General features: G+C 43.0%; 3 protein-coding genes across 9 annotated transcripts in view; all 3 read left to right on the top strand.

Moving 5' to 3' along the window:
• Positions 1-3,913, top strand: part of thap7 (THAP domain containing 7) — a 4,618-nt gene extending 705 nt beyond the window's left edge. For both annotated transcript variants that reach the window (XM_023801147.2, XM_023801149.2), the window contains exons 2-5: positions 136-215; positions 431-586; positions 834-959; positions 1,396-3,913. In XM_023801147.2, the coding sequence (XP_023656915.2) occupies positions 136-215; positions 431-586; positions 834-959; positions 1,396-3,199 (2,166 nt within the window). In that variant the 3' untranslated portion in view covers positions 3,200-3,913. The remainder of the gene's footprint in view (positions 1-135; positions 216-430; positions 587-833; positions 960-1,395) is intronic.
• Positions 3,914-28,138: 24,225 nt separating this feature from the next.
• LOC111838308 (uncharacterized) lies at positions 28,139-45,914 on the top strand. 6 transcript variants are annotated; one of them, XM_072705816.1, is made up of 18 exons: positions 28,139-28,246; positions 29,314-29,515; positions 34,998-35,098; positions 35,465-35,603; positions 35,815-35,932; positions 36,602-36,718; positions 36,816-36,930; positions 37,700-37,846; positions 37,951-38,062; positions 38,694-42,010; positions 42,101-42,140; positions 42,427-42,457; positions 42,661-42,799; positions 42,929-43,113; positions 43,948-44,053; positions 45,145-45,213; positions 45,327-45,467; positions 45,576-45,914. In XM_072705816.1, the coding sequence occupies exons 2-18, from the start codon at positions 29,335-29,337 to the stop codon at positions 45,810-45,812; spliced, it is 5,295 nt and encodes a 1,764-aa protein (XP_072561917.1). In that variant the 5' UTR covers positions 28,139-28,246; positions 29,314-29,334; the 3' UTR covers positions 45,813-45,914. The 6 variants fall into 6 exon arrangements, with proteins under 6 accessions (XP_072561917.1, XP_023656921.2, XP_023656919.2 ...); XM_023801153.2 differs by having other exon boundaries at positions 28,141-29,515; positions 38,694-41,687; positions 41,808-42,010; XM_072705817.1 differs by having other exon boundaries at positions 28,146-28,246; positions 29,333-29,515.
• Positions 45,915-46,884: 970 nt separating this feature from the next.
• Positions 46,885-49,102, top strand: LOC111838313 (ras-related and estrogen-regulated growth inhibitor-like protein). The gene is made up of 4 exons (XM_023801158.2): positions 46,885-47,360; positions 47,582-47,635; positions 47,722-47,798; positions 47,991-49,102. Exons 1-4 carry the CDS (start codon positions 47,222-47,224, stop codon positions 48,405-48,407), a joined length of 687 nt encoding a protein of 228 aa, XP_023656926.1. The 5' UTR covers positions 46,885-47,221; the 3' UTR covers positions 48,408-49,102.
• Positions 49,103-72,089: the final 22,987 nt, after the last annotated feature.

The raw sequence follows: 72,089 nt of genomic DNA, 5'->3' as shown, positions 1-72,089 counted from the left end.
CAAATACTTGTATTCAAATAGTTTGGTTTCAGATAACACAGTTATCAATAAATTACAGGTTTGTAACGTTTTTACCTTCAATAAAATCTTTTGTAATGTTTTTAACTTATTCTGCACCTTACTTTTCTCTTCAAGATGCCCAGGCACTGCTCAGCTGCTGGTTGTAAGTCCCGTGACACTAGAGAAACACGGAAAGCTGGTATTACCTTCCACAGGTGAGCTGATTTTTTTCCTTTTGTTTTAATAATGTGTACCAGTGTAATCCTGCTACACTTTGTTAATGCCTGCACTGCTGTTTAAACCTCCACACTTTGTCCTACTTGCATGTTATTGTATGCGTGTTGTATATTATTGTTCACTATTCTGTGAAGCATTTCACTGTATATGTACAAATGACAGTAAAGCTTTTGAACCCTTGGATCCTTGACAGACTGCCAAAGCGCGGTAGCTCACGGCGCACACAATGGATCTTAAATTCCCAGCGCAAGGACCCCCAAGGGAAGGGACAGTGGGACCCCCAGAGTCACTTCATCTACTTCTGCTCCAAACACTTCACACCAGAGAGCTTTGAGCTGTCTGGAGTCAGGTCAGCTAGAGGGCGACAGACCACAAGTGCATTGCAGTTAGTCACACCTGCTAATGCTATGCATATGTATTTGAATGTTCAGCATTTTGTCATGCTCAATGTTTGGGTATTTTCTTATAGCCAGGACTAAATTATTTCTTCAAATAATCCTCCATAAGCAGTTCACAACAGAATTTGTCTTGTCTTTAGTTGCAGTCCATCAATTTTCCAACCGTTTGTCTTGTTCGCTTCTCCCTCTTGCACACAGTGGTTACCGAAGACTGAAAGAAGATGCATTACCTACTGTCTTTGAAACATTCTCAAGGCAAAAGCGATGCACTGGTGATAAAGGGCAACGGACAAGCAAGCAGACACAGACAACCAGACAAGCACGGTAATACAGAGAAACACAAGTCTAACCTGTCATTTTCACAAAGGAAATTAATGTCTCTTAGGGATGTGCATGTGGTGCAGTGCGACTCGACGCAATACAATGTGAAGAAAAAATAGAATACAATGCTATGCAATTCAATATGGTACAGATACAGAAACAGGTTAAAGAGGGGAAATCAATCAAAATATAAAATTATTGGTCACATTTCTAAATAATAAAGGCATATGGCCTCTACTAATAATTATATATTCATAAATAGGATTTTACAGATGCAAAGACGTTAGAAACGGTGCATCTCGAGTTTATCCCGAATTGTATCTGGTGTAGGCTTTGTTTAATCAAAATCATAAACCACATCAAAAACTTTTATCCCGGTGCACCAATGGAAATCAACGAATCTGATCATCCCTAATGTCTTTGTTTTGTATTTTCCAAGGAGACAGACACGTTCCCTGAAGCAGTCAAGGACTGTGTTAGAGCCTGACAATCAGCAGGGGACAGAGAGCTCTGCGGGTGCAAGAAAAGCTGCTGGAGGGGTGGACTCTCTCCTGGAAGATGCATCTGAGCAAAACAGTGCTGTGAACGAGGCCAGGGGGGCTGGAATGGGAACAAAGCCTCTTCCAAGCGCTAACTCTCCTTTGCCCTCCTCTTTTTCCCAATCCTCACCTCACACATCCCAAGTTCTCCTCCCTCCCTCTGAAAGTGCTCCCTCTTCCTCCCAGATAGCAGCACCTTTTCCTACAGACCCCCAGTCAGCATCGTCCCCTCAGCCTCCCTCCCCGTCTCGGTACATGAAACGACTGCCACCCCCACCGGGGTTTCATTTGCCCAGAGAGCATAGCTATGCCCAGCTCTGTCCCTCGGTGTGGAGGAAGCGCTACGACAGGGCTATCGATAGCTTGGAGAAGACCCTGCGCCTACTCAATGCAGCCAGACGGAGGGAGACACGTCTCAGACACACGCTGCTGCGTCTCCGGGAGGACCGGCTTCGACAAACACTTCTGAACCTCAGAGGGGGAGCGAAATGGAAAGAGAGTAGAGATAGGGTGAAACAGAGCCTACACGGTGGTATCAGAGAGAGAGCAGACAGAGCCGTGAGACAGGGGACGGATGAGCAAGAAATGGAGATAGAGAGGATGGCAGAGGAGTTGAATCTCTTTGATGATGAAGCAGAAGACTCAGGTGAATGGGGAGGATATCCCCAATCATCATCGACAAGGACAAAAGAGAAGATGGGCTACTGCTTCTACTGTGGAAGAGGGCAAAAGCAGCTTGGTGACTTGGAGGAAGGAAGTTCAGGAACATCTGAGAAAGTTAAGGAGGTACTTGAGGATAAAGATGGTTCCCAGTGCCGTGAAACAGATGAGAAAAACCAACACGACCAAGAGAGTAGAGTTACAACCCAGAACACTGGAAGGACTCAGGAAAAGATTGCAGACACAGGAACTGAGGCCTGTTGTTACTACTACTACTACAGTGGCTGCACAGGGGAGCAAGAGGGAAATGCAGTCGAAGATGTGCAGATAGTCACCATGGAGCTACCGCAAGGCTGGCAGCTGTCACCGCAGCAGCAGCAAGCGCAGCCAGTGCAACCTCAAGCAGCTACTTTAAAAAGTGTGAGCCAGACTGGTGCACTCCAGGAACTTTGCAGGTTACAGGTACCATTGCAGCCAGAGAAGCCAAATCAGAAGTATCTCACAAGCTCTCTGTCAACAGGTTCACTGCAGGCCGTCTCGCCGTCCCAGGACTTGCATCTGCTGCAGTCAATGCGGCTCGAGCTGCATAAACCACAGGTGCAAATGCAGCAGGTCGAGCTGGTCCACCAGGGCCTCACCACGCAGCCAAGGGTTTTTGTGATGGACTCTGAGGGACAGGTGGGAGTTGGGACTGAGGACCAACAGGTGTTTTGGGTACAAGAAGACAGGGACGGGCATCTGCTGCTGGTCCCAGTACCTGGGGAAGATGTGAGAAAAAGCACAGCCCAGAAAGAACTCAGGGACGCTGCAGTTCAGCCTCTGCTAGTATCAGAGGTGGGATTTCATAATGATATGACTGATGGCAGCCTGGAACCCTATCTGGAGGCCGGTGAGGGAGGGCAAAGGATCACAGGACAGGCTGGAAAAGAGGGGGGGTGCACAGCAGAGGTTAGGGCTGCTGCAGGAAGCGGGGATTTGAGGGAAAAGCTGAAGGAGCATTTAGAAGGCTTCCAGCTCCAACTCAGCAATGAATTTATAAATTAGCACGTCAGTCACTAAAGTGTTGCACATATTGCAGTGTTCACAGTATTCGAAGAGAATGTTTGAGGCAGCCAAGATGTCTATTGAAATCAGCCGGCTTATTTTTCCATTTATATTATATTTATGATAATTGTTTACTTGTCTTACTTTGTTTTAAAATAACAACTCAGCATCGATAAAGTTTTTTTATAACCATTGATATTAAAATTTCAGTTGCAGAGGAGATTTAATGTGCCGAAGTTGTGAAGGAATTGGACTCAGCTTGGTATTAATACGCTTCATTAGCTATAGCTATATAACAGTTCCAGATTTAGTACTTGTGGTTCAGTGTCAATGATAAATTCTTATGAATGTAGAAGTTACCTGTAATTTTTGGTAAAAAAGTGTATGTTGTTTCAATATTCTATTTACTTGTGTGTGTTTGTGGAGGGGCTGGAATTATGCTTATATCAGATTTTGTTAGTTATGCATACATCAGATGATTATTCTCCTCCAAATACATAAGACGTTTAGTTCATGGTGAAATATAACTTTAATATAACAGGAAATTATCATTCTTTACATACCCCAATAACAGACTTGTCCACCCATTGTTGCTTAAACCAGATTACCACAGATAGAGTAACATAGTTCTATCAGAATTAGCAGTGAATAAACTTGCTATGGCCAGTACAGTATGGCAAGTACCAATGGAATAAAATTGAGGATTCTTCTTGCTGTTTGTGTGGCTTTTGGCCTGTAGATGGCTTTGTCCTCTGGGACTGCACTTCAGGGAAGATTCTTGGTGAAGATAAGAGCAGAGAGATGGAGAAAGAGAGAGCACACTTCTTGTACAGAGGCCTTTTACCAGGTTTTACCTGGAAGGACCCAAAGGTCCGCTGGCTCATGGTCATTGAGTGTTGATGATGTGAAGGTCATAAAATTGACATTAAAACTACTCTTATGCGTGCTATTTCCATACTGGGAGGGGCCTGGCAAATTTTATACTGAAAGGGGTTTAAACAGGGTAACATTTAATAATTATTATCCACTATACAAGGGGCTATTCAAAGCAATATAGTCACACTAACTATGGTATAACGAACTGAATAACATCCCACGTGATATTTGATATAAGAGTAATAGTTACATAGTGTTTAACATACTGAATTAATTAATCACATAACTAATGAGGTATATTTATTGTATACACTGGGGTGATATATTGTGGGGCCGCAGCCCCCACGATTTGTTAAAAAGCAAAATCAAAAAGCTGAAAATGTCAAAAGTCTTGTATTTTGTTTGGTTACTTATGGTTAAGGTTAGGGCTGGGTAGGGGTTAAGGCTGTCATTGTTGGGATTAGGGTTATGCCCATAGATATGAATGAACGGTCCCCACAAAGGTAGGAACACAAACGTGTGTGTGTGTGTGTGTGTGTGTTTGACAGCCCCGTCTGGGACTCCCACAGATATAAGGTATCCTCAACACCGCATTCCAGTACCGGTGTGTTCCATGTTATTGGTCACAGTTTAAAGAGATCAGTGTGAGGCAAAGACAATGTGAATGTCCCAAGGCAGCATGTGTTCCTTGATACTTGACATATTCAACCAGGTTGGGAACTTCTCTCAACCAGAGAGAGTAAGATCTTTAGTGACTTTTTCTTCCATTGGTGCTGTTTCAGATGCCATAAAAAGTGAATATTTGTCCACATCCTGGAGTGGTAGGTGGCCTCTTTGTTCTGGTCCTTTTTATGGTCCTTATCACAAAGTGTTTGGCTATGGGCCATTGGAGGGTCTGTTTATTGCAGTCTGGGGTTGGATGGTGGGGGGGGGGATGATGTAGGAATGCAGGGAGAGGAGATCTGGGGGCTTGAAGGACTATTAGTTGTCTTTAAGTTTCCTTTGGTGAGGGGTCAGGCTTTCTTCTCTGTCTGTTTTTCCTACATGGCCAAGTATGCATGCTTAAGATGAACTTGACATGGTGTATTTGGTCCTAATAAACATAACAAAAATTAAGGCTAAAGGAAAAAAGCATAAGCTGCCTTTCATTTAACACGCTTAACCTTCGGCCTATGTTAGCTTTCTGTTCCTGTCTCTTATGTTAGACGGGTCGCTGCCAAGCAGCACGTGTCTTACATCAGCCATAAGATACCCTCAAAACAATTATTTATCATCCAATTTGTTTCTTACCTCTTGGTTACCTTGTTAGGCTTCCTTATCCATGAAAAGAATTGTTTTAATATTTTTGGTGTGGCTTTCTGGACCTTTCTTTTGGCAGCATTCCTCTCGTTTTCAATAAAAAAATAATGGTAAAATAAACCTCGAGTGAATTATATACATAAACTGAACTGGTCTTATCTTACCTTACATGTATGGGCATACCTTGATTTTGTTTTCATTTATTTAGTTTAAATAGAGATTCCTGACAAAGTCAAAAAAGCTTTGATGCAGTATATATTTAGAAAAAAGGTTTATTGGGTGTGCTATATAGAACTATAGGGGTTCTAACCAGAGGAAATATATCCATTGCCTTCAAAAAGGTGCTGTTTCTTTTAATTGAACCCTCTATAATGGTTCTATATAGAACCTTTGAGGGTGTCATATATGTACCAAGCTATAGAACCCTTAAAGGTTCAATATGGAGCCTTTTGTTTTAAGAGTATTCATAAATATATGTGCTGCTTTTATGCATTTTTAAACTTAAACACAGGTCTGTGCCGACCCTAACAGCACAGGAAGGTTAATAATGTCTCTAAGGACAGTAGGAAACAGGGGTCTTCGACCCTCGCTTCACTAGACGCTGCGGGTGGCGAATCGTGTTGAGCGAGGTAGTTTTGGTAAACCGCAGCATTTTCATTATTAGCGTTGTTGATGTTGTCTATTTCATCTAATAAGGCTTCGGGTATAGAAGGGTGTGTTGCTCCGTCCATACCTGCTGATTCAGGTCTTTCGTAGATTTTCTCTTGACCGGTCCGCGCCGTCTCTCGTAGAAAAAACCAGAGAATACCTATTATTAGAGAATACGTATTTATTTATTATAAAACATGTATAAAAGAAATAATATACTCACTCTATGGAAGTCCCGTGTGGTTTTCTTTTCTTTTCTTCTTTTTCCAGTGGGGTACTTGTGTTTCTTTACCAAAGGAGGAAAACCCGTACGGTGACCGCTCAGCGTAATAAAAATATCTGCGGCTGGTTTTTCTTAGGATTCTTTAAGGAGAAATATACAGCCTGTCAAGTTTTAGGATTATCTTATTTTCTTAATTATGTCTATTTGATGTACGTCGTGGTGTTTTTCTTTTAACTCATATTTGTAGTTATGCGCAGACGATACGCTCGACCCGGGATGACCTACCGGGATGTAAATAACAGACAAGAATATTACCCCAAACACTGTTAAATACTGAAATACAAAATGTCCAATTTGATGTGTGGCCCAATTACAGTTTGACCTGGGGGTGACCTACGGGGATGTAAATAACGGCTGTATCAGAAAAACCCAGACTTCAAACAAAAAAAAACATGTTATATACTGTAAGACAAAATGTCCAATTTGATGTGTGGCCCATAAAGTTGACCGGGGTGACCTACGGGGATGTAAATAACGGGTGCATGAGAAAAACCCAAACTTCAAACAAGAAAAAAATGGGGGACACCCTCACTCCCTACCACTGTCACACGCACACACGGCCAAACTGCTGCTGCGGGGGGGGGGGGGGGGGGGGGGTCAGCTTTCACATACACATGGCCAAACTGCTGCTGCTAAGCGTTTATTGGAGGATAGCATCAGACCCACCCCCTCCTCCTCCTCTCATTCTTAGCTCCAACTTTCTCATTTTCACGCAGTTTCTTTCACACTCGCGCAACACAGTGATAAGCTCCAACATCGCTCTCACAATCTCCGAGTCCTTTGCAGAATCTCCAAAGTCCTTATCCGCAACATTTACACGCTCTGGACCGACCGGGACCTTCCCACAGTACCGCACCACAGGCAGACCCAGCGTACGCTCACGCTCCATCAGGTAACCGACCCATTCAGCTACGCACTCAGGTACGCGCTCAGGTACGCGCTCGGCACCGTCAGCCATCACCCTCACAGCACGGGGCTATTCCGACAAATCACACTCATAAGCACACAATTCATAATTCCAACATATGGAAATAATTAACACCACTAGTCGTGACGTCACCTGGCTCCGCCCCAACCCCGACACCCGACCTGTCATTTTGATAAATTTGACCCTTTGATCTTCATAACCTGTCACTTTGATTAATGTGACCTTCATGACCTTTGACCCAACCTGTCATTTTGACGAAAGCGCTATTCTCCATCTCTCTTATATGGATACAGGGAAGTGAGCTCCCTGCTGCAAGGTAGCAAAAGTGGAAAGTCAGGCATGTGGATCTGCTGAATAATTAGGATAAGGACCAGTTGGTGATCATGCAGTAGGGCTGATGCACCGGCTGAGCACCGCTAACCCTCCATACAGAAAGAATGAGTGTTTGTGAGGAAGATGGAGAGGAAGAGGAAAACCAATAGGTATGCTCCAATGCCCCCACTAGGGGTAAAAGGAGCACAGACACATTATGTGCCATGAGCAGGACAGGATCTGGAGGGCCTGCTTCTCAGACTCCTGGTTCTGGCAGATGGGGCAGAAAGTGGACAAAAAGTGTTTGAGGAGGAAACTGTGAGATGGCTCCTGCTGATAGGGAACATATAGACAGTTCTGACTCATGTTCTGGGGGGGACAGAATGGAGAGAGTGCTGCATAGCGGTGGCCTGGCAGCAGGGCCATGCAGAGACGTTTAAAGGGGCGGGTGCTCAAAGTTAAAAAAGATAGAACAGGCTGAATAACAACAACTCACATTCATGACGAATCTAATATGGAATTATGTGGATATGCGTTTTTAGTGAAATAAAAGCCCTCCAGAAAAGAAGGGAAAAGTCCTGTAACTTACTTTAAAACAAAACATGTTCCCTAAAACGGTGGACAGAGCTGCAGACCCCCTTGTAACACCCTTACCCAGTTAGCTAGCAGTTAATGACCACCACTACTTGTGCAGTTCATAAAAGGACAGGTAATGTTTGTCGCGCTGTTGCACAAACAGCACGCTCATTTATTTCAATTCATTTGTTGTTATAGACTATAGTGTGCGCTGTACACCCTATTTACTGTTTTGTTGCAGTCTGCACCTTCCAATTAATTTGCCTGCTTCTCCTCCAGCTCCGCACCACCCAGCCTGCAGAAAATGCGCGTGCACTTTGTGAACTCGTACCCGGCTCGTAACGAGCGCGCTCTGCCCTCAAGGGCGAGCATTGGTTAATAGCAGTCATGTGACTGATGCAAGCCAGATCCTTTTATTTAGCAAAATTGAGATTAATAGTTACATTTTATTGTTGAGGGGCAAAGACAGGGCTCCATACGCACATACACATTAAAAAAAACAACAACAACAACAACAACAACAAAAAAAACCCAAGAAAAGGGCACTTGAGGCATCCTGGAGGAAAGGGGCGGGTGCTCAAGTACCCTCCACCCCCCCCCCCCCCCCCCCTCTGCACGTGCCTGCCTGGCAGTGGTGGCAGGGACTCCTGTGAATGACCATCTCTACTCGGTTTTTTTAAATACCCAGCCGTGAACTTTTGATGAACTCAGGCGAATCCCTTTCCTTCAGCAGCAAACCTTGGCAGCTTCAGCTTGTTGCACATTGTCTGGCTAGAGGGTCAATAATATATTTGTCCTTCAACATAGTGATAAGCTGCAGCACTTATAAAGTACATATTCATACATCAAAAGCTAACAAAGTAGCCAACAGATACAGAAACTTCTAAGCCAACACAAGGTGCTAATTCATACTTGTTTTTTGTCACATTGTGCACAGCAGTAATTGGTCTGCATTCTCTGAAGATTACAAAGTCACTCTCTGCACAGTTTACATCCGATTCTTAATAGAGTCCTGATGATTACATTTTCTATGCATTATGAAGTGCTAAATGATATTCCATACAGGACCTGCAGAATCTGGCGTTCAGAGGTCTGTACAGGACGCACTCGCAAAGCCATTGAGAAGCAGGCTAAGGCAAGTGGGGGGGCTTATTATCATGCCTGAGGAGCAGTACCGTGAGCAGCTGATCCACGCTATTGACTTGTACAGAGAGGAGGAGGACTCTACAGAGCATGAGAGGGAACTGATGAAGAAACTGAGTCAGATGCAGCTGGAGGAGCTGACCGGCAAAAAGAAAAAAGTCCAGGCACCAGTGGTCTCTCCGGACTGGGGGGCAGCCTGTGAGCAGCTGACAGTCTCCTGCCACTGGAGCCCCCCAGGATACCAATCGGCCCCCAGTCCCTGATTGGAACAGAGTGGGTATATATGATGGATGGAGTGATCCTCTGAGGGCACCCATTTACCCACATATTAAACGATCCCAGTCTCTGGGGAAACTGGGGAACAGGCTGTTTCAGCTGGTGTGCTGGAGCTGTAATCAGCCTGGACACTCCTGTTGGACCCGCACATTCCCAATTCTGATCCAGTAGAGGTTCAGGTAGGGGACACAAGTGCAAATATGCCCATACTAATATAACAATATACCCCAGTGAACTTGTTAGGAAGAAACGCTCTGTGACAGTGTCACCTATAGGGGTCAGCAGTACACCTACATGAGGATGCCACAGGGATTTAGGTACTCACTTGGGGCAGATTTGCATGGATTGATTTTAAGAAGCAGAGTGGTATAGTATGTGGATGATCTGCTGTGGTCTGACACCTTGGCTGACTGCCATCGAGATTTAGTGCTGGCGCTGAAGGTCTTAGCGAAAGGGGGGAATAAAGTCCCCAAAGTGTAAGGAAAAGCGGTAAAGATGTCCCAATGTTATTGGTTGATCATTTGAATACAGACAATGTTAGCAATTTATGAGCATGGGGGACGTCTGGGATTCAATTGACAGTGGCCAGAGAAGTGGCTGAGCTACCATTTGCTCTCACAAGAAGTCTCCGTCCCGTCCCGTCCCCTCCCCGCCTCAGGCTCCTCACAGTCCAGGGGGTCACTCTTTATATGTAAATTCACTCACAACACCTACACACAGCACTTTGTTGGGGAGGGTCTTTTGTGGTATAAAGGGGGGTGAAGAACTGCCCTTAGTTTGTATTTGAGCTGCCTTTCAGTACCCGGTGTGTGTCTACACTGTATTACATTATATTATTTTTTACTGTTCGATAAACCACCGTTTTACTGAAACTGCGGAGACTCTGCAAGTGGATTCCTTACAAAAGCTAAGCTGGGGAGGAACATGCTGGGCCTTATGAGGCCTCTGTGTGGAAACAAAGGGGGGGGGGGGGCTCACTAAGGACGCCGATGGTCTGTTCTACAACCATAAGGGACTTTTGGTTGCGCCTCTGCCACTGGATGACACCTTGATAATGGATGTCCATGTTCTTGACCATTGAGGAGAAAGTACAGATGACAAGAGAAGACACAGAGCAGAATGAGCCAGTCATCTCCCCAGGAGACAGAGTATAGCTCTGAGTGCTAAATCCCTGGGGTTACAGGACGAGATGGCAGGAAATGCAGGTCAACATGCAGGAATGTTTGACTGGTGGTATAATATGTGGGGGGAGGGGGGGGTTGGCAGCAAGCCATTATGAAAGGGCTTTTCTTGCTCTGTTACTAATCATTTGCTGTGTAGTTCCTTTAGTTTGCATCCTAGTCAGCAGAACGCTGTCTCGAGATGCGACAATAGCTGTTCTGTTGAAGGTGGTGGGAGGACCGTTTGGAGCAGAGAGTTCCTGGACCAACACGGAACCAGACAGCAACACAGAGGTCACTGAAAAGGTCCTGCCCACGACGGGGGTCAAGCCATTCCTGCCATGAGACACCACAAAGGAACCCCTGGGGAGCAGCTGCCTACTGCGATGGCTGGAATGATCAGAATCATGAAGTCTATGTTATGGACATTGGACTGCAACATTATCAGTTAAGCTCTCAGCTATTGTTGTGTGAGAAATATATACACTGGCATATTGAGATTGTAGTAGATGATGTAGTCTTGGTAGATTATGTATATAAAGTGTATGGAATATATCTTGGGGAGGTTATATATGGCAGTCCTCTCCACTATTTACTGAAGAAGCCACTATTCTGAGGGTGTCTTAATCTGAGCATAAGGTAGTTTTCCATGCCAGCCATGGACCCCGAAAGGGGGGGGGGGTGTGCTTTTTGGTGGGTTGGGGAGGAATTTCCCTAAAGCTTAGGGTTTTTGCCCTCCTTCCTAGGCTGGTTGGACAGGATTGTGTGTGAGACTTACATGAGTCCCAAAGGGGGGAAATATATGGAGCATTATGTAGAACTGTATAATATAGAGGTGTACGCGTATTCGTATTGAACCGTTCGGTACGAGGCTTTCGGTTCGGTAAGCATTACAAACCGAACGATTCAGAAAAATACTTTTATCCCTCTGGAGTCGACGGCATCGTCATTGATGCTGAGTATCTTTCTTGTCTATTTCAGTTCATAACTCGCTGAAATCTTATTATAGAAACATGAAAAAACCGCTGACTAAATCCGTAATCGGTCTTCTTTTCAAAACGTCCATTGTCGGAAGTATTAAAGTTTTTAAAATTAGGTTAAATCGGCAAGAAAGTAAACCATATCACCTTACTTTGTTTTACCTGCATCGGGGGCGTGTAGTACCGCTCTCACCCGAAGATCGCTATTCACATTCTAAATAGCCGCATTAGCGCGTATTCAAATCGCATTCGCATGGTAATTTTATTAACAGCGCAACCCAGAAACAGCGATCCAGAAACATTCCAGTCAGAGCCATAATAGGGGGGAGGGACGTGGCCAGGTGACAATGGCTCATTCATACACATGAAAGTTGCTACATATTCAATGAAAGTAGCCAGAAATAATGACATGAGTTCGGTTTTTCTTATATATAAATCCAACTGAATGTTGCAATATACCATTTAGTCATCTTCATGTAGCCAAGACTTTGTTGATCAGATATCTTGGATCAAAACAAACTGCCAGCATTGCTTACTATGTACTTTTATTATGTGTCTGCAATTATTCCAAGCTGCATTTTGCAATGTCTATACTTTGATGTCAAATTACAAACTTAACATAAATCTGACATATTTACAAAGTACACCAAGATTAAGATGAGTTTAATGCCAAAACAAATATATAAGAAATAATTTATTTGCCATGAATTAAGTTTATGATATTGAATGAAATGTGTGATCATGTCCCAGTCAGTGAAAGTGTGTTCCCTACCCCTAGACTCCAGAGGGTTATATTTGGAAAAAAATAAAAGAGAATAAAGTGTGCAAAATATAATGTTTTCAGTGCTACTACGCTCAACAAGGCAGCCCAAACGACGTGACAGGCAACGTGTTGACTGCCCCTCCCACCCCCAAACACTACTCCAGTCAGTCAGGCATTTGCTGCACTAGCTCGTTGCAAAATGGCTAGTAACGTTAATGCAATTATCAGACCAGAAATAGAGGATCCTCCTATAACCAACAGGTCTGGAGTTTGGGAGCACTTTGGTTTCCCTGTAAGTTTTGAGGGTGATGGCAAGAGAGTGGTGGATAAAATGTGGACACACTCATCTTTCTGGGAAAAAAACTTAAAAATGGATTGATATATATGATTTCCATATAAAAACAAAATTGTTCTTTTCTTTCTATTAGTTTATAACTACTACAAAATTGCTTTTTGGTTTTGGTTATAAAGGAGGTTTTGTTTTATTTGCTGCTAAAAAGAAACCTCAGAAGATGGGTGAAGAATAGCTTCATCATTGTTTAAAGTAAAAGAAAAAAACAAGATCATACTTTTTTGATGTTTTAATAAATAAAAAAGTGAAAAAAATCAAAGAAAGTATCTGGCATTTTTTTTTATTTTTGCTGCATCGAAAACTTACCGAACCGTGACACCACTGTGTCGTATCAAACCGATGCGTGATTTTTGTGAACCGTTACACCCCTACTGGAGACTATCCAGAATACATTTACACATTTTATTTATTTATTGGACATTTTTATCCAAAGCAACATGTAATGCCTGGAGAAATTTGGAGTAAGAGTCCTGCTCAGTGACCCAATAATGAAATCACTGTGAACCCTGGAATCTTAACCAGAGACCTTCCGCTCAAAAGCACAGCATCCTAACCTGCCGATCCACGCCCCACACATGAGCGCTTGAGCAGAATGCTAGTCCATAAACAGGAAATGTAGAGATGTAAAAAATATAGGAAAAACATGCTTTGGAAGGCAAGGTATTGGCTCAATAGAAAGAAGGCATGCTTTTAACACACACAAGCATTTTTATATAGCTTAATATATTGTTAATAATTAAAATCTTTAATAACATCTTAATGAATTATGTAAAAATTATTGCTCAGGATTTCAGTAGATATATCTAACTTGAATATAATGAAGTTATACTGATAGTACCAGAGGGGAAGGGAAGGGAAGGAGGAGCTCAAATTTGGCATATGCCACAGCTGTAGGACTTCAAGGCAGTCAAAAACACTTCAGGTGACTTGTCTTCTTTGCACATTATAATACTGGAAAGATTTCATGACTGGGCTGTACCAATCAGCGTCAGCAGAGGGGTAACAATTACTAATTGCAGCCATCAGATGTTTTAACCCCAAACCGATCTTTAAGGGAGACTGGGAAATAAGGGAAATGAAGGGAAAGAATAGTGACACAGCAATCAAAAAGATGTCAGGTGAATTATCATAAGCAGAAATTATAATCTTGGAAAGTTTTCAACTCTGGCAAAGGGGCAACTATTTCACAGAGGCTGACATAAGATTTTGTGACCAAAATAACGATTCTGAAAAAGCAACAATACACCATTACTTTTTAGGCAAAAAATGTTGAGTGGGTCTTCAAAAAGACTTTTCCACCGTGGTAACATATTTCAGGCAACTGGCGTCAGATTATATATATATAGAGCATTCCCAATCAGTTAATGTAGTGCATGCAGAACATGCAGTTCTTTTCCGCAGTAGTTCCACGAGACAACACTAGCACATTTACAGTACAGTATACTAGTGTTACCCCTACTAATTCATAGAACACGGCATTGGCTGTCATTTTCTTTTGCTTTCACAGTAAGGTAAAATGAGTAAACGAACGGGTCCGTAAACTTATTGACAGATGTCATATACGTAAGCAAGGTACAATTCAATAAAATACGTAAAGGAAACATGTACTGTACGTACAGGGTACAGGTATTCAATCAATTAAAAATTACGTAAAGATGTACAGAAATAATAAGTTGTAAACATTATGTGTGCGCTGACTACGAAAAAGAGAGAGAACAAAAATACATACAAACATTATAATTGAATTAATTGACATTGGCATTATATAACAAATTTAATTGAATTATGTGTTTTCTTCCTTAAAACTTATTCCCTAAATATTTTGTACTAATTTCAAAAAACACATGTAAGTGTTTTTCTTCCTAACTAATGTGACTATAGTAATTTAAAAGCACATTTAAGTTAAAGTGCTTTTCCTCCTTAAAACTTAATGGCTAAATATTTTATAATAATTAAAAATAGCACATATGAAGTCTTTTAAAGTGTTTTTCTGCCTTAGCCTGTTTGGGAATTACCACACACACCCCTCTGGTGTGTGCGATAAGAGCTATAACCTTTAAGCCCCGCCCATTTATGACACATTCTCTCATCTGTTAAGCTCTGCGTATACTGCTGGGTAACCTCTCTCTTACCCTAAATTTAGTTTAAGTAGTCCTCCTTAGTTCATGTTTTGTTGGATCTCCCCATATGTTCCCTACTTGCTGTGTGCGTAATGTATGCATTGTGTGATGTGTACTATAATTGCACTTTAAATGCCATGCCATTATATTTGAAAAAAATAATAGAGAATAAAGTGTGTAAAATATAATGTTTTCAGTGCTACTACGCTCAACAAGGCAGCCCAAACGACGTGACAGGCAACGTGCTGACTGCCCCTCCCACCCCCAAACACTACTCCAGTCAGTCAGGAATTTGCTGCACTAGCTCGTTGAAAATGCACATTCTCCACATGGTTCAGAATTTTATTTTCTATTTGGAAAAGGGAAACTACTGTATTTCTGCTCCGCATACAATCTCTAATAAACTAATAGATTAAAATACATGGGCATAACATGGCGTCTTGAATATCAGCAAATGCCTGGCCTTTGCTTAGCCCTTATTACGAAAAAGAGGATTGTGCGTTATAACAACGGTATAGTATCAGGCAGGGGCGCCGTAAGGGGGAGGAAAGCTAGGACGATTCCAAGGGCCCCTGAGTGACAGGGGCCCTAAAAAATTTGGAAAATAACTGGATTGGTTTGGACTGGGGGGCCTAATATGATATGCTTTCATGGGGCCCAAAATCTCTAGCAACGCCCCTGGTATCAGGGTATAACGGTATGACCATCATATTTTGTAATGCTACGGGCGCTGCTTCACGTGTTGTTCGGAATGAACGTAAGGTTTCCGTTCATGTGCACGAGTCTATGGATTTTACGTAACATAATTATTTGCTTTCTGCAAGGCATCAGCATTTGCGTTTCTCATTCTATGGTCTTATTTGTATTCTTAGTGTTGTCTCAGGAGCTACTGCAGGAATGAACTGAATGTTCTTTTAATATCAGCATTCACAAAAAGATATATCAGTAGTTACAAGACTGAGTATTTCTAAGCTCCAAAAACATGTTGTGTCTCATTTCCAAGATTGTTCACATTTATTTGGTCTATTTTCTTTTAACTTATCTCCTTACAGTTTTCACAGTGTATGTTAAGGCACATTTCAGAGAAATAAATGAACAATTTCTCAGGGCAATTGTGTGACTTTTATGAGGCTCCAGACACCTGCAGAACCTTGAGATACTTTTGCCTAAACTTGGCGGAACATTCTATCTGGAGCTTTTCATACTGTGTTTAGCTTTTTCTTCTGTCTTATCATGTCAGGGTCTGAACGGTTAGTAAAACAAAGCTGGGTTTCATTTTTGCATGTCAGTAGGATTACAACTTTGCTGCTGAATACATTTCAACACTCTCTAGTGTGTGCAGGTAGAAAACTTATAGTGTAGGGGCTCCTACCATTTAAGCAGAATTCACATTCTCCCTTACCCATGTTCATGGGCGTGGGGTTTTGTGGTGAGCGGTTGCCCAAGCCGGACACTCTTGACGCGGGCTATTGGTTGTGTTTGGCAAGCTGAAATAAAGACACCTGCTTGTTGGCGCTCGACTTGTGGTGACTGCCTCTTTCCTTTTTTTCCACCGCACCGCAGCTCTACAATGGTGACCCCAACGTTTCGGGCATTTGTTTTTCGCTCTGATCGCAGTCGCGCTCAAATTCAAACCGGAGTTCGGGAGCGGCCAGGTGGCAGTTAGGTTCGTGCAGGTGGAGGCTCAGTTCACCTTGCACGGTATTGTGGAGGACTCAATGTAGAGAAGTATTATTACATCGTTGCAGTGTTGAACAGTTCCATGGCAGCTAGAGTGGTGAGTCTGCTGCAGAACCCTTCGAAGGGGGACAAATACGGTGCCTTGAAGCCTCTGTTGCTGATTACTTACAAGCTTTCCGACACAGAGTGTGCGCGTCGCTTGCTCTTGCTGCCCGGGGTGTTTCTGCTTTTCTCAGAATAATTTGATTTTGTCAGGAATATGGCTGCACTCATCCACACCCATGAATACATCTGAGATTTGTTGGACAGCAGTCGAGGTGTAGCCTATAGAATTAGCGTGAATCTGTTAACAAACATGTCGGTCCTGGATTGTGATTGTACAGTGGTGGTTATTGACGTGTTCCACAACAACGAAGAGTCATTGACCAAAGATCTGTAATGAGTAGGCAGCCACTGTCCTCTGTGTGGCTGCCAGAAAGTGCCTTTCCAGAGCATATGTGGCACCAGGATGTCACATCAAGGGGGGGCTGCATGTTGTATCGTTGCTGACCTTGGGGGTTTCCTGATTGAGTGTGACCGTTCGTGGGGGTTTCTGCTGGTCCAGTACTGTTCCAAGGTCAGAGAAGTGCCTGGCGGTCTGAAGCCTCAAAATACTGTAGATAAAGAATTCTATGACTGCATCAGGCTGGCTGTGTCGGTGGATGATCTATGGATGTTCGGGGCATTTTTGGACATTTACCCTGTGCTGTATAATTCTGACAGAGACTACTAGAAAATGATGGACCTGGAGCCTAGAATGAGTGACTGTGTGGTGGGGAGTATGAATGAGATGGAGTGTCATGAGGGTAAGACTGTGATAATGTCGATTAAAAACAATGTGTTTTTTTTTTTTGTTTTTTTTTACCCTTTTGCTAACCAGCATGTCTTTGTGTCTGATTTTCTCACGGGAATGGGGGAGGGAAGTGGGGGGAGCTGCTTGAAGCACAAGATGAGGTAGGTGGTCTTTTATGTCTCCAGTTTGAGGCTGCATACAGACTTTTCTGCAAGGCCATTCACTTAGGGATACATTGGACTGCTGGTAACATGGGAAAAGTGCCACACTTTAGCAAAGTCACAAAACACTAACTTTTAAGTTGTGAACCCTTGTCTGATATCATGTGGGGTATTCCATGCACCAGGAAATGTCGTTTCAAGCGAATCATGTTTTGCAATGAAGCAGTATTTGCTTCAAACATCACATTCCACATGGTTTTGCTCCAAACAAACCCAGCTTCAAAGCAGTGGTTCACACAGAAGTGACAGTGAGTTTGAAGCACACTTCAGTGCTTCAGTTTCAGACGTCACTCTTCCATCATGCCCCCTTAGCTTATGCCACACGTACCCTCATTGAAGCAGAAACCAGGTATGCCCAAATTGAGAAAGAGTACATTTGGAAGCTGAGGCACAGCATATCCACCACTCACGTACCGCTGATTCACCATCCGCATCTGCCAATGAACCTTGCATTCCATCCCCCGGTCAGTATAATGGAGGTATCACAATGCTCCCTCGCTTTCAAGCTACAACCATTTGCCTTTCCTACTGAACACTCCAAGGTGGTATATATTATTATTGCTCTGAGTGGCTGAGCTTGGGAGTGGGCAACTGCTGCCTGTGACTCTGGTGTGTTTCTTTGCAATACTCATATGCAGTTTTCGGATGAAATGAGATGCGTTTTTGATCACTCTAAATATGGCAGGTAGGCAGCGCGTGAATTATTGCAGCTTTGCCAGGATGGGCTTTCGAGTTTCTAGGCTGTCAGTTTCACGGGTGTCCTACATGCAATAATGAACTCAACATCTGACACGTGAGAGCTTCGCTTCCTTGCACGTGAAAACTCAGGAAAAACTTGAGGTGTTGCACCAAGAGTTTAATATGAATGTAGAATCGATTTGGGAACACGAATGGTCTTACACTACAACTCACGACCCCGAGGTACAGCATTTTCTATCAGACGTTCAGCCTCCTGAACCCCTAAGACTGCGAGAAGCACTGTTTGGGGGTCGGACATCCACGATTCGCTTGTGTTACGACGTCAAGGGGGAAGAGCGTGTCCGGTACGTGGATTTCACGTTGCTGTACCCATTCACTCTGGCTAAATTTGAATTCCCTGTGGGGCACCCGGTAGTCATTCTTTCAAATTTTAAACGTCTGAATGAATACTTTGGCCTGATCAAAGCCACAGTGAATCCCCGGCACGAGCTGTTTTTCCCCAACCTCCCCAGCAGACTGGCAAATGGAAAACTGGTGTTTACCCTCTGCAGGATGTGCACGATCAAGAACAGGCAGGAAGGGCTATGCGGGCATTCTGATACAGAGTGGGTGTTGACGGGGGTTTGGGTCTCCGCGGAGCTCAATCTGGCTTTAGACAGGGGTTATACCGTCGTAAAGGTCCACAAAGTGTGGCATTTTCCCCAAACCAGCAGCGAACTGTTTAGAGGCTACATTAAAACCTTTCTCAATGTGAAGCAACAGGCTTCGGGCTCCCCCGACGATGTGACCGATGACGCGGGCCGCCGGGACTACATTAAGAACTATCTTGAGCATGAGGAGATTGAATTGGAGCCTGATAAGATCATGTCTAACGGGGGGAAGAGGCAGGTCGCCAAGCTTCTGCTTAACACTCTGTAGGGTAAACTCGTGCAGAGGAACAACATGCTCCAAACATCTATAGTGTCAGACTCTGGGGTGTTTTGTAATTTTTTCTGCTCAGAGTTGTACGAGATTTTGAGTTTCGCATTTCTGAACGACGAGGTCGCCCTCATCCGCTGGGGTTACAAGTCTTCCTACAAATTCTCACTGGGGAAGACTAACATATTCATAGCCTGTCAAACCACCGCGTGGGGGCGGATGACGCTTTACGAAGAACTGGAAAAATTGAGGGGGTCCTGTATCATGTCACAGATAGTATCGTTTACATAAGCAGGCTGGGTGAATATAAGCCACCCTTAGGGAATTACCTGGGGGAGCTCACGTCCGAATTAGCCCCCAACGAATACATCGCTTCATGGGGTGCACTGGGGCCAGAAAGTTACTGTTAGCGACTTAACAATGGGAAAACACAGTTAAAATGTAAGGGTATAACGAAACCTGTCAAAAGGTACATTTTGACAGTATGATCAGATTGACTGAAAACTACATTGGAGGATGTAGGAATAATCCCCCTATAATGACACACTATAACAAAATCGAACTCGATATGAAAAGTTTTTCGCCTGTTTAATAGGCCTCTTGATAAAAAGGTCGGGATTGTCTACGACAAACGCAGATTGTTGACTAGTGGGGAAACTTTTTGGTCACTGAAATGCAAAACTAGCAGCATCGCAAAATGGTGGTGTAAATATATTTCATTGAATGAGTTTGTTAATGTTACATGTGTCATGGACTCAGATGGATTTAGTGCGCGGGCATGGCTGTGGCATGGTGCAGGCAGAAAGGGTGGATGACCCACTTGCAGCTCACAATCCAAAAACGGGGCTTATTAAATTAACTAAAAACACAAGAAAACACTAACAAAACAAAGGATCACAAGGGGTCAAAAGTAAATGGGAATAAACAAAGACTAATAACAAAGACAGGGCAGGTAAGCAGAATGCACATCTAACATCGAGGTAGTGGCGGTGGCTGGAACTTCCCACTAGAGCCAGGGTCAGGACCCTGAGTTGACCCTGCCAGGTCCACAAGGTGCCAGAACACCTTCTCCACTCTATGCACCTCTTCCTCCGGAGAAGCAGGGGAGAGCTGGAGAAGTTGGTTGCCAGCTTTAGTCAGGGCCTGGCACAACCATGGAGACTGGAGGGCAGTTGGGGTTAGGGACAGCCATTTCCAGGCGACCTGGAGGGAGCGGAGCTCCTCTATATGAGCCTGGATGGAGACCAGAACTTAAGGGAGGACAGGTGTGCTGGAGCCTGGGGGTCGTCCTTGCGAGTAGTTCGTTCTGTCCCCGTTTTTGGTGTCCCTGTGTCTTTCTGCGTTCCCTCTGGTTTGTCTGTCCAGGTTGTTGTCTTGGTCCCTGTTCTGCATGTCTGTGCTGTTTCCTGTGGTCTGTTGATGTTTTTGCTTTTGGTTCCCCAGGTCCTGTCCTGGGCTGTCCCCGGTTCCGGTCCCTTTGGCGCGCCCGGTGTTCGCACCTTTGGGGGGGGTTCTGTCATGACCTGCTCGTCCAGTCCTCCTGTGTGCCACGCCCCCTTCTTACCTCATGTGAAATCCCAGGGTTCTCAGCTGTTTCTAGTCATTGTTAATTGGTTCTTGTATTTAGTGCTTCCGTGTCCGTCTCACCCCTGTTCGGTCATTGACGTTTGTTTTTGCGTTTCGCCCTGTGTTTGCTGGTTTCCCTGAATAAATCCCATTTTCCTCGACTTTACGGCGTTTTGTGCTGCTTCCCCGGACCCAATCCGTAACAACATGAAAGTTTTTTCAAAGTAAGATATACAGGTGATGTACATCAAGATTAGTGATTTCACATGCAGTGAGGTCCATGTAGAGGCTGTTTCAGTGACACACGTATGCAAAGTAGAAAGCATCCGATTAACATTGTAGGAATTATTAGCTCAGGTAAATTTCAATATCTCCACCAATATGTTTGAAATTAATTATAGTTTAATTAATTATTATTTAATGACGATTATTGCCTAATCGTTATGCCGAATGGTTGGTTCCTCCAAACTCAATTGCGATATCCCCGTGAGTCTGTTAATGTGAGACTTAAATGGGATTCACTATAATTACCAGTATCGCTTAGTAACCTGGGTTAGAAGGCTCGTCCAGCGAACTGCATCACCAGGTAATGTAAACGATTGGTAGCGAAGCTCCCCTCATGGCCGATGAGAGAGAGTCTCGCGATATTTCAGGCGATTTTGAGGTTTCAGAGCATGTAGCAAGATCGCACAGAGGTAGGGACTATTGTGAGCACTCAATGAACGGAGGCTGAAGTTGTGTAAAAGACATGCATTTATTCCTAGCTAACACTACAACTAACATAAGACAGACATTACACTCGACACAAACAAAGAAACACGAAATAACGGAATAGAAACAAACAATGTAATTATGGAAATTCAATGACCGGATTTAAATGAGTATGGGGGGGGGGGGTCTTAGCAGTTGGTTGCAGAACTGATGAGCTGATGGGATGATGGCACTCAGGAAGGCGTGGTGTTTGGAGCAGTGGAGTGGAGCCCCTTGGATTCTCTCTCCTGGTGAAGCTTTGTCTTGGTTGCAGTTCTCTGTTCAGCTGGGCCATCACCGGAGGGCTTCTTGTGGGCTTCTCTTCTCCTGGGCTGATGTTCTCTACCTCTCTTCGGACTGATGGGCTTTTCTCTGCTCCTGGGCTCCTTGATGATGTTTCTGCCCCCCTTTGTTCTGAGGTGCCTGGTTTTATGGTCTAAAATTCATGAATAGGGATGACCAGGAATTCGACTCCTCGACTAATGGCTGGCCATTCATTTGGCGGGCTTTCAGAAAGGGGTCTGTATCAGTCCTTTTGGGATTTATGACCAGACTGATTCTAGTCTTTATGGGATGATTTTCATGAAGCTGGTATAACTTTTGATACATCCACTTTCATGGTAACCACTGACCAGATTTGGAATCAGGAGTGATTGTCCAGCAGTTTGACACCAAACATGCCATACCAGCTTCACAATTTTACACCTCATATCATCTGTTTTAATTGATTAACAATTACTTATAATATTTATGTGACTGACTCACATCAGTATATGATGCTGGTGTTTTGGGTTGCACCTCAACAGATGTTACACTTTGTGCAGACATTACATCACATATTCACATTAAAAACAGTACATCTTATCCTTAGATAGGCGTGGCCGTTAGTTTGTGGTAATATCAATATAAGTTGCACATCTGGAAACAACATATTTTGTTTGGTGTGACTTATCCCAATTGATCTTCTCCAGAATGGATAATGTACACCTTAATTCAGTCCTTTTAACACAGCATGGTAGAACACAGAAAACTTGCTAAGGACCACCAAGATCAGATAAGGACCATGAAAGAATGTGGAGAAAAAGGGGGGGTTGTTAAACAAGAGAAGACTCTCTGAAAGTTAGGACACACTGGTTACACTATTTAATTTTCCAGATTCTTCTGGTATAACCATGAGAATATATATGCAGTGGTAGCTATACCTATTTATTTATTCAAATTTATATAAGTGTTCAAGTGAAAAGGGGTAAAATCGGTGATACTCCATGAACAAGGTTATAAGGGTAGCACACAAAACACTAAGATCGTCTAAGGACACATACAAACATAACCTATCTGTATATTGAGACTGGTAGTCATGAGTGAATCAATATACAGGGTGTACAAAAGCCAAACTTAAAAGAAACTTTCTTTAGGGTGTTCGTCTGTTGGGTGAGTGGTATGTAAGACAGGATGTCTGGGGAGGGGGTTGTGTGCCAAGTCGAGGGACCCCTGTCCATTAGGTCCACTCTGCTGTCTGTAGGTCCCTAAATCTTTGGGCAATAAAAGTTGGAGTGCTGGCCTCCCTTTGTTATCTGTGTGTGTGTGTGTGTGTGTGGGGGGCGGGTCACTAACCCCCCTTTGGTGCCTCTCGTACCAGGCTCGGCCTTGTCTCAGGCCACCTGGAATTTAAGCCCTGTGATATGTGCATGTGTGATCCTACAACATCGACAGCATGCTTATTATGAAATTTAAAGGCAACAGTCTACAATTAAAGCATAAAATACAAAAATGTGATTACAGTAAATTCATTGTCAGGAACACAAGATATGCGCATATAAGAATTTCTCTCTCCCCCATCAGCTGAGTAAGTAAAACGTTTCCCTGGTGATAATTATCCCCGAATGGTGTGATCTCAAATTTCAGTCTATGAAAGCAGCAACATGCATAATCATCCCTCGGAACATCCTGACAATCACTTTTATCAATAGCATGTAACAGAGGACTAACATTCTAAAAAAACATTTAATATAGAGCGATGTAAGGCGCTGCCGATAGTGTTCCCCATCATGAGCTGCTTTTCTTAGTCTTTGGCCTCCCAACGAGCCACAAATTCTTCTTCCAAGATCTGTTTAAGTATGGGGTTCTGTTCAAATAACTCCTGTTCCAGTCTATCGATTTCTGGCATTCCGTGGCGGGCCTCCCGTAGATTGTACAGAAGAGCTTCCTGCTGACAGAAGCTTGGATGCCCAGGGTTGCCAGAATGCCAGTCAAAGCGGGGATCAGCCAATTGGTCCAGAGGAATTTGATGTGGGGCCGGTGTTTATTTTATAGATGTAACTGCGCACGGACAGAGACCGTTACAGTTTGACCGGGATGACCAATGGGGGGTGTAAATAACAGCTGTATGTGAAAACTACTAACCCCAACTTTACCCCCCAACTTCAAAAAAGCTTTTTATGCACGGCCCAACTTCAAAACAACTTTTGTCTTCAGATAGCAGCGCATTAAAGAAAGAGGGGGGTCACCCTCACTCCCTGCCAGTTTCACAGACACACACGCACTCTTCTGCATAGCAAGCACCAGATCATGAAAGCATGATCAAAAATTAACAGATTAAAACATGAAAGGCCAGATCATCGAATAAATGAAAGTTAGTTTATTTAGTTGCTGATGGAGTCTCCAGAGGTTTGTTGCAGCAGCGTTGATGTTCTATCTTTGGTGAAGCTCTTGGTGAGGCTTTCTCTGTAGGTGATACAGTTCTCTCTTAGTTTTGTGGCTGTCCTTCCCCCTTCCTAGATTTGAGGTGCTGGATTTTATGTTGCGAGGTCCATAAATATTGATTATCTGGAAATTCACACTTAGACCAATGGCCTGTGACATCCGACTGACATTCTATTAACTGCTTATGTGGTGATAGCAGTCAAATTCTAGGCTGTCATTTAACTTTAAATGCACTAATTAACTGTTTCATATTATGAAACAGCAGTATTTAATGTTAATGATAGACTTGTCATCGATGTGAGGCATTCTTGCATCTAAATAGATAGACTAAACTAATCAAAAAATGTTGAGTGTCTACACTTAAACATACCATCGGGTCCATCTGGAGCAGCATAAGTTGAGGCAGATGCCTTCCCACCATTTAATTACTGTTTGCTACACAAATACCCAAATTATAAAACTTTTCACCTATCAGCCAATTTATTTATTGTACCAGAAACGCAATGCTAAAATAGCACAAGCATGCACAGGTTACAGTTCTAATCAAAATGGCAAGACCTGCACTATAATGTTTTTCATAGAAAAATATTGCTCCTTCAGTCATAGAGTTATGCTGAACTAGAGAAAAACACTCCCATCAGCAGCACATGAAAACTCATACAAACATGGGCCACGAATCAGTGCTGTGCTCTGACCTGACACTGTGTCTGACCCTGGTCCTCATCTGACCTACTTGGACTGACCTGACTCTAGGGTTCTGACCGGGAGATTATTATTTTTTTAAAATAAGTTTTGGATGTCTACTGGTGATAATTTTTGTTTTAGCATGACTCATTTCAGTCATCCCTAGACAAATGAATATACAATGTCACAATTCAGAGGTGACAACTAGCAACATTTTAACCCCTTTCTCAATCGTATCCTTCATTGAAATTTTGGGTCTTGCAGCTATTCTTTATCAACGTTTATAATTTCATTTTATGGAATATTATATAGAACAAAACTGCAAAGATGTAACCTGCAGAAGATAATGTGACCTTGTAACCTTTATAGAATGCATGACAATTACTGCACCCTTTTCCATTGGATGTGTACCCATAGGGGCCACTAAGAACATTGTAAGGGCACGGTACAGGGCACTGCATCACATTCCCTCCACTAGAAGGGCATTCATTAAGACACTGCATTATATTTTCTTGCTCTACAAAGCACATCTCCTCACATGAAGGGGGCTACACAATTCTAACATTGTAATGTCATTGAAGGCTAACGTTAGTTTGCTTTGGCATGGAAGAGAATTTGATACTGGGGGGGACACTATTAAAAAACAAAGCAAATGCGGTTCTAGACCCTGCAAAACAGGTTTTTTTTTTAATCGTTTAGTGATTTGTCTCAGATTTTCATATACATGTCATAGAGTACACAGAGGCCGTAACATCCTACATCAGCTTCTGTGAGGACTGCTGTGTACCAACACGCACCAGGGTGAGTTACAACAATGACAAGCCCTGGTTCACAGCTAAGCTCAGACAGCTAAGGTTGCAGAAGGAAGATGCATTCACAAGTGGGAACAAGGACAGGTACAAGAAGTTGAGGACCAGGTTTAGCAAAGGGGTGAAAAATGCTAAACGACTGTACTCTGAGAAACTCCAATGGCAATTCGCAGCCAACGACCCTGCATCTGTTGGGAAAGGGCTCAGACAGATTACCAACTACAAACCCACAGCCCCCCACTCTGTCAATGACCTAAATCTACTGCTGCTTTGAAAGACAACTGGACTGTTCACACATCACCATCCCCCGCAGCTCCCCACGCCGACCACAGACCACCTCCCCCACACCTACTGCTGGTGTGGCATCTTTGAAAGCTCACACCCCATCTCTTCATATTCAAGAGAGGGATGTTAACAAGGTCTTCAAGAAGCTGAACCCCCCACAAAGCTGCAGGTCCAGACTCCATCTCTCTGTTCACCTGGAAACCCGGTGCTGACCAGCTGACTCCTGTGTTCACAGAAATCTTCAACACTTCACTGGAGTCATGACATGTGCCAGCATGCCTTAAGACCTCCACCATCATCCCTGTGCCAAGAAAACCTAAGATCACAGGACTAAATGACTACAGATCCATTGCTTTGACGCCTGTAGTTATGAAGTCCTTTGACGATCAGCTGCAACCTTCCTTACAGGACCTGTATGAGTCCAGGTCTTTGAAAAGAGCAAGAAGATTTATGGCTGATTTCTCTCACCCTGGCAGAAGGTTGCGGTCCATTGGGACCAAAACATCACGACATAGGGACAGTTTCTTCCCCACCGCAGCCTGTCTCATCAATAAGGCCAGGAACACTTGCTCAAATACTATTTCCCCATCCTAGTACAAGCATGCGCTCTCTGAAATATGTATTTACTGAAATATGTTTACTGAACTAGCGGCTCAGCAGCTACAGCGGGATCTTAATTTAATTAGTGACTGGGCTGACACCTGGCAGATGAAATTTAACATAGACAAATGTAAGGTACTCCATGTAGGGAGCAGAAATATAAAGTACAGGTATTTTATGGGACCTACTGAAATAAAGGTAGCTGATTATGAGAAAGACCTTGGTGTGTATGTTGATGCTTCCATGTCTCATTCTCGCCAGTGTGGGGAAGCAATAAAAAAGGCCAATAGGATGTTGGGGTACATCTCCAGGTGTGTGGAGTTTAAGTCAAGGGAGGTAATGCTAAGATTATACAATTCCTTGGTGAGACCTCACCTAGAATATTGTGTACAGGTTTGGTCACCATATCTTAAAAAGGACATAGCGGCCTTAGAAAAGGTGCAGCGTAGGGCCACAAGAATGATTCCTGGTCTTAGAGGAATGTCATACGAGGAAAGGTTATTTGAGCTAAATCTGTTCAGCCTCAAGCAAAGGAGACTGAGGGGGGACATGATCCAGGTCTATAAGATTCTAACAGGTTTGGATGCTGTTCAACCGAATAGTTACTTCAGCATTAGTTCAAATACAAGAACTCGTGGCCATAGGTGGAAATTAGCGGGAGAACATTTCAAACTGGATTTAAGGAAGCACTTCTTTACACAGCGTGTAGTCAGAGTATGGAATAGTCTTCCTGATAACGTAGTGCAAGCTGAATCCTTGGGTTCCTTTAAATCAGAGCTAGATAAGATTTTAACAACTCTGAGCTATTAGTTAAGTTCTCCCCAAGCGAGCTCGATGGGCCGAATGGCCTCCTCTCGTTTGTATAGTTCTTATGTTCTTATGTTCTTATGTATATATTTCCACTGCTATATCATATTTCACATTCTCTGACTATTTATATTAGTACCTGTTCTCGATGTCTGGCACCAACCACCAAAGCATATTCCTTGCATGTGTGGATGTACTTGGCAATAAATTCTATTCAGAATCAGAATCAGCTTTTATTGAAATGTGAATAATTATAAATATTATAAATATACACAAGTGGGTAACACTGTGCAATTTTAAGGTGCGAGGTAGAGTGCAAAAAAACCCGCGACCCAGATGGATATAGCGGTATAGATAATGAATGGATGGATTATCTTTTTTATTATTATTAGTACTAGTAGTAGTAGTAGTAGTAGTAGTAGTATAATAAATTTCGCATGCGTTCCTGACGTTTGCATAACGTCATGTCCGGGCCAGAAATGGAGAACATGTGATTTCCGGCCCCACAGCGGTGTCCTCCAAGAGGGTCTAGCTGCAGACGCCTGTAGAGTGGAGCTCCACCCGAAATACGTCACCTCCACAGGAAACACGTGATCTTTAAGGACGTAAAGTGGAGCTCCGGTTAGGGTTAGGGACTGGGTTAAGGTTAAGGTTAGGGTTTATGCACTGTGACACAGAGTTGAGGCCACGTGTTTCCTGTAGAGGTGACGTATTTCCGGTGGAGCTCCACTCTACAAGCATCTGCACTCTGCAGTTGGACCCTTCTCGTGTCCTCAGGTCGGGTAGCAACTCAACTTTAAATACGTAGACAGATACCTATAGTCCGTATTTCTGCACGTTTTCTGAAAGCTTATGAATACGGGTGAAAGAGAGTATAGTACCATCAGAAATTTTGAAGGCAGTGTAGGCAGCGCATAAGAAATTATATAGTGCACTTCATTATCAGCGTTCTCAGTCCTCGACTGCAATCATGGAATGTTGATACATTTTTGATGCACTGCAATAAAGTCGATATTACGTTTTTCGGCTGTAATATCTTTTAACCAAATGTAGCTAGACGGCTTTTAATCACAGATTAGTGATGTCCACAGCCATACAACACTGATATTGTTTGTGATTCAAGCCATTTCACTTTCTGTGTTTAATCTCGTTAATGCTCACGAAAATAACCCATTTCCGCTATTGGTTCAGCATTTACAGTTAATGGCAACTCTTGTACATCTCTTGCTTTCCCAGATTTTGTTTACGGGCTGATCGATCGCTTATTGTTCTTCACATTACTAACTTAAAATTCCAACCTTGGCGCTACAATTCGTATCAGATATTCGTGCTGTTAGCCAATGAAATGGATCCTAGTCGAGGATTCCGCTGCGGTGGTGGGCGTGGTTTGTGCTGAACTGGGTAGGGGGTAAATGGGAGCACTAAGGTGGCTAGTATAATATTTACCGATATCCACGCACCCATCTTTAGAGGGGCAGTGTAGGTATTGAGTAAGTCACTACTTGGAACAATGTTTTTTTTTCTCCATGGTTCATATGACATATAGCGAAAATTAGACAGTTCTCCAACCTATTTAATTCCATTTTGGGTGTTCCAAGCGGGATCGCTACGACTTAAAGTGGATTGGTTGGGCTGCTTCAAACTGCGTGGCGGGCATCGAATTCCTACTTCCTCCTGGCTTTTACGACAGGGAAACGCATAACACAGATGCGCTAAAAAACGGCGAGAATGTTTCAGCCTCGCGAAATTCGAGTTAATTGACTCAAAAACTCTGGGAATAGCACAAAAATTGCTGGTGAGGTTGAGCCATTCTCATGTGGTGAGAGTATGTGTTATGCGCTCAGACTGCTGTGACTGCTGCAGAAATGTCCGACGGGTCAGTCGAAAGGATAACTGAGGTCGCAGCGCCCGTGGCGGCTTGTGGCTTCGGGACTTGCGGTGCCTGCGGAGCGGCCCACAGTCCCCACACGTGTCCCCAGCTCCTGCCGTGTCTGCACTCCTTGTGCAAAGTGTGTTTGCAGCCGGGCGCCCAGGAAGATGTTCGAGGTGAGGTTGGCTTGCTCTTATTTTCATTACTTGTTTTGTTTTTCCTTATGTAGGAGGCACAAATACTGAGCCCTAGAACATTTTTTTTCGCATTCTGTTCATTAATATTTAAGGTTGAAAATCCAACATTTTTTTCTGTACATCTATTGGCAGATTTCCGTTCAGTCCGGATTTTTAAAAGAGTTTGTTTCTTGTCGTAGTTGGAGCGCCATGATATTATTCTTGATTTATCCCCTTGGAAATGAGTGTGTTGTTGCAAATCTATGCAGTCGTTCAAAACACTTTAATAATTTTAATTAATTGTAATACTTTAGGAGAATTTACTTTATTAAGCATGTAATGGGTCTCTTCCCTTGTGCGAAACACCCGTCAATATTCGGGGGGGGGGGGGGTCCCCATCTCCCTATTGTTGCGCAATACCGATCTTGAGACCCCCTTAAAATTTTGTTTTTGAGGCTTTCAGGGGTCTCGTGGGTTAATCGGGGGTGTCGGACCCCCCTGACCCCTGTGTTTAGCACACTGGTCTCTTCCTATCCCATTGTTTTGTGCTCGATCTGCGAGAAATAATGGACCGATGAACCTTCCTATGTGCAAACTTTAGAATGAATTTTGGAATAGGTTTGCAAGTTTCATGAATCATTTTAGTTTTTACCTTCAAAGGAAAAAATGTCCCCTGTCTTCAGCGTTTCACATTTTGCCCTTTTAAATGTTTATTACCAGTACTAATAAGCAATAATCATATTTGCTTCACACTCGTGTGTGTTCAGCATTATGAAATATTTATGAATATTTCCACAAAATGTAAACGCATCAGCCAGTTCAGGAATTCTTGTTGGCTTCGGATTCTCTTAAGGAATCAGTAGAGAAATGGCTGATGTGGAAATGTCGACTGAGGGAGGCCTTTCCCTCCCTTCCATGTTGCTGAGTCCGTATCTGGATTTTCTCTTGGCCATGACTGCTGCCTGTCAGACTGTAGTGTTGTACGGTTTGTGTCAAAATGATTGATTATTGGTGTTTGAGGGGGTCCGATGGGGACCGTTCTGTCACAAGAAAAAGGATGATTTGAAAAATTGCTGTGGTGTCTATTTTATCACAGCAGGAGCGACTCTATCTGTGTGCAACGTCCTATCTGTCCCCTAATGTTCCATGGCTGGCTTGCTGTTCGTGTGTCGGGCTCATACACTGGCAGATTGAGAGCTGGGCCCACCCGTTTAGATGAAATCCACTAACTACATTGAATGTGAATTGATTTGTTTTGAGAATTATTTAAATCATAAGAACATCAGAAATTTACAAACGAGAGGAGGCCATTCGGCCCATCAAGCTCATTTGGGGAGAACTGAACTAATAGCTCAGAGTTGTTAAAATCTTATCTAGCTCTGATTATGTATAAACAATACGCAGAACTTCCCCTCTCATGTCATGTCATGTTTACTTGCGCCTGTAATTCTGTGTGTTTTGTGCTTCTTGTGCAAACATTATGGTTTAACAGCTGTCATTGACCCATAGAAAACACGCATCTGAAGGAGGTTGAAAAAGGTCTGCACCAGGCCTTGTATATAATTGATAAGGTTAGCCAGTGCAGTTTTCTTTTCAGTATGGCCTGCCATGGCATGCTTATGATTGCAGCCTCTGAGCTAGGGAGTTCTGAACTGTGACATACTATATTGGTTAAGTTTTAGTTGTTTCCCCTGTCAATGCACTAAAGAATGTTTGTGTTTTAAAACACCGTTTTAAAAAATACCCGTGTATGTGTGGACAAGGCATATGAAGTTTGGCATCTTAAACATGCGTCGGGAAATAGCTTGCAGTAGTTTCAGCTTATGAAAATATAAATGTCAGATATGGGATATTTAGGTAATAGTGTTGAACCAAAAACTGGAAATGGACGACTGGAATAAACACTTAAATGCTATAAATGTAGACAATATGATTTGCCATAAAGTGGCAGGATGAGTAGATAGGGCGGTGCAAACGTGTGAGATAAAATCGGGCAGGTGGTATGGATCAGGAAGGGGCAACACCATCTTGGGGTGTTTAACTTTAATGTCCTATCAGGCCTCTACCATTTTTGTTTACAAAGCTTAAAAGGAAAATGCAATTTATATTCCAATATTCAATATTCAGTTCTTCATAAGGTGTATATGCAATATTAAACTATGATCAGGCTAACCCTACGCTGATATGAACAGAAAAATACAAATCGCAATTATTTGCATGACAATCATCATTTAAAACTTGTGACAGCCCTATTGGTGGCAGCATTATGTTGTAGGGGTGTTTCTCATCAGCATGGGCTGGTCGATTGGTCAGGATCGAAGGGAAAATGGATGCTGCAAAGTACAGCCAAATTCTTGAGGAAAACCTGCGGCCCTCTGCAGGACAGCTGAAGATGGGTAGATCATTCACCCTTCAACATGACAATTCTAAACATACCACCAGAAGCACAATACAGTGTCTTAAGGATAGGAAGGTGAATGTCCTTGAGTGGCCAAGTCAGAGTCTTGTCTTAAAACCAATAAAGACACTGTGGATGGACTTGAGCAGTCCATTGCTGTTCATCACAGAATTTGACTGAACTTCAACAATTCTGCAAGGAAGGATGGGTAAACATTCCCCAGTCTAGGTGTGTAAAGGTAGTAGTGATGAATCCAAAGAGATTGGTGGCTGAAATTACAGCAAAAGGTTGCTCTAAGAATTAAGTACTAAGTATTAAAATGTGGGATTGATTACTCTTCCAACCCTGTCATTCTGGTTTTTCATTTTTTAATTAAATGCCAGAGATGTTGACTTTCTTTTCAGTAGTCTGGTGTTGTACTGCAAAATTTGTAAATAAAGCTTTTTTTTTTTTTTTTTTTGAGTGCGTATTGATTTCAGGCTGTAGCAAGTAAAGTAACTTGCAAAAGGGTGTGATGACTTTCTATAGGCACTGCAGCTTTCATTGGGACGGCTCATAGACCATTGAAAAGCTGAAATTACTCATCTGCAGGATAGTAAGGGTCTTATAATTGAAAACGACATTGACATAGTAAATGAGTTCAATGATAGTTTTGCACGGGTATTCACTGTCGAGGACACTAGTAACTTACCAGTTCTTATTACTAATCCAACATCGTCTATAACTAATATATATATATAACTGAAGCTGATGTTTTGCAAAGCCTAGCTAAGCTCAAAATAAATAAATCACAGGGCCCTGATGGCATCTTACCTATAGTGTTAAAAGAGATGAGGGATATTATTTGCCGACCCTTAACATTACTGTTTCAAAAATCCTTATCTGAAGGTGTGGTACCTTCTGATTGGAAGCATGCCAACATAACGCCCATTTTCAAAAAAGGGGATAGAAGTAATTTGTCAAACTATAGGCCAATCAGTCTAACTTGTATAACTGGTAAAGTTATGGAGGCTATAATCAAAGAGAAAATGGTAGATTACCTGGACTCAAATAACATTTTGAGGGATAGCCAGCATGGATTTAGGAGAGGTAGATCCTGTTTAACAAATCTGTTGGAGTTCTTTGAGGAAGCTACTCAGGAAGTTGATGATAAGAAGGCCTATGATGTCATCTATTTAGATTTCCAAAAGGCTTTTGATGTTGTTCCCCACAAGAGGCTCTCACTTAAACTCAAAGCGACAGGTATTTTAGGAACTGTAGCGACTTGGATTGATAACTGGTTAACGGGTAGGAAGCAGCGAGTAGTTATAAGAGGCTCGATGTCACAGTGGGCCTGCGTTCATAGTGGGGTACCGCAGGGTTCAATTTTAGGACCACTTTTGTTCCTAATTTACATAAATGATATAGACACCAATATATACAGTAAACTGGTGAAATTTGCAGATGACACCAAGGTGGGTGGTGTAGCAGATACTGAACTAGCGGCTCAGCAGCTACAGCGGGATCTTAATTTAATTAGTGACTGGGCTGACACCTGGCAGATGAAATTTAACATAGACAAATGTAAGGTACTCCATGTAGGGAGCAGAAATATAAAGTCCAGGTATTTTATGTGACCTACTGAAATAAAGGTAGCTGATTATGAGAAAGACCTTGGTGTGTATGTTGATGCTTCCATGTCTCATTCTCGCCAGTGCGGGGAAGCAATAAAAAAGGCCAATAGGATGTTGGGGTATATCTCCAGGTGTGTGGAGTTTAAGTCAAGGGAGGTAATGCTAAGATTATACAATTCCTTGGTGAGACCTCACCTAGAATATTGTGTACAGGTTTGGTCACCATATCTTAAAAACGACATAGCGGCCTTAGAAAAGGTGCAGCGTAGGGCCACAAGAATGATTCCTGGTCTTAGAGGAATGTCATACGAGGAAAGGTTATTTGAGCTAAATCTGTTCAGCCTCAAGCAAAGGAGACTGAGGGGGGACATGATCCAGGTCTATAAGATTCTAACAGGTTTGGATGCTGTTCAACCGAATAGTTACTTCAGCATTAGTTCAAATACAAGAACTCGTGGCCATAGGTGGAAATTAGCGGGAGAACATTTCAAACTGGATTTAAGGAAGCACTTCTTTACACAGCGTGTAGTCAGAGTATGGAATAGTCTTCCTGATAACGTAGTGCAAGCTGAATCCTTGGGTTCCTTTAAATCAGAGCTAGATAAGATTTTAACAACTCTGAGCTATTAGTTAAGTTCTCCCCAAGCGAGCTCGATGGGCCGAATGGCCTCCTCTCGTTTGTATAGTTCTTATGTTCTTATTTGTGATTTCTTTTAGCAGATGATACCATAGTTTGGTGAAATTGGCAACTTTAATTATTCAAGCAAATGTATAACAAACTGAACTTTATTAAGCACTTTAAAATCCCATCATAACTATGTCCCTCCAAAAAACTATTGTATAGTGGTCTGTATAACCGAATGTGTGTCCCTCTAGTGGTGCTCATTAGGTAGGACACCTCAGTCGGCGCTATATTATTGTTGCGGTCACCATATTGTAATTATCTAAGCCTGTGTGGTAACAGGCTTCACTTAAGTTAAAACCTGTTTAGTTTCTGTACAGAACAAATACCAAAAAACCTGTTTGTTATATGCAGATTTTTTTAAAACGTGGTCTAAAATGAAACGTGTCTGTTTTATAACACATAAGAGCTAGAGTGACAGTAAGTTAATTAAATGTTGAGCCATAAATGTGTCATGGAAAATGCAGATAAGCAAGATAGTCTCTGGACTGTGTTATTCTAACATGCTTGTGTTTTATGGATATGTGGTTAGCATCGCCATTTTATGTGGGGTTGGTTTTGGTCTGTGTTTGCCTGTGTATGTTAAGAGTCTACTGACACAGTCTTTAATATTTTGCATGGAGGAAGGGCAAGGCTTCTAATGCATATGAAACTGAGAGGAGTTAAGCTAGATTACTGTGTTTGGTGTGAGTGTGGAGCGTGTGGGATTTCAGAGCTGACCTGACCTGACCTGCTCTTCTCTGTCATGACTATAGTACTTTTCTCTCTCTCTCCTCCTCCTCCTTTTAGTGTGTCCAGTGTGTAACGGCAAGTACACGCTCATGGAGGTCAAGAATGATCCATTCTTCAGGGGGCACACCTACAATTCCGGAGACCAAGTGGAAAGCAAGGTGATGTTATATTAGAATAAAGTGTATTTTGGAGTTTGGGGAATGAAGAGAACTGCAAATGCTCCAGTAGCGCTTTAATGGTTGGGACAGTTTCTGTTACATATGAGAATTTTGTTTTAGGATGCACTGAGCAGATAAGAACAGTTAATTTCAAACCAAAAAGAGTTTAACTCCATCAAATCCTACTGCTCTTATATTCTAGGCACCTGGCGTTACATCCATTTATGGTGATAAAGCACAGCCTAGTCTGAGTTGCTTGCTTAATGCATCTCCTCTGGCTTCATACACTCTCACACATTGAGTAGCCAGCGGTCTTGTGCCGAATCTGGGTCTCCTCTGAACATGACTCTTGATTCTCTTGCTCAGTGTGGGGGCTGTGAGGACACAGCAGTTTCTGGTTGGTGTGTGGAGTGCGGCGAGGCCCTGTGTGCAGCCTGTGTACTCGCCCACAGGAGAGTGAGGGTGACCCGAGACCATGAGGTCCTGCCACAGCAACTGTCGAAAGGTTCGTACTCAGCATATTGCAAGGGTTCTTGAATTTGGTGATCAATAGTCCACATAAAATTTTTATTCAAAGTCTTGGGCCCGGAACAAGCTACAATAACAAAACAGCTTTTCATGAAAAGTATGCATAGGCATGTTCGTTTTACATATTTGTCCTCCTTTAAGTTAAGCTCCTCTCCTTCAGATTTCTCACTGACTCTACTTCATTTCAGGCTGTGTTCCTATAACCTTCTGCCTCATACATAAACAAGAACCAATGAAGCTCTTTTGCCTGTCATGTGATCAGCTGACTTGTCGTGACTGCCAGCTGACGTACCACAGGAATCACCGGTAAGGCGCTTCAAGCCCAGTCTAAAATAATACCATCCTCTGAATCAGTGGCGGAGCAACTGCACACAAGGCCCCGGGGCAAAACACAGATCGGTCATCTATAAAATCTATAGTCATATATAAAATCGCAAGTCATAAGTGCAGTGGAAGTAATATGTTCTGGCTGTCAAGAGCTTTGAAGAAGTTATATCATTGTAACTTTATGTGTATTTAGTATATGGGAGGGTCCTCTTTTGGCTGGGGGGAGGGCCCAGGGGCGGGGACCCCACCTGCCCCGCCTATAGCTCCGCCCCTGCTCTGAATGATAGCGTGCCGTTTCATCTTTGATTTGTATTTTCTGTCTACTGAGAGTTCCGAGTGCACTGGCACAGAGGGTAGGTTTTTTTTTCTTTTCTTTACTAATAACATTTTATTTTGGTAAGTTAAATAATGACAAAATGTCACACGTGTTTACTTTAACTTCCAAAAACTTTCAGAGCTTCATATAATCCTGATGTCACTTGTATATTTTTGTATATTGTGGCCTGTAGGTTAATACGACTGTGCCCTAGATATTTATGGACATTGCCTATAATTATAATTAAACTTACACACTAGGTACCTCTTTGTATGCCTTACCTGAGTGGTGGACCAGATTGACTGAATGTTGAGTCTTGTGTTCTGTCTCAGGTTCCAGTTTGTCAGTGAGGTCATGGCTGATTTAAAGCAAGATGTCCGCAAACTGATGGAGAAGGTTCGGTGTCAGAAGAGTCATGTTCAGAAAAGCCTACTAGACCTGGATGGAAGGTCAGGTCTCGCAAGCCGTTTTTGCCCTGCCCATCACCTCCATGAGTGCTGTTCCAAGTCCCTTGTTAAACTTAATGTCTGTTGCTGGGTCCCTCAGGCTTTCAGACCTCACACTCGTGCAGTACAAGGTGAAGATGGATCTTCGGGACACCATCCTCTCTCTCCGCAATGTGCTGGTGGCACGGGCGATACAGCTGGTCGAGGAAATGAAGGTACGTGCAACAGCTTCACAGTATTCTCTGGACTCGGCCACCATACCACCTGCAGGTCAGACTAGGTAATCTATCTGAAGCTAAGCAGGTTTGGGCATGGTCAGTACTTGGATGGGAGACCAGCTAGTAAAGCTTGGTTGCTGTTGGAAGAGGTGTTGGTGTGGCCAACAGGTTAACCCATACTGTGGTCTGTGTGGATCTCAATGCCCCAGTGTAAATGTAAAACCTGACTTTCTGACGTTGTAAAGGATCCCTGGGCATCTTGTGAAAGAGTAGGGGTGGTACCCCGATGTCCTAGCTAAGATTGCCCACTGTGGTCCTCAAATCTGGCCTCCTTATCATCCTCTATATCTAATTGGTGAATTCTCTCCTGCCCCATCACCACCTTAGCTACTGTGTGGTGAGCATGCTGGCACAGAATGACTGCCGTTGCGTCATCCAGGTGGGGGCTACACGGTGGTGGTGGTTGAAGTGGCTTCCAATTGGTTCTGTAAAGCGCTTCGGGTGTCTTGGAAAGCTCTACATAAATGTAACATTGATTCAGAATTTTCCATGAGGATGTGCAGAATGTCCAGCGCTGTAATCAGACCATTCTCAAAGCAAACATTACTGTATCACTGAATAGCACTCTGCAGCTGCCAGATGTCACAGTCTGGTGGGATCTTTCTTTCTCATTTGACCGCTCCAAGGAGCAACAGGAGAATTGTTTATTTAGAGATTACTTTTTTTCTGAACCTGTTTTGATTATGCATGGCTCTTCTGTTCTTAGGGGTACTGTGGACGTGAGATGGACAGCATTTTTAAGAGGCAGGAGGTACTGAGAAAGCTGAAGGAACATCAGGAGCACGTCTTGGCCTTCGCAGAGCGGGCCCTGTATATGGACGACCATTATACCTTGCTTACCTGCAAGAAAGAGGTGGGCAGTCTGAGACGGAGGTCCTGGGAGTATTATTGGCTGTGGTAAATGGTCTTTGTGGTCTGCTCACCAGTTCCTGTTCCTCACCTACATGCCCATCCAAGATCCAGCAGCAGCTGCAGATCCTTTTATCCTGCTCCACCCAGCCAACCACTTCCATGATAGACATGGAACTTCAGTTTGAAGAGGAACTCCACAAAATCATTACTAATTATGGTGTGTGGCAAATTGCATTTTTTTTTATTTCTACCTCTTCTTTTGCTGTGCTATTGTGTTATGGGGTAAAATCATGAGTGAGAATCGGATTCAGTTACGAGTGTTTTTTTTTTTCTGGAATAAGGCTGGCTTCTCTCCCCATCACTTCACTCAAGGCCCAAACTAGGCTTTAAGTTATTGATTAGATTCCTTTTAACCAGCGGGGAAACATTAGTGGTAATGTTCACCTAGATAGGTATCTGTATTTTTCAGTCAGTGTTTGTTGGGGCTATGATACTGCATTTAAGAATTCACCAGCTCACTCAGGATTATCAGTTACTGGTAGCTTCTTCAGGCTGCCTCATTGTCTGGAGTCGTCAATCCCTCACCCTGGGAAAACTCTGTAAATGCATTTGTTTTTGCTGGCAGGCACTTCAACAGTCTGAAGTCCGCTTTGGGTCTCCAATTATCAGTGTGTCCTACTGTCCTACTTTTTCTCCCCGGCCCATAGATGATAGACACATTTAGTTCTTTCAATGTGCTGTAATATTAACTTAAAAAAAAAAATCTTTTTAATGCTGATGACATTAATTTAATTGATTTAATTTATTCATGACAAATTTAAATGTTTGTCCCACTTTCATTCCTTCAGGTCGAATTTTGGTGAAGAACGTACCATTTAAATCTTCAGATCATCCCTTTCCAAGCAAGAATCCTGAACCTGCATTTGAACCTCGCCCCGCGCCCGAACCTCGCCCCGCTCCCGAACCTCGCCCCGTTCCCGAAACTCGCCCCGCTCCCGAACCTCGCCCCGTTCCCGAAACTCGCCCCGCTCCCGAACCACGCCCCGCTCCCGAACCACGCCCCGCTCCCGAACCACGCCCCGCTCCCGAACCACGCCCCGCTCCCGAACCACGCCCCGCTCCCGAACCTCGCCCCACTCCCGAACCTCGCCCCACTCCCGAACCTCGCCCCGCGCTGGAACCTCGCCCCGCGCTGAAACCTCGCCCCGTTCACGAACCTCGCCCCGCTCCCGAACCTCGCCTCGCTCCCGAACCTCGCCTCGCTCCCGAACCTCGCCTCGCGCTGGAACCTCGCCCCGCGCTGGAACCTCGCCCCGCGCTGGAACCTCGCCCCGCGCTGGAACCTCGCCCCGCGCTGAAACCTCGCCCCGTTCACGAACCTCGCCCCGCTCCCGAACCTCGCCCCGCGCTGAAACCTCGCCCCGTTCACGAACCTCGCCCCGCTCCCGAACCTCGCCCCGCTCCCGAACCTCGCCCCGTTCACGAACCTCGCCCCGCTCCCGAACCTCGCCCCGCTCCCGAACCTCGCCCCGCTCCCGAACCACGCCCCACTCCCGAACCTCGCCCCGCGCTGGAACTTGCACCACGCAGGCAGAGCCCTGATACCCCCAAACCATGTTCTGTTCAACCAGATCTACACCTCGCTCCTTTGGCCCACCAAAGTATTGAACGCTCCCATGTCCCTGTCACTACTACCTGGACACCCCCTTCTGTTGTGGGACCACATTCCCATCCTCCTTTAGTCTCTCCCCTCGTCTCCTGTCCTCCTTCCGTTATACCGCATCACTCTTGGACAAAAACACCTACTCTGTCTCTCTGTTCAGTGCAATTGGATACACCCAAGGTGACTGGGAAATCTGCAGCTGAACGCGAATCTCGCCCCGCTCCCGAACCTCGCCCCGCTCCCGAACCTCGCCTCGCCCCCGAACCTGTTCCTGTGCCCGAACTTGCGCCACCCAGGCAGAGCCCTGATACCCCCAAACCATGTTCTGTTCGACCAGATCTACACCTCGTTCCTTTGGCCCACCAAAGTATTGAACGCTCCCATGTCCCTGTCACTACTACCTGGACACCCCCTTCTGTTGTGGGACCACATTCCCATCCTCCTTTAGTCTCTCCCCTCGTCTCCTGTCCTCCTTCCGTTATACCGCATCACTCTTGGACAAAAACACCTACTCTGTCTCTCTGTTCAGTGCAATTGGATACACCCAAGGTGACTGGGAAATCTGCAGCTGAACGCGAACCTCGCCCCGCTCCCGAACCTCGCCCCGCTCCCGAACCTCGCCCCGCTCCCGAACCTCGCCTCGCCCCCGAACCTGTTCCTGTGCCCGAACTTGCGCCACCCAGGCAGAGCCCTGATACCCCCAAACCATGTTCTGTTCAACCAGATCTACACCTCATTCCTTTGGCCCACCAAAGTATTGAACGCTCCCTTGTCCCTGTCACTACTACCTGCACACCCCCTTCTGTTGTGGGACCACATTCCCATCCTCCTTTAGTCTCTCCCCTCGTCTCCTGTCCTCCTTCCGTTATTCCGCATCACTCTTGGACAAAAACACCTATGGTGTCTCTCTGTTCGGTGCAATTGGACACAGCCAAGGTGACTGGGAACTCTGCAGCTAAACGCGAACTTTGGCCCGCGCCCGAACTTGCGCCACCCAGGCAGAACCCTGATACCCCCAAACCATGTTCTGTTCAACCAGATCTACACCTCGTTCCTTTGGCCCACCAAAGTATTGAACGTTCCCATGTCCCTGTCACTACTACCTGCACACCCCCTTCTGTTGTGGGACCACATTCCCATCCTCCTTTAGTCTCTCCCTTTCACCTCGTCCCTTGTCCTCCTTCCGTTATTCCACATCACTCTTGGACAAAAACACCTATGGTGTCTCTCTGTTCGGTGCAGTTGGACACAGCCAAGGTGACTGGGAACTCTGCGGCTCCCTGTGGTGTGGCCCCGGCCTCCCCCTTAATGCTGACGTCCAGGACGTTACCCATGCCACTCCTTCTTACCTCTCTTGTCAATGTCATGGTACCCATGGCTCCCCATGCAATTGGATTGGTGCAAAATGTAAAAGCCAACCTTGAAAAGGGAAAGACATTTCATGCAGCTGCAACGCAACCTAAGCATCAAGCCGCACATGCATTTAGCCAGATCACCACACCTCAGAGTCTGAGGTCTGCCGACACACCAGCCATCTGTGTAGGCTCAGCTCAGACCGTCCTCAAGCTGTCTCTAGGCGACCCCTACAGTGCGCTATCTGTGAAAGCGCTCGCAGATTCTCCCTGCGAGAGGCTGCCCAAAGCCGTCGGCTCGCCAGAAGCCAAGCAAGTTCTCCCGGCCTCTGAGAACGAACCGACCTCCACAGTAATGGAGGCAGACATGCCTTTGGTCACTGAGGATTCGGTTACTGAGGGTACAGCCAGCAGCCAACCTTTTAGCACAGATGAGAGACTGGCTACTCAGGTCACTGCACCCATGAGCACAGACATTGGGACAGTAACTATGGTCACTGCAGACAATAACACGGGTGTTGGAAATGCAGTTATAGCAGCCACGGTCACTGGGGCAGACAGTGAGACAGCTGTGCTCATTGAACACCCTACCATCATGACTGCAGGCAGCAGAAACAAAATTGTAGCGTCTCAGGAACTGACCACAGATAGTGGTAACAGGGCAACTGTTACACTCATTGATATGCCTGTAGCTAATACCACAGCTGGGATAAGCACCACTGAACTGACTACAGACGTGAGCTCAGTAGGCGTGAACATGCCTGTCGATGGAGAAGCAACTGAAGCAAACCGCTCCGCTGTACTTGCAGAGCCTGACATTACCACAGGTCAGCACCTTTCCCAGGCAAATGGACAGATTCAGATCACAGCTTCTGCTTGTGGCCAAATTCCTAGCCCAACTGTAAGTGGAGAATGCAAGCCGAACCAGAACTTTACAATTTCATCAGATCCCTCCACGTCGCCTTCAAGTTTCCGAGAGGCTCCGGAAGGACGCATGGTGACCTCCCCTCAGGCAGACTCCTTAAGTCCTGGGCTGGGTCAACAGAAGATGTCTGAGGGAGTCACCAGTTTGAAGGACGCCAAAGTAGGGTCCCCCCCAAGCTCCACCCAGGTTAAATTAGAAGACGAGAGTTTCATGTGTCCGCTTGAGGTAGGTGTATCATGGAGGTACACGGTTTGATGTTGAGTGTCCTACATGGGAATAGCTCTTTTGCATCTGACTGCCTTCTCTGTCCTGTAGGGGGAGGATGACAGTGGGGAGACCAACCTGGATAGTGGCAGTAAGTATGAAATGTGCTGTTCTAGCCAGTGTTCCCAGTGAGAGGAATGCTTTGCTTTGGGGCTATAAAAATTAAATAAAATAACCTTGTTGGTACCAGGGGGAAATTCTCATGCATACACCAGTAGATAATGTACAGCCAGGCATATAGTGCAAAAATACTTTTGTATTGCATATTTATCTAGTGTATGTGTCAGCTGTCTGTGCTAACCAAACTTGTTTTACCTTTAATCAAAAAAATCGTGATTAATATATTGATTGTTCTATTTTGTATCACTTCTTTACAGGGATCCATGCTTACAGTGAGCCGGTGGACAGGTATAAATTAGGCTGTTTTCTGTCCAGTGAATGGAGATATCAGGCCTAAAAACAGACTTTTATTTTGATACATTGCTGTGTTCGGTTTTTCAATGTATTCTGTAATACAGTCTAATGGCCACCAGTGCCGCCATCAATTGAATTAACGCCAATCAGTTGCATCTACACTGTTCATGAGTGTAAATCTCCTTCAATCCTCGTAGGTGCTTGCTGCCTTGTGTCTCCTTGACTCGAATCCCCATCCCCATCCCCCCTCCGGGTCGTCCTCTGCCCCGCTTCTATGTTGTCCCAGGCACCAAAAAGAATGAGATCCTGCTGCAGATAATGGAGGAAAAGGGCCAGGTATCTACTGCCCCCGGCTGCTCATCATTGTGTTTTTAATGACAGTGTCAGGTGCCCTTCACCTTGTACCTGGTTGTCTACTTTCCTTCAGCCTTCGCTAAACTGCACCACTACTGTCTCCCCCTGCAGTTTTCTCTCTCTCTGGATTCTGTCACTGTGTCCACTTGTCTGAGAGCCCCTCCTCCCCCTCCTGTGAATGATTGGGTGCGGTTTTGTGCCGTTTGCCGCGTCCCAGGGGCAGCAATCGTTTGTTCAGTATGCAGCTACAGCTTCCACAGGAAGTGTCACATCCCGTCGGTCAACTCTGAAACAAGGTAAGGTGCTCAGGTCGGGGCAGACCTGCACGGGTCACTCATTCGAGAATATAGGTCTACTGGTATTGGTGTCAGTCTGGCATCTGGGGAAGAGAACACCATTATATTAAGTAGTTTTGAGAACGAGGGGAAGGCATGCATCTGTCTGGCATGCTGTTGGGTGACTGTGGAATCACGAGCTGCGATTGGTCGACTCGGCTCAGCGGCGTAGTGTACCTCTGCAGTTCAGCTGAGTTAAGACCTTACAGTCTTAAAGGCCAGTTTATACTTCTGCGTGGAATCGATGCCGTAGGTACGGCACAGCCGCATATCCTACGTCGAGCCTGATGCGCAGCCCCCTAGAAGTGTAACTGCATTGCAGCCATGCAGACCGCAGCAACTATGAATTGTCCGCTTGGAATCCCATCATGCACCAGCATAACAGTTTTTTTGTGATTTACTGTATGTTGATTGTTGACTGTAAAGTAATTTTGTAGTTTCAATTGTTCATTTAATTGTAAAAATTTTGATCATCGTTTTGCATGCTCGATGTATTTGGAAATGTCTTTGTCTAAGCTACAACATACTAAAGTTTTAGCTCTAGGTATGTTTTAAGGGTTTCATAGCCAAAAACCAAACTGAAGCGGCATTAACAAATTAAACTATAGTTTGTGGATTAGCGGATATCGAAGCTAATTTTTGGTTAACTGTGGCAACCACTGAAATCCAAATATAGTTTAAGTATTGTGTCGTATTGGAGTTGTTGCTGTACTGAGTGTAAGCATCTATACGTTGGACAGTCCTTTCATTCATGGAACCTTAAGCTTATTCACTAGCTCCTCTGTCATTCTCCAGCAGCAGCCACTGGCAGTGCATGCTGTGCAGGGACTTCTCGGATGTGGGGGATCAGTACTGCAGTAGTGTGGATGGCTACCCATCTCTAAGCCTCCTGGAGCAGAGGGTAAGCCTAGCTTTAAGACTGGCCTCCATTTCACACCCAGCACATTCTTCTTCCTCCTGATTTTGTGTATCAGTGGTTCTCAATCCTGTTCCTGGCGCCTCCCCCTGCCAGAACCCTACTTTCATCAGGCTTATACGGTCCTTAATAGGCTAGTAATGAATGTGGCAGGTTGAATGCAGTGTGGGTTGGAATGAAAACATTCAGGCATATAATTCTGATGCTGTGATGGTTTCAAAAAACCTACAGTATATTAAAACTTGCTCAAATTTTTTTATCTTTTTTGCATTGAAGATGCATGGTAAATACTCATTTAGTTGCAGAGAATAGTCGTATAAATCATTGAAAGTGCAATATTGCCATGGCATGCAGTGCTGAAAGTTTTGGGATGCTTGCTTAATTCTGCAAAAATGTTGCAAATGTATTGCTTTCATAGGTTAAGTCCATTAACAAGCAATGTGCACATATCTTCCACACAGACATTTTTTCAATAAGTGTCGTTCGTGCCATTTTGCTATTAATTGCGGTAACACAAATGTTTGTTGTCAAGGTGTTACTAATTAAAAAGTACCCGATGAGACCGGTTGTCAGTGAACTTTTTAACTCAGAACAGCTCTTTTAGAACTATGATTTGGGTTTCAATTTATTACTACTTGAGTGCTGAACCCTTCTGGTTGCTTCCCATGCGATTTTATTTGTTTTGTAAACAAATGAATGGAGTAACATCCCAGGACTTTCTGTGAGCACTGTAAATGTCGATGCTGAGAGTATGTAAATGCTTGACTATAGCTGAACACAATAAATGCTATGCGGTTTCAATCCTATGTAATAGATTTTTATTTTTCTGTGGAGGTGTGAGCAGACTCCCATTCATGAATGCCCTCTCCCACCAAGCTTTTTAACAGGATGTGTCCAGTCATTTTGCTCAGTAGTGGAGATTAGAGACTTAGACGACACTGTGTGTGTTGTGTGTGTGTCTATAGAGTATTTATGTATATCTAAGCAGAGAAGTTCTGTATAGCAGTAGGTTAACTAGGAAGCTTGTTATGATTGGCTCACCTTTCTCCTCTCTTGTCTCCCCCCCCCATTGGCAGAGATGTGAACATGTGCTGCTTATGCTGTTGTGTGAGACATACAGCTCGGCCCTGTACCAGCCAGGAGAGGTGCGAAATTTTTGATGTGTGGTTTGCCTCGGCAGAGCATCCATTGTCGAATGGTTTGTCTGTACACTGATCTGGGTGATTAACTGGATTTTGTGTCTTCTTTTCAATTTCAGTCAACATCTAGCTACTCGCGTAGCATCAGCATCATGAGCATACAAGGCCGTCTGTCATGGGAACTGAAACCTCCTTACCGCACACCCTCTCAGTTTGTGACTGATGTCCGGCTCCTGTTTGGCATCCTAAAAAGTTCAAAGGTATGATCATTCGGGCCCTTATCGGCTTCTCCTCCTGTTTTCTTGTTTTGTTTGTGGTGCATGAAGGTGATTACCTCACCTATACCTTACTGCAACTCTGCCTATCAGGAATCCAGCAAAATCGCCAAGCTGCAGAGCTGTTTTGAGAAGACCCTTTTCAAAGTTTTTGGGAAGAGCATGGACGACTTTCCAAAGTATGCATTCCGAAAGAAGCCAGAGGCTAAGAAATGGGTAGAAGCGGCAAGCCCAAGATACAGCGAGACACTGAAGAGGATGAGAGAGTTCCTAAAGCAGAATCCGTGTGAGCCACCCACGAAACGCCATAAGGATGGCTGCAACAGTTGACTGACGGGAAAAGTATTTACCACATTTCCTGTAAACTGACATTTCCATGTTTTATTGTTTTACTTTAGTACATTTTTACAATAAAAGTGGTATGTATTTTAATGTTTGATTTCATATTTTAAAACAGGATTTGGATATTATATAGTTTATGTATCGTACTCACTATCCACATTATTTCAGTAGGTTAATCACCTTTAGAACACTTGGGAGAAAAGAATAAAAAACACTAAGTGCTGGGTCAGTTTTATACAGTCACTCATTTCATCGTTATGATCACACAGTCATACTTTTTGCTATGCACTGGCATCCTGTCCAAAGTGTTGCTTTTTTGTCATTTACATCCTGGAATGGGATTCTGGACTAATGACAAGTAGGATCTGCATTTGGCAGATGACGTGACATCCATGGACATTAATCCTGGCCGGGAATGAGAGTATTTGTCACCACTACCTATGACTCTATTAGACATTGTTTCACTGAAAAAAGAGATCGATGCCATTAATTTCTTTGGCAGAATATCATGCATCAATTACTTTTCAAAGCAAAGAATCCAGTTCTCTGAAATGGCTATGCTGAGTATATAACACAATTTGCCCAAGCATTCAAACAATACAGAGTCAGTTATACGTACCCATGTGCAGATTCATGCAGTGTAACAGATCTGACTACAGATGCTAAACGTTAACGCGAAAATGTGTTTAAAATGAATCACTATGGACTCAACCATGCATTTAACAGTACTATTTAAATCCCATGGTTATTTGCCGCCAGATATAAAATGTACAATTTAACATTATTCAGATGGAACAAAATAGATTTTAGAGGGTCATAAACAAGTGTTCGTAAAATAACGGGCTAGTACACGAATATATATATATATTTCCCTGTTATTAGGTATTTAAACACAGGAGGGCGCTAATTCGTTCAAACAGTCCCTTTTATTTAGGAATGATTTCGTGCCAGACCAATTGCTTATAAGTTGGCATAAAATTCTTTGTAATTATGTACAGTAGTTCGACCTGTAACATACTTACAATGTTATTCAAAAGGTTCAGGGGAAAATATATTGTTTATTTTATAGGGTATAATTCCTATCGCTTCTTTAAACAGCGTATAAAAGGTATAATCGTTTAAAAAATGTTGAAACTTGAGTGCTACTTCAAGTCGCTGTTGTGCTTTATGAAGTTACAATAATCTGGCGTGTACCGTTCATTTATTACCCATTATGAAAGAAGTCTCGGCCATTCAGTCTCACTGAAGAGACTCTGCCTTAAAGTTAAACTGGCGTGTTATTTACTTTATAAAATGTAATTCATCCAGTTGGATCACCTGAGCTTCCCCCGAAGCAAAGTCCGCCCATCCTCTATAAATAAGCCACTGCGAGTCAGCCACTCCATCTAGAGTGAACTATGTGTAGCAACGGTGAGCTGCAAATGTTTGCTGAGGTTAATTGCCGTTCTCACTATAACGGGAAAGTAATGGACACAAGCCAACAAAAAGTGGACGTCAACATTTTATTAGTTGGAGCAGAAAATGTTGGGAAAACTGGTAAGTACAGACGCCTCTTACTATTCATTATTTTTGTGTATGAATTAAGTTGTTGAGCTACTTTTTGAAACGCAGATGGCGTTCTTTTGTCCTCGCACCATCATTTCCATAATAAAACCAGAGTTGACGTGTAGTGACGTGCATTTATTGCTAACGTTATCCAAAGTTAAGATAACTTCCAGGCCTTAATGAAAATATAATCTGAGTTCTCCTGTTTTCAGCGCTAACGGTGCGATTTATCACCAGAAGGTTCATCGGTGAATATGGCGATATAGGTAAGTATTTCAAATGGTTAAGTTGGAATCAGTCACTTTAAGTACTGTTGACACTAAGTTCAGTGTTGTTCTTTCGCAATCCTCAGATTGGATCTACTATCATAGTGACAGAATTGATGGCCGGGACATTTCTTTCAATATCTGGGATTCGATATATGCTCGGGTAAGGTGTGGATTCTTTGGAATATTTTTTTTTCAGTTGTGGAAAAATAAACATTGAATTATTAAACACGTTTCCCGGTGTTTAGTGGGCTAATTAACACTTGTATTCTACACTTGGCCGTAAATTCTTATTCATTGCTTGCATGTTAGTGTATCAATAACCTGATCACAACAGTAACCTTCTCTGATTCAGAGCCCGGGGGCATCTGGACGCATCACCGAGAAGCAGCTCCAATGGGCGGATGGTTTCATTTTGGTCTACAGCATTTGTGATCGTTCAAGCTTCAATGTGGTGCGCCAGCAGCTGCAACACATCAGGCACTGCAAGAGTAAGATACCAGGGAGCGTGCCTGTAATAATCGTCGGCAACAAGCGCGACCTGCAGCATCGGCGCACGGTTTCCAGCGAAGAGGGTAGACTGCTCGCCCTTTCCTTGGGGTGTGGCTTTTTTGAGATCTCCGCCGCCGAGACGTACCACGGCGCTCTGCTGGTCTTCCACGAACTGCTGGATCTGATCCGCGAGGCGCGCGCCATTAAAAAGGAGACGCATGGGATCAAGGGCATCGTCAGGACTGTGTCTGCTGTCTTTGGACGGAGAAGAACTGAATGATTTTTTTTTTAGGATTTCGACTTAATGCAAGTTTTATTAGCTATAAGGCTGCGAGTTTTATCTGTTGAGCACATCTTTTATCAGTTCATATGACATGTGAGTGGAATCCTGGGTTTTCAGATCCAGTGAGTTCATTTTACATTTTATGCCAGGCTGATAAATGATTCACCACTATCTCCGGCATAATCTCGTTAAGCTGCAGTTATCTCTTCATTAAGAAGCTTGATGACTTGGTAATATTATGTAGTATTCCCAGGCAACATCGTCTTAGTGGATGCAACAGGATCTGTCCTACTTGTACTTCACTTTAATTCTGCCTTTAACCTGTTTCAGTTGTAGCCTTATTTCCATTGTTGTACAGGCAGCATTTTGTAACGTAACTACTGTGTAGTGTTTGTCATTAGACAGGGTATATATAATTTTGGACTGAAAATTCAGTACTGCACACAAGTGGACTGAATTTTCAGTGTCTCTAAAAATGTGTTGAATACATTAATGTGTGTGTGGGTCCTCATAAAAGCCATAAATGAGAATAGTAGGCTGTTCTAGATGCTACATTCCATCTAGAGCACAGACTTGGTAGCTGGGTTTTGTGCCTTAATACTTGTTTGTGTACCATAATTTTGTATGTGTACATATTACTGAACTAAATTATCAAATGTATTTTTAAAATAAAACCTAATTTAAGTCTCAAATCCCTGCTCTTGATGTATGTGACACTAAACATTTTCACTATAGGACATTCAGTAGATAATGTGAAGGCATGAGTTGCGTTTAAAATCTATATTTTGGCACACTATTGGAACAAACATTCTGTTGAATGTATGGAGAACCTGGAGGCTATAGCATAAAAGAAACTGACCCTTTCCACCCATTTCCTTGACTTTTGAATAGGTACCCAAACTCTAAATTCTCTGATATCCTGTAAGTTATAGCACCTGCCATAGTTGTACAAGGAATGCACAGTAGATACTAAAGTCAATTGAGGGGCCTTCAGATACTCATCGTTTATGAGTCTGTGGCCATGTCTACAATAAGGAGACTGCTATACAAATTTTGTGGCAGTAGTAACCTATAATGTCTTTTATGCCAATATTGTCAAAAATAATTTGTATCATACTGAAACATTGATACACAGATTTCTCACAATGTCAGATGTCAGCTAATTTATATTACCAAATAACTAATTTTGGAAACTTTTGTTGGTGTGAATTTTAAATATACAAATGAGATACAAAGTCTCATCGAGTAATAAGGCCTTCCTAGCACGACCAGTCGCTCTGGAGAGAAAACTACACAGACTTATTCCTATCTATGTAAAATTCTTTCAAAGTTCCAAATTTCATCTATACCCATATGTGAAACATTAAATTGTTAATGCACTGAACATAGGGAGTTACGGTAGATTACCTGACACCTGTCAATTATTTTCTGTTACATGAGTGATTGGTCATATTCAGGAGACAATAATACATGTTTGCCCATGAAATATACAACCTGTAAATTGCTATGTTATATAAACAAAATCATGTGTCTAGATCAGGGGTCTCCACAACTTTTTTTTTTTGTAGTGCGGACTACCTCTAAAAATAAATAAAATCTGGGGACAGTAAAAGTGGAAGGGCTGGAGGTTGGGGTGGTGACAGGAGGTTACATTTTGAATTCTTTCACATCCATTCTGCAGTGCGGCGCTCATCATCCAAGCCTTTAAATAATGCTGCATTCGACTTGAACTGAGAAGTCGGAAATCCCAAGCTCCTACTTGGAAATTTAAATCAGAACTGACGTCAGAATTTTGACTCGGAAAGTCACAGGTACCTTTGCGACACTGACCTCAGAATTCAAGATGGCTGCGGGCATAGTTATATACTGTTTATTAGAATGCATGTCTTATTTTTGTTTCATTAAAACAGTGATACACACAGTACCGTCCGGCCGCTATCTATGGACATGTGGCTATGATGTTTGTATGTGCAAAATACAGCGTAATGCATTATTATCAACTGATATTGCTAACAATGGCTAATAATGAACCTGACTAGAACTGGGGCCTGTTTCAGATAGCAGGGTTTCTTGCTGAGCCGTATAACTGGTCGGATTTAAGGAGGTCTGGGCTAATTGTGAGTGAACGAAGAGAAAGAGCATTTAAACTTGGGTACCTTACATCCAACAAGTTGTCCGACTGAGCAAGAAATCCGGCTTTTTGAAACAGGTCCCTATATTGCTAAATGGCTTTCCGACTTGTACTGGAACACGGTTAACTCAGGCGTGACATCATTCCCAGCTCCAACTTCTGACCTCCAAGGTAAACGGAATGCAGCATAAATGAAACACACACACTGCCTGTGGCTTCCTAGCCGTCAATGCGTCAGTGACCACATGTACTAATGCAACACCTAGGTAGTGTATTAGTACTCAAGCCCAGTCTGGCTCTTGACACCACGTTTTCACTTCAGTCTTGTCTCAGATCTGAAAGTATTTCTACTTGGTCTTGAATCGATCTTGGATTACAGTGTCTATGGTACAGACTCATAATTTTAGAGCGAGACGCAAGACCAAAGATTTTCTACCACAGTGATACACTTTCTTCTACTCCTCCCATAATATACGCATTAATAAAGAAACAATTCATAAAAATAATAATATATATATTATTCACCTTCATTGTACACCGATTCATTTCATTTACTTTTTAAAAGACGGTCACAGAATGCAACACCAGGCCGACTAGTTTTACTTATACTCAGACATACAAATCATTTCTGTCCTGATGGGTTTAAAACAAAATTAAATAGGGAGAAAACTCTTCTGTTCTGAATAGAGTTGGCACCTGTTCCCTATATTATGGGACTGGTATGCTAGTAATGTTGTTTTACATTTCAAATAAACAGGCAATATAAATTAGATAAGGTTAGCAGTGATATAGCGTTTGGTATTTAACATTGCTTGAGACTGTCTTGTATAAATAATAAAATTTGAATTAAGCACAATTAAAACCATGCTGTCAAAAATGGACTTGACTTGGACTTATCTTGGTCCTGACTGGGTCTCGGTCGCCCCCAAAGTTTCAGTCGTGATTAGGTTTTGACCCCCTGGTGTCCTTTCCATCACTACCTCTGTGTGTTAATAAGGTTAGTAAAACAATGCAGCAATTAAACATGTTAATTGCTGCAACAGTGTGAAGATGATGCTCTGATTGTTGCAAGCAACTAGGAATGCCAGAAAGATCAACCAGTTGAAAGATTGTGATCAGCTGGTTGACGACCACTGATCAAGATGATTAATGAATTTAAACTGAATAACTCCTGGGTCACCATGGCCCTACTGGCATAATGAAATGGAGAGAAATTAACCCTAAACCAAGGTCCCATCTCTGAATCCCACAGCAAATGGTCTATCAAAATTATTCTTGATAGACTGACTCGGTTACAGTTAGGGTTACACCCCTAGCAGCGGTGGTCTTCATGCCATCTGTGTCTTTACTGAAGCCTGGCTTATATTATTTTTTTTTAAAAGATCAATAAAAATGAGCTCATCATTATTCTTTAAAACATGTCAAAGAATAATAAAATCTAAACAATCTGCTCATCTGTAAAGAGGTGGCTAATATTGTTGCTGGGCTCCCAGTCCTTGAGGTATTTCCTGGCAAGGGTAAGTGTATGTTTGCTCCGAAAACACCATTCAGCATTAGAATATACTGAAATAAGCAATAATAAAATCAACAAATTTCTTCTTTTCTCCAAAAAGTTACTAATATCTTGATGGATGGCTAGAAGAACACAACTTAGGTTCCCATAACACTTCCCAGAGGCTGCCACTCCAAATGTATTCCCTAAATGTCACTCCAGCTCACTTCATTCATTCATTCATCTTCTATACTGCTTGTCCTATGCAGGGTCTACTCAGGCTATGAGCGCAAGGCAGGGAATAATCCCGCATCAGGTGCTAACCAATGGCAGAGCACACTCGCATACCATTCACTCATACACCATTCACTCACACACCATTCACTCATACACCATCACTCACACACCATTCACTCATACACCATCACTCACACATCATTCACTCACACACCATTCACTCATACACCATTCACTCATACACCATTCACTCACATACCATTCACTCACACACCATTCACTCATACACCATCACTCACACATCATTCACTCACACACCAACTTCTTGTGCTAATTACCACATAGCTGTTCAGCTGAATAATTTGTGGTGGAACAGGGAAAGAACTAAGCTACACAGGGCTGCGGCCCCCCAGGACTGCAGTTTGACACCTCTGCTAGTGGAAATTGAACAAATACATGGGTATATTAAATGGTAAGTGTAAATACTGGAGCAACTTTTGCAGCGGTTTTTAAATGGCTAAGCTTACACGTTGACAGACATAGAATCATAGTTTTAACATAAATTCCTTTGACAGTCTAGGAGTTGTGCACAGTACGGTATTGGCTTCATAGGATGTTCATGCTCTTGCTCCTGCCAGACATATTCTTCCAGTTCCCTTAAATCACTCTACAGTAAACAGTGTATTGAACAGGAGGCCTGGGGCACTGTAATCGATTCCCATGGAATGCAGTTTGATGCAGCTGAAACTAAATGTTACTTTGCTGAAGCAATTTCAATGAAGTACACCTTTTAAAAGAAGCATGGCCCTAGGGCTGAGAAGTAATTTCTAATTTTTTTGCGGATGATACTATATAATATTTTCTGTTTTACTTATTTTTACTTCAGTTTCAGAATCTTGCTTTGCTAAATGAAACGACTGGATTTTTAATTCTTTTTCGATTATTTATTTATTCATTACAATGAATTGAATAGTATTTTTGTAACAAAAAAAAAAATGCCTGTATTTGTGTAGAATTAACATAGAAAGTTACAATATGAACAATTCTTCTATCCATATTCCCTAAAAATGTATCCAGTACGGGGTAGTAGTAGCCTGGAGCCAATCACAGAATGGAAGGGTACCTCCTGAATTAGCAATTATTGAAAACAAAAACAATGCAATCTTTATTTGTAGTATTAATTCAAAAATAATGCTTCGAACACATTACATTGTTTTATCAATTTGCAGTACCTTATGTGAGGCCTGGTTTGCTTCTTTTACGGTTGAGCCAACACAGTCACAGCTAAAAATTTCTGCTCATAGTTGATGACGTACTTTTGTGGTGTGTGTGTGTGTGTGTGTCTATGTTTTCCTTTGCTCTCCTCCTTTGGCCAACTTCATTATACTATGAGCCTTAGTAGTGGTTGAGGCCAGGCCAGGTTAGAGGCCAGCATTTCAGATAAACTAGTAGGCCTACATGTGTGCAGTGGTGACTTAATGGTTAGGGAAGTGCACTTGTAGTTGAAAGATTGCTGGTTTGAATCCCCGACCACCAAGGCACTGCCCCCAAGCACTGCTCCCCGGGCGCTGAATTAGCTGCTATGTTGCAGTGTCACATATGGGTTAGATGCAGAGGACACATTTCGTTGTTGTGTGCCATGGTGTGTCAACAATGACCACTGCTCTCTAATTCATACTGTGCTCTCCTGACACTGCAGTCTCTGTGGCAGGGCTGTAGGTTTGGACCAAATCAACCCCTAAACACACAGGGTACTGCCTTCCACCTATACCCAAATTTATACCTTTGTTCTGGGGGGTCTGTTTTCGGAGATGGCATGTTCTATGAATGAGGCTGGTAAGGTTGGGACTTTGCATTGGTAGTTTATGTGTTTAACAGGATTAAACTATAACTAAAGCTAAACAAGCTTTAATGCACCCTGCCCAGCCGCCAAAAAGCCGACCTTAGACCAGAGCTGTACTGGCCATCTGGCATACTAGAAATTTTCCAGTTAGGCCAGCAAAATTCATCATGTGGGACCCCAAAGTTCAGGGCTGATGTCTTCAAAGAAGTAAATCAATTAATATGTTTAGTATTCTTGTACATTCCTGTTAAGTTCATAAAATCCTATTGGAATATAACCTTTCATGACAAAGTAGGGAAAACGTTCTTTTTTTACCCTCACTGACTCATCTGGTGCTTTTAAAAAGCATGAGCTCATGGCCAAAGCTTGAGAAGGTAGCTTGTTAATAAAAAGATCCTTGGTAACCCCTTTGAACCCCCCCCCCCCACCCCCCAGTGTTCTCCATAAATATTCTGGTCCCCTGCAGAGTTCCTGGGAGGTCGTTTGCTGGCTAATCATTGAACCTATCGAAATAACAGGAATGTTGCCCTTGCTGTTCTCACCTTCTGCTGGTGGATGACTGGCCCCCCAAGAATGTTGTACAAGTTATAATATGTTTCCCTTTTCTCACTCAAAAATGCACATGCACCTGCAAATGGACAAACGTACATATACATACACACCCGTATACATACAAGCACCTAAAAATCCAGTTAGACTTATATACACAGAACCTACCAATGGACACATATACAGACTCATGCAGAAAAATACACCTATAGAGGCATACAAAACACACAAGACACACAAAAACAGAAATACATATACATATACCTATCAATGCTTCTGTAAATACATATTCACAGACACTCAAAAATGTGCTTCCAACCTCCCAAAAAAAATAACGCATTGTCAGGCTCAATGTAAAACCAAATGTCAGAAAAGACATCTGCATAAGCAAGTCCAGTATGTCACTTTTTTGTCCAATTTTTGTCTGGATATCAGTGACATTCCAAGAGCTGACCCTGTGGGGGTGACATGACACAGGTGAAGAGCTGAGGATGTGCCGGGTGCAATGTAACGGGACTGACCCTCATCAACCAGAGGGAGACCAATCTTGGTCCTCATCAAGGTGGCTATACAGAGATAATCTCTAACGTGTGCATTTTCAACGTGTGCTTTATTCTGACCGGTGATTCAGTGGGTACCATCGTGGACTGACATTTTCTCCATGTTATTATTGGTTCCTTCCAAATGTTCTGGCTTCCTGTCAATTTAGATATTCAGTTTAGGCAAATCAATTACTTTATATTGGCCTTGTTGTGACGCCTCATCCACACTGTCCAATACCTCATGCCCCGCGCTTCCTTGCAAAGCCTACAGACTTGCTGCCCCAGTAATTCTGAAAATGAACAAACTTCAACCTATATCCCACTAAGAAAAATAATGATGCCACCAGTATTTACATGCTCTCTTTCAGCTTTGTCTGTTGCTGATAAGGCCATAGAACTGCAAGGATCAAAAAGGTTTCTATTTGTTGTAATAATTCACCTCACCTCTGTACATTTTAATAAGCCTTGACTCTAATTAACTGGAATTCTTCCAGGAAGCCTGATGCATTGACAGATGCACTGATGGAAATGATCAGAATAACAGTATTTTTTGTCTGGTTCCGCAGAGAAGGAAATAAAGTGCAAGATGTGGATTTGGTTATTATGCCCAATGCACCCCCAGAGTGCTTGTTTGTGTGTGTTGAGGGCACCTAGGGATGGTGTAGCTAACTATTAACCGACCGCCCCTCCAATAGCGTGAGTGTGAGCAGGGATGGCCCAGCCCTACATTCCAAAGCAAAAGAGTAAACACATAGAAAGAGTAAATATGTAGACCCGGAAAGTGTCACCTGGCCTCACCTAGGGGACGGCCATTCCTGTCATTCCTGGGGGCCAGCATATCCCTCCCCTCCCCCGCACAGCATTCCACCCGTGGCAAAGCCACCCCCCCCCCATTGTCACACTTCATCATTACAAGGGGGCATTCATCCCATGCCAACACACCTGTTGGGTTCTATACCCTCCCTCATGAAGAGTGACTCTCTAAATGAAAAAGTACAGCTAAGATTTGGACTGTGAGTTAATATAAGCATTACTGTGCTGACATAATCTGAGAAAATGTAAAATAACTGCAAAAACTAAAACAAATGAATGCACATGTCTCTGTGATCTGGTAATGGAATTGTCTTGTCCTGAAGGTATATGTTCATCCTAGGGATGTTCTTGGCCATTTAAAAAAACATTACATGCTTCTACAGTAATTATGTTACTATGAGAAAAGCCTGACGTTCCTTTGGGGTTAATCTGACCCCAGGGTAAGCGTGAGAGATATAGGCTTGCTGGGCATATTATAAAGCCCGCAACAGCAAATTCACATTTGGTGTGTGTCTCCTAAAGCAAAGCACAATCCTTTTGGTGAATATGAACTGATTTTGAGAAATGCTTTAACTCATTGTCTTTTGTGTCAGTCTGTAACCGCCAGTCTACTAAACTGTTCTGGACAGGAGCAAAATTTCCAGCCTGTGTTAAAATGATCTCAAATATCATGCACAGTAAATGAAAACATTAAAATGGACTTTTAAGCTGCTTCATCAGACTCAGATCCACATTCTAAAAAGCAGCACAAATTAATCATGATTTTATAGAAATTGGGTCACAGCAATATGACAGAATAAATAACAATCATGCAAATTGGTGTGACAGTATAACACCTTCACCTTTAGCTTGTTGTTAGTCTGCATGTGACCTCAAATTTTCATCATCACATTTTTCATCCCCATGAAAAATCATTTACAGTGCACTAAGCACCCCTCAGCACTGATGTCATCACATGCTTCAAGTTAGATGGGAAACGATGCTTTATTTGCAGAGGAACAAGTACATTGGAATGTTTTTTCCTGCATAACCCATTTGTTCTTCTTCGAGATATGCATATATAAGGATGAGAGCAATGCTTGGGGTCTAAGTACAGGGTCAGGCCATTTTTGCGGCATCCCTGGAGCAGGATGACCTGCCTGTAATGGTGTGGGTCATAGATTCTCCACCTCTAGGCTGAATAAAGGGTAACAATTTACATTAACTGTACCTTCGTAATGCCTTAATAATGCATTCATAGAACATTCATAAGCAACATGTCAGTTTACCTTAACATCCTATCATGTCTTAATAGCTGCAATATGCATTAATAACAAACATTTTACAATTATAAGATTATAATGTTTGTTATTATCATATAATGTTTGTTATTAATGTATATTAGAGCTGAATGTTAGATGCACTGTATGTTCTATGAATGCCTTATGAAGATGCAATTAATGCAAAGCGTTACCAAATAAAGTGTCTCTTCAGGATTTGGAAAAGCAGAACAAAGAGGCAAACTGGGAATGTGTGATAAACCATTGATGGATTACCTCCATACTGTACAATGCTGCATCTCCAGCTTATTCACCTCCATGCCAAACACTTCATGGGCTCTCCTCCAGGGACATTGGGGGGCATGGATACCCTGACAGATTCAGGGGGGGGAGCACTTGACAGGGGTCCTTGAAAAGGTAAAATTATGTATAAAATTTGGTCAGGGGGTCCAGAATTTCTAGGTACTTCTATTTCTAGGTATTTCTAGGTACTTCTATTTCTAGGTACTTCTATTTCTAGGTACTCCCCAGCTCTCAGGAAAAGCAGCACTTACAGCTCAGACCCACACCAGGCTTCCCATACTCTGCCGCCTGCATCGTTTAGTTGCCCAAAACTCTCCATTTGGCCTCATCAATAAACGTGACTCAGAACATGAGGGACATTTCACATTGATCAGAATCAGCATCAGTACTCACTTTATTGCCAGTATGCGCAAATGCACCAGAATTGTTTGTGATCCAGTGTCAAATATGAAGTGCTGGACAAAATTACAAGACATACAGGGAAACACTTCACAGGTCACTGTGCACAAAAAATAGGAATACAAACAAGAGAACAAGATTTTACAGAAGACACAGTGCAAGATGTCTAAGACAATAAGTGCTGTGCTTATCTGGTCAATATTGATCCTATGTGTAAAACCTGCCTTTACTTTATTTAACTGCATTTCACTGAATATGTTCCAGGAATCTCTGTCATTCTTCCATTGTGCAGCTGAAAGTGTTCAAGCTCCTACTGCAATCTAAAAAAAATAATAGAATCCAATAACATGAATTTTGAATTGAATTTGAATTAAAAATTTTATTTCGACCACGTACACACACACATACATACATATACTTAATACATATTGACCGAAAAGGTGTAGGATGAAGGTTTTGCCCAAAGTGGGCAATCTTATCCGTAAAGAGCCAGTGTGTGTGCAGGTTTTTGGGATAACCTGTAGGTCAGCTGTTCAAACCCAGGTGTGAGGACTCTTCAGCCAATCATTCCTCTAATTAGTAATCTAATTAGGGAGTTGTGGCCCTTTCTGGATAAGATTGCCCACCCCACCTACCTTTTCTACATAACATTGTCTAATAGGTAACCTTTTCACTATTATTTTAAACATAAAATCAAGAATAAAAGTTTCCAATGTTTCCCTCACAATAATGTTTAGGTTTATATTTGTTTACCATCTTATTTTTAAACATTTTGTTTTTAAACATTCCTTTTTCCCTGAGTTCATACTTGCTCTCTCTAATTTCAAACAACCTCTGAATGCAGTTATTTTGTGTTTTGTACATTATTTGTGCAGTATTTCGATCAAATTTCTTTGAAATAAGTAACTGGCAAGCCTATAATCAAAATCATAAATAAGTTGTTCAATCTCTGTTTTGATGTATAGAAGCCTACTAGAGTCAGTATAACTGTAAGTGTGAGTTCTGATGTCTGTCACAGCAGAAGGTGGATAAATATGATATGGTTTAAGGGTTAGAGTTGTTTTGAATTTCCATAAAAATAGTATTAATGCCATTAAATTCATTGCTGGGCTTTTCCAACTTTGTTCAGCCTAGTGATGGAGAGTCTATGGCACCCAGCATTACAGGCCGGTCATCCTCATTTATGCTGGGGGTGAGACAAGGGATGATGTCAGAGCAAAGGGTTGATTTTTCATGCACTGCCTTGCAGATGAGGACAAAAGTAGCAATGATTCTAACAATGTGGTGACAGGCAGACTAACAACAAGATAAAACTGACTGTTATTTTTATTTCTGTCACGTCACTGTGACCCAGATTCTATTCACAATGAGATTCTAAGAGTTATATGAAATTGTGACTCATTTGTACTGCTTTTGGAACGTTATTCTGTGCCTCACAAGTTCAAAAGTTTTTTTAGTTTGAATCATTCATATTTAAACACACAATGCCTATTCTTTTCATCTGATCACTTTCATTTACATAATCATTTAAGTTGAGAAATAACTTTGCACAGGTTGTAAAATGTTGCTCCCGATCTGGGGTGCGTTTCCCGATAAGGAAGTATCTTGGTGAATAATGAACAAGTTAGAAAACAACGTAGGTAAACAATGGGTTTTGAGAGAGTTTCCTGAAGCCGTAGTTTATCCAACATTTAACAAACAAACTTAAAGTACTGTAGTTACTGACGTCAAAAGGAGTTTGACATTGGGGGGGGGGGGGGGGGGCTGAATTTGCCCCATTAGCTGGGGTGCAATAGTCACACTGTGAAAGATTTTTAAATAAGGAAGATTTCATCATTTAAATTAAGACGAATTGTTTAGGGTGCAGTTTCTGAACTAAACATAACTCAAAAAAGTAACTGATCCATATGATAAAATGATTTTGTCTGCTATAGGACTACAAGTTCATTTAGCATGTGCAGCAAAATGGTTTCAATAACGCAAATTCATAATGAAGAATAAAGAATGTGCTTATTGGTCTTACTGGTTTCACGGGTGGGATTTGGCAGGTGGGGGAACTGCAAGATCCTGTGTTGCAGTGCAGCACTGGAAAATGACTCACCTTAAAATCACTCTCCAATTGACTCAGGCTACATCCACAGTGCATACGTTTTCATTTAAAAACAATTGCCATCCACACAGTCATTTTCACGTCATTCACAAAAGTATTTCCATACACACTGAAACTATTAACCTACATTGGACATGTGAGCTTCGACAGTGATCGGTAAATTGTTTTTTGTGCAAATATGCAGCAGTCATACCCATAGGTCAGTAACAGGAAAAGCAGAAAGAAATGCCATGTTGGAATGCTGTTTACTTCTGTGTAGGGTGACCAGATGAGCAATTAGGCAATACAGGGTATAACGATGGTCAGAGCACTGTTTTGGGGGCTGAAATCTCTGGGGTAGTGTGGAAGAAATGTGCAAACAGAGACTAATGTCTGTGTTATAAAATGAAAACGTAGCAGCGTGGACACAGCCTCATACTAGCAGTGGGATCAGCGGTGGAGCTAAAATCACCCCTCACCAGTGCTGACAGAGAGCACAGACAGACCAGGGGAGGAGGGCCCCTGTAGGGGATTCCTGATGGTCATTGCCAACAGTGGAACCCCCCACCCAAGTGCTAGTGCCGCTAATGTCACTCTAGCTAAGCTAGTCAAAGTGCTAGTGTCAGCTACCAAACTAATAGCTAGCAAGACAGATAGCATATAGAACAACTTCAGTGATATTTTTTAGCTTTGTTGAAATTGGGTATGACTTTGACCTGCATCTGGCCCTGCAAGCAGGTCCTCCAACTTGCGTGGAAAATTTTGGGGGTTGGTGGCAGGATTGGCACTCCAGCTACTGTAAAACAGCTCGAAATAAACAGGCACGATACTTCTCTGCTCTCCGCAGGAGTAGCTCTGCTGCAGCTGCCCACAGGAAGGCTGTACGCACCATGAAGGGGATGGGGGAAAGCCTTCGGGAGCCTCATCCCCGGACGAGTCTAAACCGTCAGAGAGCTAATAGGGTTAGACCTGTTGGGAGTCGGGGCTGGTGTGGGGCTGAGGCATCGCCTGCTGCATGGTAGCATTTGGGTCCCAGTTTGAGGCCGCATGGAACGTCTTGCCTCTCCAGCAAGATGACCATCTTTCTCTGCTCTCGGGGGAGCTTTGTTAGACTAATCTGTGAGTAGGTGACACACCATCTGTGGTCTAGTGACCCACGTCCTGTTTACAGAGGAATCAAAGCATTATGCACATCTGAATCTGTTCCTTGGAGACTAGCATTCAGGGCAGGTGATGGAACGGTGGGTGTCTGTGAACCGTAGCACCGTCACAAATACAAATGTTAACATTAGATAGTACGTTAACTTGCTTAAATCTCTTTGTGGTTGGCTACAAGTGCATCAACAAGTTGATCCAGCATCCTTAATGGCCACACCATATTCCTTACCCTTTACAATTCTTTTGTTCTCACATGTTTTATAATCTATGTATCCAGAAGCAATGCTTCTTGTGTATATTACTGTTGCGGTTCATTCACTGTGTATGAGGTAGTGTTGTAGTCAAGACCGCCTAAACCGAGACCAAGACATTGCCGAGACCGGAGGGTATCAAGACCAAGACACTGCCGAGACTTGAGGGTACCAAGACCAAGACCAAGTCCAAGACCAAGACCAAGACACACTAAGGCGAGACCAAGACCAAGACTGGTCGAGACCAAGACCAAGACCGAAAACAGACTAGGGCTAGAATCGACATCACATTACCCAGATCAACTGTAGAGAAAAAAGGCATTGCTGTAAAGTGTCATTACTCGTTAAATCAAATTCATGTTATCTTTTCAATTATATTGTCCGTATGTCCATATGTCTCTCATTTAAAATCTCCCAGATTTGTCATAGTTACGAGACCTGATGGAAAATAATATTCTCAGCAATCCTCTCCTATAACCATTTTATCAGACCTCGTCAAGGGAAAGAGATGGGATGTACCAGAAAGATGTTTATATTAAGTCTCTTATACCAGGGACAGAGGCCTCGGGTAAGCTATGAATACAGCTATGTAATGATCCTTTGCTTTGAATTGAAGAGAATGAGCCTCCAGATTGACTTGCACCTCCAAGACCGTGCTTTCTAATCAATGTAAAATACCTAATTTATTTGAATTATAACTATGCTATAGACTTCGCGGACATTTTCGGACATTTTTTTGCCGATGTATGATACGATGTGTATGATGTTTGTGGACTGTGAAGCACTGGCAGTGTCCGTGGAGAAAATGTACAAAATGTAACGTTTTTGAAATGGATGCATCTGACTGGTTGCATTTGAATTGAGGCGCGTAATAAATAATGATACTGTTCTATGAGGATGTGCAGTTTTCTCTTTTTTTCCCCATCCCATCGAGACCGCTATGTCCGAGACCAAGACAAGACCGAGACCAAATAGAGTCGAGACCAAGACAAGACCGAGACCAAATAGAGTCGAGACCAAGACAAGACCAAAGACCACAAAAAATTGGTCTCGAGACCAAGTGAAGTCTGTCATTATTATTCACCTGTTAATTTAAGAACAAGATTATGTACTATTTTTGTTACGAAGCATTTTTTGGAATCACTTGCTAATGACGAATGATCTTAGTATGAGATGACAAAGTGCTTACTGCTACAAAGCTTTCGGGAAACGCACCCCCGAAGAGTTTAGCTCACTTTTAGCTACAGTATCACACAGAAGACTTGGGTATAATTACGCAAAGAATTTGTTGAAAAGTAAGCATATTGAGGCATAAATTATGAAAGTGCTCAGGGAGAAAATGTGACAATGTGAACATAACATAGCTATTTCAGGTTTTATTTAAAGCCCGCTAATGAGCTCTGGATATCTGACCCGCTAACAGAGTAATTACATTAACAGGAGAGCGGGAGGCTGAGGCACAAGAAGCACAAAATGAGAATAAATTGCCATCCAGGGGCAAATGTGTTAGTGCAGCGATCTGGGTTTCATATTGTTTCCATTTACCATAGTTACCCAATGTGAGCTGTCCAGTTAACTCTACACCTCATAAACCAATCCATGTGAAAAAGCAGTGTGAAGCAGAGGTAATTCTATTAGGCAAGTGGCGGGGAAGAAATGAAACACAATCTCTTATAGCACTCTACATAATCCATGCATGTACTATCTATTCATTTTCCTTACCACTTACCCACTACAGGAACATTAAATCTGGGGGCATATCCCAGCCTGCACAGGGCAGAAAGCAAGCGACCCCCAGGATGGCATGTATGCACTAACAATCACACCGCATAAAAATCTCAAATTAAATCAAAATCACACTATACAGCCGGGGGAACATTAACAGATATTCCAAGTGGCCATAATTATTTGAAAATAAAATGTAAGATAAAGCATATATGTCCTTCCTAGTGAATTTTCATACTAATGGAATACGTACCCAGGCCCAAATGATAGAAGGCTGGACTGTTAAATTGATTTACAAATATGTTATCAGTACATTATGCTCTGGGCTGCTTGGTGCTTTGACCAATCAGGTGCAAGCAGGTGATGTCGTCCCTTTCATTTGACCCTGGTGAGATGGGGAGATACTGCTGAGGACTTACCAGTGCGGTTATGTTATTTAATAGCTGATTTTCTACTGCAAAGTGCTGACACCAGCAGAAAGATACTTGTGCTCAGGGGAACGAAGCGGAGGTTTAGTCATCCTCTTGTGCTACCTCTGCACATCACGAAAAGACAGCAACACATGGAGCGTCACAGTGAAACGGCGGGCCTTCCCACTGCAAGCCCCAAGCTGCAAACACACTGTCGTGTACGTACCCGTGCCAGAGAGAGCAACAGGGACGGGCGTGGTTGGGACAGACTTTCCGGGTACTTTTCGCAAACAAACAAAATTTTCTGTCTGAGAGCATTCAGCTGTCTGGCTACATGGCTTAACACCAGCATAGTTACCTCCTCTTCTCTAGAGTTAGTCACAGCCTCTATCTCTCCATCTCAGCTCTCAGTCTCCCAAGCCCCTTATCTCTGAGTCTCACATATGCCTTGGGGTTCCTGTTGTGTCCCGTCTTAGTTGATGGCATACAAAATTCAGAGGCCACTGTCTTGTGGCTGATTTAGGGCCACCAATATGTCAAGTAGGCCGGAGACTGGCTGAGTTATTTCTCCCATCACTCCTGTTAGTACATGAGTCCATTGAAGGTGGGGGGGGGGGGGGGCTGAAACCAGATCCCACCAAATGCCAGTGTGTCAAGGGTGTGATCGATGGGGCTCGTCATGCTTCTTTGTTTGTGAGTAGCATAGCCAGGGGTCACATGTGCATATGCGCAGCATGATATACCCGTAGTGCATTAGTGTGCATGTCTCACGGCTCCATGCATTTATATATTGGTACTGTAGTGTTCCCTGTTCTTCTGCCCCACCTAGGGCCTGACCCCTGGGCCGCATCCTGCATGCTCTGATTGAAAACGGAAAGTTCCAGGTGGTCCTGGAGCCTTCCCGAGAGGTTCCGACTGCGGCCAGTACCTGCGCTATTTTTACCCGGTATTTAAGTTATCCCTGCTTTGCTTGTTTAGTCTATCCTTTAATCTGCAGTTTTTCTCAGAGCTGGGGTGTGGGATGCATAGCTTCCGGAGCAAAATAAAAGCAAAGAAAACAAAACTACTTCGATTGGCAAACAGGTGAGGAGATGAGGTGGGACTCCTAGTTAGTGCAGCCTATAGTCTTGAATGTTTTTACATATATAAAATCTGCCAAGGCCCTGCTTCTCCAGGACGGTCACTGGCATTACAAACTGACAGCTGGGAATGTCATTGTGTGACTCCAGCGACATCTCCGAGTTCTGCTGGCATGTGGCTGATAGCCAGCCTTTACACATACGTCACAAGTCAAAAGTTTGGACACACCAATAGAGGGATCACTCTGCTGACCCAGGGATTTGAACCAACGACCTTCTGAATCTCAACCCACAGCACTACCCCCCCCCCCCCCCAACAAATTATTCTTTAATTATTTATTTGTTGTTATATGTATTATTCAATTATCATTATTTTTGGCCAGTGCCTAATTCCATATATATTATTTTATAGCTTTGATGTCTATAATTATTATAAAATGTATAGAATAGTACAAATAAACCTTGCCTTGGTTAGGTCTATCCAAACATTTTACTGGTACTGTAGATAAGTGTCGGCCCACATATGATGGGGGGGGGGTAAATGTCCTCTAACATTAATGGTTTTATTGAACCTCTCTGGAGAGACGTGTAGCTGCACAGCTGAAGCCCAGAACCTGTAGCGAGATCCTCTGTAGTGATGCAGCCACTGTGTCACAGTGTGGGGGGGGGGGTGGTGGTACGTGACACCAGGCACCTAGGCTAAGACAGACGTGTGACCGGAGCTGCACGCGGGCACCCTGCAGACAGTGGAGAGACAGAACATTTTGGATGAAAGCGTAGAACATATCTTATTCCTTGCCCATGGGTACGCTTCATAAAGTTAGTAATATTAAAAACGACGGCCCCCATATGCCAAAGCAGATCAGTTAAAGGTAAAGTAGATTTAGGATGAGCTGCATGTGGCTGGTTTGCTGTCCTGTTTATAGCGATAAGCCAAACCCATGACAAAAACAGCCAGACCCACGTACGCATAAACACCCACAGGGGGCAACAAAGTCCTGCTTACGTTAGCACTGAATCCACCCACACACCGCCGGCCACCACCCTCACACCAGCAGCGGTAATGCCCCCCCCCCTCCACCCCCCATCCATCCCCAACATGCCTCAGTGTCCAGGTGCAGAGCACAGAAAATGTGGGCGAGATTCCCAAAATCAGGGGACAATGGAATCAGTCTCACCTTAACAAGTGATACAGATTAGATATGGATGTTTTTCCTTTTGAGGGGAGATACGTGCAACAGGAGCTCAGTATTGAAACATTTCACAAATCTTGTTTAAAGGCCAGATAGGCCTGTCCTTTCTTGCTCACCCAGTCCCTCTCCACGTGCCTCGATCCCGCTTTGGACCGTACATAGGAATCCCAAAGTTCCCAAGCAATCACAGTGAAACTTTAAGAGTTTTACCGGTGAAAGAAACAGAAAAAAAGGTACAGCAAGACTTGAGAACCATAAAGGACAATGGGGCACTTAGATTTTCAGTGGTGGCAGATGTTTTTGAAAGATGGCCTGCACTTTTCATGAAGGAACAGGTAATTACTTAGAGAATTTCAGCTTCCACATACACCGCAGCTTTTAATTTTATTCAAGCAACCACTCTAGGAGTGGTTAGTTAACTGGTGCATTGTTCTAGTATAATGTAAAATGCTGCAACATTCAGATTAAAGTTAAAATTCAGCAAAGATAATTTTCTCATTTCCTCTAAAAGGCCCAGAACATCTTGAGGTGTAGGTTTTTCTTTGATGAAGTGGTGCTTTGGCCTTCAGACATAAAAGACGGCCAAAGTGTCAGTAAATAGTGAGCAATGATCAGCAAATTTGAAAGACAAGCAACACAAAGTTCTTCTGAGAAACTGTGTGACATAACAATCTCAACAATTTCATTTAAATCCATTAAAATTTCCCATGACGGTTCATATTCAAAGCAAGATGCAACAAGGACCAATTTTCATGGCCATTTCAATCCAATTAATTTTTGGTAAGATCTGGTTTGGTAATTGTTTTTGGCTTGTTGACCTTGTCAGAGTACTTGTACAGAAATGCACCCTTAACACCTGTAACACTCTACAATGTGTCACTCTGCTTCAGCTTCTGTATACACTTATTGTACCGACAAACTGTCCTGAAATGAAAATCCTCAAGTTTAACTGATGCTATGTGATCATGATTAATCAAACAGAATCACTACTCTTGGAGGATGTTCAGTCAGTTGTTTTACTTTGTAGTCCAGAAAACAAATCCCAGATATGACACAAAACTATTTTACCAAACAGCTGAACATTCTGGCTTTGTAAAACATAACTCCAAAAAAATAACATTGTTGCAATTAATCACGCATCTTTTGTCAGATCAAGTAGAGGAAGAAATTATGGAATCACTCAATGTTGAGGAAAAAATCAAATTATGGAATCACCCTGTAATTAGCATTTCTGAAACAAATACCAGCACTAGACTAATTATGGAAATTAGTCTGCAGTTAAAAGAGAGTGCTTGCAGACCTTAACGAGCTGTTGCACCTGACTGATTGACAGGAAACATGGCCCCGACAAGAGAGCTCAGTTGAAACAATGGAAAGGATTATAAAACTCCTCCCACATGAGCTCTTCATATGTATCACAGTTGGACATGCCTGAAGTACCTCTAGGAAGCAACCTAGATAGATGCCTGAACCACCTCAACTGAGTGTGTTGTTGAAGTGCACTGTCTGTTATTTACATGAACTCACCCTCTTCACCCATGCTGCTTTGAGACAAGCTTAGGAGTCCTCTGCCCATGACAGCACATCTTTCTAATGTGTTTTCTCTTTTGAAGATGGAGATCATCCAAAAAACACTTCAAGAGGGTCACTTGCAGAAACCCGAACAACCAGGCTTTGGGTGGGGAAAAAGCAAGATACAACTTGTGCATGTGCAGAATGGCCAAGCAGATGTGATACTGTTGCTATCCTATGGTCTACTCTTAAGTCAACCACAGCCCAACCCCCATTCCGGCTGATCTCCAAGATGGGCTGGTGCATACTGCCAGTTAGCTTAATTTTGATTCAAAGAGGCTGCGGGCGTAGCTAATATTTCAAACATATTTGCTGTGTATAAATGGGTGGGTAGCCTTGTGAAGCTATGGAGTCTGCATATGCTTCATATGTATCACAGAAACTCATTGCTCAAGCAAGGCAGTTGTGCAATGTCCTGGTGCCTTGGATTTAAATCATGAGGATTCAACCAAAGACAAACAGTGTTCCTATCTGCTTCCGATCAAACCACTTACACCTTCATCACGCATAGCACATTCGGGGCTTGTTCTCGGTTCCTGAAACCTACCTGAACTATCTGCGATTTTGTCGTTGTTTAAAAGGTACGCTGTTTATGTTTTGCACCGTCAACTTTGAGGAAAACAGGGATTCACAGCAGTCCGTAGCATATGACAACAAGCGCATTTGCATAGAAGAAATCCTTATATCAGGTCTCCCATCAGGGAAACAGCTATATTCTGCAGAAGCTTTTATAACCAGAAATTCTTCACCCTGTGATCTGATCTGCTTCAGAATTCCTGTGTCCTGCTAGTGGGTCCAGTCTGCTTCCTTCACCACCATAATTCAGCCAGTCCGACAGTGGATGGCCACAATTCTTCTCTCTGGAAGAATATATTAACTATATTATCAGATATTACATTAGGGACACCACTGTCACCACGTAACACTTGCTCTTTTAAAATGTTTTCAGGGACCTGAAACTCTGATAATGGTGGCATTTTGCTAAGTATTAGCAAAATTTGAGAATATTTGAAAAAATGTGTTATTTGGTCTGCTGGAATAATTGAAAACATTATGACCTGCAGGTATAGGATTTAAAAAAATATATATATACACATACAAGGCAAAATTAATTTTTTGATTTATTTAATTTTTTGATTTATTATTCACTGGCAGTTTTATTGCATTGTTACCAGTACTCTTTAATATTTATTTATCATTTATTCCTACATCTCACTTTGTGCTTCTGTAATTCCCCATTCTGTACATTTCATCAGTTTACGTTCACGTCTTAGATCTAAGTACAGACAGCATTACTGTGCCCTCTTGTGGACACATATGTGAATGCAGGATAAGTTGCACACCTCAGGCCTCAGTCAGGTCACGTCAAGGGGCTTTTATTTCATACCATCCATATAGAGGTAAACAAGGGCATGGAAATAATGTTTCCCCAGAACCACTGTTCAATATTCAAATTGCAGTGACAGGGGGAGGGTTTTCACTGTACTTAAAGTGGAAAACACAGGGCAGTGTGAGATTACTCCAAATTTTTTAATCCTGGTTCAATCCTGGTTCTGCTGGCAGAAGGCTACATTGTGAGGCTGGCTGCTTCCAGGCTTAAATTTTCTAAGACAGCAGTACACAAGAACATGGTGTAGCAGGAGGCACTGGCAAATTGTGGCAATGACCAGAAACCAGCCAGGTAGAGGGCAGAAACAACTTTCTAATACCAGAGATGACCGTCAACTTATCCGGCAGTGCCTCATAAATCAGAGATTGACCACAAGTGACAATCAAAAGTGCACCATTAAGTGGTGTGAAGTGCACTGTTGGGACAATTCACAACAGGCTCCTAGAAGCAGGACTGAAGACCCATAAAGAAATTTGTCAAATATAAAGGTAACAAACACACCTGCACTGCATCCTACAGTAATTATTACAGTTTTTCTGAATTGCTAAAATGCAGTTCCTAAAATGTGCTCTTCTCAAAACACTAAGTACAAACCCTAACATTTAAGCTTCACTCAAAACTGACTTTTCTTGCAAAATCAAAAAATCTTCTGAAACCTATATTATTTTTCTCAAAAGCAAACACTGCTTTCAGATCACGCATCGACCTATTCGGTACATAAACACTATAGCAAAAAATTTAAAGCACTACCAGTCAAAACTGTTATTGGCATGTAGAGAAACGTTTACTGTGGATGTGGTCTTTTGCATGTTGAGCTGCAACAAAACAGTAAACTCCATAAAGAAGAATGACGTGAATTCCATGCGATTTTGCATTATGCAAGAGTAGGGATTCAGCACATGTTCAGCTGCTGTATCGCAGTGAGATGAGATGGTTATCAAGGGTCTTCAGTGGCTTGTTTGAGCTGAGAAATGAAGTACACTGCTTTCTAACAGAGAAAAATCCCCACTGGCAAACAATTATGTAGATGTGAGGTTCTTGACTCAGCTTGCCTACTTGGCTGATATTTTTTTCACAAATGAATCAGTTAAATCAATTCAAGGTAAAAACAGCAGCATCTTGTTTCTGACAAGATTTTAAGGATTCAAGAGAAAACTGTCCCTGTGAGCAAAGCGTGTTCTGGAGGAAAGGATGGAAATGATTCCGTTTTTGAATTAAGTTTTGGATGACACTCCACATGTAAGCATAACAGTCACCAAGCTACAAATGGGTCACACAGATGATTCTTCCTGCATCGCCCAGCAAGGGAGAACATTTCCTGTGATGCAGACAAAGTTCTCTGTCCTGACCCAGCCCTGAGACATGGAGATGAGGCAGAATGAATGTTCTTCCTTGACTCTAGCCTGGCAGTTGCACAACTTTGCAACTGAATACTGCAAACATTACATATCGGTTTAGTATAATTGTATACAATTTTGGTTTCTAATTTTGCAGCTCAACATGCAAAAAACCTATGCAAACGTTTGTTATACAGCTTTGCACACTTAAAATGAACCTTCGTTGGAAGACCACTTCCATGTGGTTTTTGCTTAAGTGTGGATAAAGCGCACTGCATTTGGCTTATTTGAGGGAGAGGACACCCTTAGATACTTGCATATGAAACAGTGTGTTATGGAACGTGTATGCGCCCGGAGCACAGATAAACAGGGCAGGATTCCAGGGATCAGGAACAAGGGTTTTAATGGCAGCACGCAACGAAACAACGTCACAACGTCAATGACCGGACTAGGGAAACAAACGGAAACGCGGACTAAATACAATGAACTAATGACAACAATCAGAAACAGCTGTAACACACTGGGATTCCACATGAGGTTAACGAGGGGGCGTGGCACATGAGAGGAGCAGACGATCGGGGCATGACACAGTGTGTGTTTCCCCCCCAGCAGTTGGGGTGCCAATCCTGCACCAAACCCCAAATTTTCCCTGAAAGTTGGAGGACCTCTTTATAGGCCTGGGTATAGATTAACATCATACCCAGAACAAAGCAATTGGAGGTTAAGGGCCTTGCTCAAGGGCCCAATGGAGTTGGATCACTCCTGGCATTCATGGGATTTGAACCAGCAACCTACTGATTGCTGGCACAGATCCCTAGCCTCAGAGCCACCACTCCACCCTAACGCAGAAACAAACACTAATTCCAATATGGTGGATATGGAGGAGCTGTTTTCAAAAGCTTATTTAAATGATGAAATCTTAATTATTTTAAAATCCTTCTTACCTCACATACTGAGTGTTGCACCTTCCCCCCTCACAAATCTGGTCTCCTCCAATGTCAAACTCCTTCCAAAGCCACTGTGTGAATGGAAATAATCATGTGGTAGTAACAAAAGGATAGTTAATGTAAGAGAGAATGGTGGAATATGGGAATGAGAACAGCTGTTTTGTGTGGGAGAGTTTGATTGAGATGGAGGGGAGTTTGCCTGATTCGGAAATGGTGTATTTCTCTGATTGGTTATCTTTGATGATGCCTGCCTTCCCAATCATGATTGATGTGACAAGAAAAAAAAACACCATTAGACACTTCGTCATTCTTATTAAGAAATTTGGAACTATACAAAGTTAGAAGTATTTGATAGATTCCCCTGCTCCCCCCTCCTCAAACTTCCAGTGGAGTGACCTGAGGTCAAGCCAGCCCGACCCCCCTCCCCATCTCATACTTTTGAGTGGTAGCCTGCCTAGCTCACAAACTACAATCAGGGTGCCCACACTGACAAGGTTAATTGATCCACATGGCAACATGATATTGTAGCTGCTACAGGATTGGGTAACCTGACCCCTTCCCATCATTCCATGCGGTGAGCGCCACCATGATAAGTGCCCTGGCATGAGTTGACGGTGAGCTGGGAAAGGTGTGAGGCGCTCAGCCTGTGACTAAGCCAGCAAGAAAGACAGAGGTGTGAATGTCCAAATGTCTTTTTAAAGACATAAATAAAAGAGCATTTTTTCCTTCCACACCATGTTTCTACTTCCGTCTGTTCCACCTGCTCCATCTCATTCCTGCCTAGCGCTGCCGAGTGCTACATTGGTGCAAGAAGTGGGAAGCCATAAGCAATCCCTGTGGCGCTACTGGAGTGGGTCCTCCTCAGCACTGCTCTGGTAGCTTACTCCAGCCTGGAAGACTCCATGGTGGCTGTAAAGTGGCAGTTTGGGAGCCTTTTGAGGTGACTCAATTCCCCCCGCT

This window comes from Paramormyrops kingsleyae, chromosome 23 (assembly GCF_048594095.1).
Source record: "Paramormyrops kingsleyae isolate MSU_618 chromosome 23, PKINGS_0.4, whole genome shotgun sequence".
Taxonomy (NCBI): Eukaryota; Metazoa; Chordata; class Actinopteri; order Osteoglossiformes; family Mormyridae; genus Paramormyrops; species Paramormyrops kingsleyae.
The sequence above is the reverse complement of the archived record's forward strand: the minus strand, read 5'-3'. Positions and strand labels throughout refer to the sequence as shown.

Coding starts and splice junctions, on each gene's coding strand:
- LOC111838308 (XM_072705816.1), top strand. CDS start 29,335: ATGTCCGACGGGTCAGTCGAAAGGATAACTGAGGTCGCAGCGCCCGTG. Junction 36,719..36,815: donor CTACTAGACCTGGATGGAAG/GTCAGGTCTCGC, acceptor TGGGTCCCTCAG/GCTTTCAGACCTCACACTCG. Junction 42,800..42,928: donor TAATGGAGGAAAAGGGCCAG/GTATCTACTGCC, acceptor CTCCCCCTGCAG/TTTTCTCTCTCTCTGGATTC.
- LOC111838313 (XM_023801158.2), top strand. CDS start 47,222: ATGTGTAGCAACGGTGAGCTGCAAATGTTTGCTGAGGTTAATTGCCGT. Junction 47,361..47,581: donor AGAAAATGTTGGGAAAACTG/GTAAGTACAGAC, acceptor TCCTGTTTTCAG/CGCTAACGGTGCGATTTATC. Junction 47,636..47,721: donor CGGTGAATATGGCGATATAG/GTAAGTATTTCA, acceptor CGCAATCCTCAG/ATTGGATCTACTATCATAGT.